Below are 72,089 nucleotides of genomic sequence, written 5' to 3' on the forward strand. Positions count from 1 at the left end.
TCCTGATTAATGCGAAGGGCAACCAGTTTGATACACACTTAAATAAATTGCCAGAAATAGCCAATTTGCTCAATTTACCCCTTTAATAAATAAATCTATATATCTATAAAAAATGGGTATTTCTGTCTGTCATTCCGTCGTACATTTTTTTTGCTTTTACGGAAAGATTTTTGTAAAGAATATATGATGAAAAAACACTTAATTGAACGGTTTAAAAGAGGAGAAAACCCGAAAACAATGAAAAACATAGTTTATCTTCAATTTCGACTCTTTAAAATTCAAAAATCAACCCAAAAAATGAAGAGAAAAACTAAATAATCAGAATCTTTTTGAAAAATTAAAAAAAAAGAATTTATGGAACATCATTAGTAATTTTTCCTGATCAAGATTAGTTTTAAAATTTTGATGACATGTTTTAAATAGGTTAAAATCCAATCTGCACTTTGTTAGAATATATAACACATTGGACCAAGCTATATTTCTAACAAAGACAAATCATTATTTCTTCTAGATTTTCCAGAACAAAAATTTTGAAAGGAATTCAAAAGAATTTGAAATAAGATTTAAATTTGATTCTACAGATTTTTTAGATTTGCCGGAATAATTTTTTTGAATTTTAATCAAAATAAGTTTGAAGAAATATTTCACAAATATTCTTCTTTGAAAAAACAGAAGCTAAAATCAATCAATGTCAATCAATGTTTATTTATATAGCCCCAAATCACAAATGTCTCAAAGGACTGTACAAATCATTACGACTACGACATCCTTGGAAGAACCCACAAAAGGGCAAGGAAAACTCACACCCAGTGGGCAGGGAGAATTCACATCCAGTGGGACGCCAGTGACAATGCTGACTATGAGAAACCTTGGAGAGGACCTCAGATGTGGGCAACCCCCTCCCCCTCTAGGGGACCGAAAGCAATGGATGTTGAGCGGGTCTAACATGATACTGTGAAAGTTCAATCCATAGTGGCTCCAACACAGCCGCGAGAGTTCAGATCAAAGTGGATCCAAGACAGCAGCGAGAGTCCCGTCCACAGGAAACCATCCCAAGCGGAGGCGGATCAGCAGCGTAGAGATGTCCCCAACCGAGGCACAGGCGAGCGGTCCATCCTGGGTCCCGACGAGGGGTCCATCCTGGGTCTCGACTCTGGACAGCCAGTACTTCATCCATGGTCATCGGACCGGACCCCCTCCACAAGGGAGGGGGGGACATAGGAGAAAAAAGATAAGAAGCAGCAGATCAACTGGTCTAAAAAGGAGGTCTATTTAAAGACTAGAGTATACAGATGAGTTTTAAGGTGAGACTTAAATGCTTCTACTGAGGTAGCATCTCAAACTGTTACCGGGAGGGCATTCCAGAGTACTGGAGCCCGAACGGAAAACGCTCTGTAGCCCGCAGACTTTTTTTGGGCTCTAGGAATCACTAATAAGCCGGAGTCTTTTGAACGCAGATTTCTTGCCGGGACATATGGTACAATACAATCGGCAAGATAGGATGGAGCTAGACCGTGTAGTATTTTATACGTAAGTAGTAAAACCTTAAAGTCACATCTTAAGTGCACAGGAAGCCAGTGCAGGTGAGCCAGTACAGGCGTAATATGATCAAACTTTCTTGTTCTTGTCAAAAGTCTAGCAGCCGCATTTTGTACCAACTGTAATCTTTTAATGCTAGACATGGGGAGACCCGAAAATAATACGTTACAGTAATCGAGACGAGACGTAACAAACGCATTGATAATGATCTCGGCGTCTTTAGTGGACAAAATGGAGCGAATTTTAGCGATATTACGGAGATGAAAAAAGGCCCTTTTAGTGACGCTTTTAATGTGTGACTCAAAGGAGAGAGTTGGGTCGAAGATAATACCCAGATTTTTTTCTGAGTCACCTTGTTTTATTATTTGGTTGTCAAATGTTAAAGTTGTATTATTAAACAGAGGTCGGTGTCTAGCAGGACCGAAAATCAGCATTTCCGTTTTTTTGGCGTTAAATTGCAAAAAATTAGCGGACATCAATTGTTTAATTTCATTAAGACACGCTTCCAACTGACTACAGTCCGGCGTGTTGGTCAGCTTTAGGGGCATGTAGAGTTGGGTGTCATCAGCATAACAGTGAAAGCTAATACCATATTTGCGTATGACGTCACCCAGCGGCAGCATGTAGATGCTGAAGAGTGAAAATACAAAATGAAGAATACAAATAAAATGTATTTATTGTTCTTTACGATAAAAAAAAACAAAAAAAAACATTTACCTGAACATTGATTTAAAGTGTCAGGAAAAAAGAGGAAGGAATTTAAAAGGTAAAAATGTATATGTGTTTAAAAATCCTACAATCATTTTTAAGGTTGTATTTTTTCTCTAAAATTGTCTTTCTGAAAATTTAGAAGAAGCAAAGTAAAAAAAAAAAAAAAAATGTTTAAACAAGTGAATCAATCAATCAATCAATCAATGTTTACTTATATAGCCCTAAATCACTAGTGTCTCAAAGGACTGCACAAACCACTACGACATCCTCGGTAGGCCCACATAAGGGCATGGAAAACTCACACCCAGTGGGACGTCGGTGACAATGATGACTATGAGAACCTTGGAGAGGAGGAAAGCAATGGATGTCGAGCGGGTCCAACATGATACTGTGAAAGTTCAATCCATAATGGATACAACACAGTCGCGAGAGTCCAGTCCAAAGCGGATCCAACACAGCAGCGAGAGTCCCGTTCCCAGCGGAGCCAGCAGGAAACCATCCCAAGCGGAGGCGGATCAGCAGCGCAGAGATGTCCCCAGCCGATACACAGGCAAGCAGTGCATGGCCACCGGATCGGACCGGACCCCCTCCACAAGGGAAAGTGGGACATAGAAGAAAAAGAAAAGAAACGGCAGATCAACTGGTCTAAAAAGGGAGTCTATTTAAAGGCTAGAGTATACAAATGAGTTTTAAGGTGAGACTTAAATGCTTCTACTGAGGTGGCATCTTGAAGTGTTACCGGGAGGGCATTCCAGAGTACTGGAGCCCGAACGGAAAACGCTCTATAGCCCGCAGACTTTTTTTGGGCTTTGGGAATCACTAATAAGCCGGAGTCCTTTGAACGCAGATTTCTTGCCGGGACATATGGTACAATACAATCGGCAAGATAGGATGGAGCTTGACCGTGTAGTATTTTATACGTAAGTAGTAAAACCTTAAAGTCACATCCTAAGTGCACAGGAAACCAGTGCAGGTGAGCCAGTACAGGCGTAATATGATCAAACTTTCTTGTTCTTGTCAAAAGTCTAGCAGCCGCATTTTGTACCAACTGTAATCTTTCAATGCTAGACATGGGGAGACCCGAAAATAATACGTTACAGTAGTCGAGGCGAGACGTAACAAACGCATGGATAATGATCTCAGCGTCTTTAGTGGACAGATAGGAGCGAATTTTAGCGATATTACGGAGATGAAAGAAGGCAGTTTTAGTAACGCTTTTAATGTGTGCCTCAAAGGAGAGAGTTGGGTCAAACATAATACCCAGATTCTTTACCGTGTCGCCTTGTTTAATTGTTTGGTTGTCAAATGTTAGAGTTGTATTATTAAATAGAGTTCGGTGTCTAGCAGGACCGATAATCAGCATTTCGGTTTTTTTGGTGTTCCATTGTTTAATTTCATTAAGACACACCTCCAGCTGACTACAATCCGGCGTGTTGGTCAGCTTTAGGGGCATGTAGAGTTGGGTGTCATCAGCATAACAGTGAAAGCTAACACCGTATTTGCGTATGATGTCACCTAGCGGCAGCATGTAGATGCTGAGGAGTGCAGGGCCAAGGACCGAACCCTGGGGAACTCCACACGTTACCTTAACGTAGTCCGAGGTCACATTGTTATGGGAGACACACTGCATCCTATCAGTAAGATAAGAGTTAAACCAAGACAGGGCTAAGTCTGACATACCAATTCGTGTTTTGATACGTTCTAATAAAATATTATGATCGACGGTATCGAAAGCAACGCTAAGATCGAGGAGCAGCAACATAGATGACGCATCAGAATCCATCGTTAGCAATAGATCATTAGTCATTTTTGCGAGGGCTGTCTCCGTGGAGGGATTTGCCCTGAAACCGGATTGAAAGGTTTCACATAGATTGTTGGACGCTAAGTGTTCATTTAACTGCTCCGCAACAATTTTTTCGAGGATTTTTGAAATAAAGGGAAGGTGAGACACCGGTCGGTAGATTACCATGAGGTCAGGATCGAGGTTAGGTCTTTTAAGAAGAGGATGAATAACCACTTTTTTGAATGCTAGAGGAACAGTGTCCGAGGAAAGTGATAAGTTTATAATATTTAATACTGATGGACCTAATAATACAAAGAGCTCCTTGATCAGTTTTCCAGGAAGAGGGTCAAGTAAACATGTTGTTTGTTTTATTCAATTTACACGTTGTAACAATTCCTCTAATGTTATTTCCTCAAAACGAGAAAAACTATTTTGGAGGGCAGTATCCGCCGTATATACCATCATATCAGTGTTAATAGAACCCCGTTGTAGCTGGGACGCATTGTCTTTAATCTCCTTTCTAATGACTTCAATTTTCTTACTAAAGAATTGCATAAAGTCATCGGCTGAGTGGGTGGAGCTACTGGAGGGGGTCTCTTGTTGGGTTAGCGATGCTACCGTACTAAACAAAAATTTAGGATCGTTTTTATTACGGTGGATGAGATTTGAGTAATATTTAGCTTTAGCTAAGGTAAGCATGCGTTTATAAGTTATTAAACCATCACTCCATGCTTGATGATGCACCTCAAGTTTAGTCGTGCGTCATTTGCGTTCCAGCTTTCTACATAATAATTTCTGAGCTCTAGTTTCTTCTGTAAACCACGGGGTACGCTTTTTTGGAGCCTTTTTTAACTTTAGCGGTGCTATGTTATCAATGGTTTCGCGCAGGGCGTCGTTAAAGTGGTTAGTGAGGTTATCAATAGAGCCCACATATTTTGGGAATGTTGCCATTACCGAGGGCAGTAGGTCAGCAAGAGTTGTCGTTGTGGCCGTATTAATATTGCGGCTGCTATAGTAGTTATTATTATTATTAGTTTGACGAACATGCGTCTGAACCTCGAATTTTATAAGGTAATGATCAGACAATACTTTAGTATACGGGAGTATCGTAACTTTGGAAACGGTGATACCCCTGACAAGCACTAGGTCTATCGTATTACCGTTGCGATGCGTGGGTTCATTTATTATTTGTGTGAGACCACAGCTATCAATTATAGTCTGGAGCGCTACGCACGGTGGGTCCGATGGGGTATTCATATGGATATTAAAGTCCCCCATTATGATTATATTATCGGCGTGTGTCACTAGATCAGCAACGAACTCTGAGAATTCATTGATAAAGTCCGAATAGGGCCCTGGGGGGCGGTAGATAACAGCTATGTGTAGAGGGAGCGGTGTGACAGACTTCATAGTAAGCACCTCAAACGATTTATATTTATCATTTATGTTAGGACTAAGGTTAAAGTTTTTGTTGTATATTAGTGCGACCCCCCCACCCCTTTTAAGCGGACGGGCAATATGCGCATGTGTAAAGTTAGGAGGACATGCCTCATTTAGCGCAAAAAAGTCGTTTGGTTTAAGCCAGGTTTCGCTGAGACCGATGACGTTAAGATGGTTGTCTCTGATGATATCATTAACTAACAACGTTTTGGGAGACAATGATCTTATGTTTAAAAAACCTATATTATAGGTAGTGGGCTGTTTTAGGGAATTTTTGATCAAATTATCCGTAGTAGCAATATTAATAATGTTGTGTTTATTATGCCCAGTGCATTTAGTATAATTACGACCATATCTAGGAATTGATACGACGGGAATTTTCCGGTTGTTTGATTGTTGCTTTGATAAACTGCACGCATCATGGTTAGCCACCTCAGTAACGGGGATTTTCCGATTGTTTGTTTGTTGCTTTGATAAACTGCACGCATCATTGTTAGCCACTCGGTAAAACACATGTCCAACTCTGAAACACTCAAAGCAGAAAAAACTTGTTCTAATTCAACTGACTCCTTACCCAGACCAGTAGTCTCGCATCTTCCATTTAAATCCGGCTTCAGGATGGAGGGAAGTGGTGTTCTGTGGGGATTAGCCTTCTGCTTTGTTTTTAGCCCCGCTCGACATCCGCGTTTCCGATCACACCGCTGGCGTCTGCTCCGTAGACGGCCCCCGCTGCTACTATACTCCGCTGCTTCACAGGCCGCTGGATGCAGCCGCCGAATTATTCCCATGCTAGTTAGCACGTCGAACAAGCACGCGTCTATCAGTCCAAAACGGCCCGATATGTCCACATCCAGAAGTGTCTGGTGGTCGTACGTGATCACGGAGTGACCACGATGTGAGCCAGCCATAAAGTTTGTAGAATTGTCCTGTATTTCTGCCAAATGTTCCATCTTTAGCAGGAGGTCCGCCATGTCGCAGCCCAAGTCTGTAAAATATTTTCTTGTATTTTCAAATTCTATTTGAGTTTTGTCTCTCTTATAATTAAAAATATCGAGCAAAGCGAGACCAGCTTGCTCGTAAATAAATGAAATTTAAAAAATAGAGGCAGCTCACTGGTAAGTGCTGCAATTTGAGCTATTTTTAGAACAGGCCAGCGGGCTACTCATCTGGTACTTACGGGCTACATGGTGCCCGCGGGCACCGCGTTGGTGACCCCTGGTGTAATGCAATGTTTCTCAATTACTTTCTGAAACTATTAAAGAAAAACTGATCCAAAAACACATGTCACAACCTTGATAAGGGTTTTGTATGCAGCAGGCAGCTTGTTATGTCTCAAAAATGTTTTCAAAAAACTTTTGTAAGATTTTTGACTTTTTTAAAGATGGGATGAACATATGTCGATTATGTGATTGTAAACCAGTTCCCTTTTTCACGTATACACTCTCATTAAATGATCCTTTTATCCGGCGTTATACACTTGTGTCAGGCTTCCCGACGTGATAACTTAGAAGCAAAGTAGGTGGCACACTCCATGATCAGAAAGCCCACGACATTGACATGTTTTTTGTCTTAGTTTCATCAATAATGTTTTTCGTCAAGCCTTCAGACTAATGGCATCCAAATATTCCCTGAAATATTCTTGAAGGTGCCGAATTTAATAATTTCATGTCAAGTCATCAATAAATGACCCTGATATGTCAAAAGGCATTAATAAATCATGTTCTTTTCGAATACCTTGACAACTGATAAGGGTAGTTCAGCCGGGATTTGCTAATTTCAAAATTAGATTTATAGCCCCGAAATATTGTTATTGTTTTCATTTCGATGCCCTGCCCTCCAATGTTTGACCAATTAACACGTCTGTGAGTGTGTCACATCCAGGGTGCCGGTTACGCACCACCCTCTTTGTCAAACTACTGCCCTTAGTAAATCTAAAATCTAGTTGGGGTTTTTTTAAACGCCAAACTTGCTAATTTCCTCCTTGATAGGTAAGTAGGGTGTAGAGGTTGCCCTCTAGTGGGTTCTTCAGACCACCACGGACCGCCAGGAATTCAGGATTTTACGCTGTTTTATTTTCCTTCAATAGTGCAAAGTCTTTTGCTTTTCAGCACAGTGTCTTTTCTGCATCTGTGTCTCTCAGCAGCAGCACCACCAACTCCAACTCCTCTTTTCCTCACGGCTGCTGCTAATAAAGGCGACAGGTGATTATATTAAAGTTAAAGTCAAAGTACCAGTGATTGTCACACACATACTAGATGTGGCGAAATTATTCTCTGCATTTGACTCATCACCCTTGATCACCCCCTGAGAGGTGAGGGGAGCAGTGGGCAGCAGCGGTGCCGGGCCCGGGAATCATTTATGGTGATTTAACCCCCAATTCCAATCCTTAATGCTGAGTACCAAGCAGGGAGGTAATGGGTCCCATTTTTTTATAGTCTTTGATATGACTCACGACCTACCGATCATTACAAGGTCCACATGGGCCATCTCCTCACCTGTTGCTGTCTTTGAGGCCGATCCTGACACACCATGTTCTGCGGCAGGCCCGCAGGCCACGACCCCCTCCACATAGGGCATTTACGTTTTCTTAGTACTTGTAATAAATGGAAAAGGACATTTCGTATGTAAACTGTATTGTCCAATACAGTCTATGATCTTGTCTAACAAAGCTACAATGTTTGTGCAAAGAATGCTTAGGAGCAAAGCACCTTAGCATGCTAGTTCGGTCAATGACACATCGACATACAGGCAAACGGGGGAAATATATGCCCGTTAGCCTGTATGACAATGTGTATTCCAACTGACCAGACAAAATATATCTTCGATAAATAAAACCTATGTGGATATGGGTAGTGTCATGGCCTATTTCGTTCTGAATATGCTGATACACTGAGGAAATGTGTTCCAATATTAGCATGGCTAATTGCAGTTTCTGGCACTTTATGTGCATCAGACACATATGTGGTGGTATTTGCTTGGCACAATATAATGCATTACATGTGATGATTTTCTACTTTGTGTATTGACATGGTAGTAGACTATATGATTTAAGCGTAACGTGGTTTTTGCGTGACATGGGTTGGCTCATAGAATTGCACTCTACACTGAAAGATGGTGATGTGCGTACAGGGAAGACAATGCAGTGTGTCAGGTTGGATGCAACATGTTATGATGAACGAAATGTTCATCATAACATATTTGTCATCAAAGTAGGCCTATGCGATATATCATATATTATTATATATACCATATTTTTCGGAGTATGAGTCGCACCGGAGTATAAGTCGTACCTGCCGAAAATGCATAAAAAAGAAGGAAAAAAAACATATACGTCGCACTGGAGTATAAGTCGCATTTTTGGGGGAAATTTATTAGAAAATGTCTACCTTGGATTGGAAGTCTACTGGCAGTTTTTGGGATATTGTTGTCCTTGCTCTGATAGAGAGGCGATTGCGTTGCATGAAGCGGTAACACCAAGAAGATCCTCCCGCAAAGTCATTCATATTCATCTCCTTAGCAACTGCCTGGGCGTGGAGACGCAACCGTACGGGTCAACGTGAATGACTGCTCGCTGACTGCTCTTGTTGCAAAAAAGCTAAGTATCGTTCTATCTGTGTGATTTTAACTGTTTTGCAGCTTTATTTACAACTTATCGAACATATTTAATAGTTCAATTTAACTTGCAAATCACCCGATCTCTGTCTCACCACTTCGCCCTCAGCTAGCTAGCTGCTAAGCTAACGAGGCTAGCGGAGAAAGGCAGCGCCGGTCTGAAGGAAGCTTCTCCCCCGCCACCGTGACCACCACTTCCCGAAGACAGCTGGCACTCCACTCGGCAACGGAAAGTTTCTGTGAGTATGGCTTCCTGCGCTTCGTGCACTTTACTCATGGATAGGTTGGCTTTGCTAGAGAGCCGTGTCCGCCAGTTAGAGCAGTGTAATTTCGTAACTTTAGATGTTGCGGACACATCTGCTAGCGTTAGCTGTAGCGAGCTAACTAGCCCAGCTTGTAGCAGCCCTAATCGGCCTACAAGCTACGGTGTACCGGTTGAGACGCATAATAGATTTAGCCCTTTAGCTAGTCCTACACCCCAGTCTACCGGGCACCACACTTTAGTTATAGGGGACTCCATCACCCGAAACATAAAGCTTAGCAAACCAGCCACAATTAAGTGTATTCCCGGGGGCAGAGCACCTGACATTGAAGCTAATCTTAGGGAGCTAACTCGCAACAGGTCTAGTAAGCACGTACGGCAGGCTAACCGCACCACTAGTTATGCGAATATAGTAATACACGTTGGCTCCAATGACGTTAGGATGAGACAATCAGAGATTACAAAAAGAAACATAGCCAGGGCTTGTAATCTCGCCAGAAAGATGTCCAGGCATCGAGTAATTGTCTCTGGCCCCCTGCCTGGGAGAGGCAATGATGAGAGATATAGCAGATTAGTCTCTCTTAACAGGTGGCTGGATAGCTTCTGCAGACAACAGGGATTTACGTTTATTGATAATTGGCCCTCTTTCTGGGGCAAACCTGGCTTGCTGAGGAGAGACGGCCTTCACCCTAACCAGGAAGGCGCTATCCTCTTGTCTCGGAACATAGACTTCGCATTGAGCCACATTTGACTAACTGCACTAGAGCAAGCCCGGTCACAGGCAATTACAGAGCCTGCTAGCCTGGGTATGGAGTCAGTTAAGTTAGAACTAGCCAGCGCCAGGCTGGATGATCCCTGTACACATAGCAATTTTCGTAGAATAATACACAACTCACAAAATGTTTTTTCTACTGTGTCTATGACTTCGTCAGAGTTAGACATGCGTTCTACTGAGGTGGCAAATTATGATGCGTTCTGTTTATCGCAGCGCCAAGTAGACAATCTGAAAATTCCCGTCATATCAATTCCTAGATATGGTCGTAATTATTTTAAGTACACTGCGCATAATAAACGCAACATTATTAATATTGCTACTACGGATAATTTTATCAACAACTCCTTAAAACAGCCCACTACCTATAATATGGGCTTTCTAAACATCAGATCTTTGTCTCCCAAAACGTTATTAGTCAATGAGGTCATTAGAGACAACAACCTTATCGTCATCGGTCTTAGCGAAACCTGGCTTAAACCAGACGACTTTTTTGCGATAAATGAGGCATCCCCTCCTAACTATACGAATGCGCATATTGCCCTTCACCTCAAAAGGGGAGGGGGTGTCGCACTAATATACAACGAAAACTTTAACTTTAGTCCTAACTTAAATAATAAATATAAATCGTTTGAGGTGCTTTCTATGAAGTCTGCCACACCTCTGCCTCTGTGCCTGGCCGTTATCTACCGCCCCCCAGGGCCCTATTCGGACTTTATTAGTGAATTCTCAGAGTTTGTTGCTGATCTAGTGACGCACGCCGATAATATAATTATAATGGGGGACTTTAATATCCATATGAATACCCCATTGGACCCACCGTGCGTGGCGCTCCAGACTATAATTGATAGCTGTGGTCTTACACAAATAATAAATGAACCGACGCATCGCAGCGGTAATACGATAGACCTAGTGCTTGTCAGAGGTATCACCGTCTCCAAAGTTATGATACTCCCGTATACTAAAGTAATGTCCGATCATTACCTTATAAAATTCGAAGTTCAGACTCATGTTCGGCAAGCTAATAATAATAATAACTGCTATAGCAGCCGCAACATTAATGCTGCCACAACGACGACTCTTGCGGACCTACTGCCCTCGGTAATGGCACCGTTCCCAAAGTATGTGGGCTCTATTGATAACCTCACTAACAACTTTAACAACGCCCTGCGCGAAACCATTGATAGTATAGCACCGCTGAAGTTAAAAAAGGCTCCAAAAAGGCGTACGCCATGGTTTACTGAAGAAACTAGAGCTCAGAAATTATTATGTAGAAAGCTGGAACGCAAATGGCGCACGACTAAACTTGAGGTGCACCATCAAGCATGGAGTGATAGTTTAATAACTTATAAATGCATGCTTACCTTAGCTAAAACTAATTATTACTCAAATCTCATCCGCATTAATAAAAACGATCCAAAATTTTTGTTTAGTACAGTAGCATCGCTAACCCAACAAGGGACTCCTTCCAGTAGCTCCACCCATTCGGCAGATGACTTTATGAAGTTCTTTAATAAGAAAATTGAACTTATTAGAAAGGAGATTAAAGACAATGCGTCCCAGCTACAACGGGGTTATAGTAACACAGATACGATTGTATATACGGCGGATACTGCAAATATCCAAAATAGTTTCTCTCGTTTTGATGAAATAACATTAGAAGGATTGTTACAACGTGTAAATGGAATAAAACAAACAACATGTTTACTTGACCCACTTCCTGGGAAACTTATCAAGGAGCTTTTTGTATTATTAGGTCCATCAGTGCTAAATATTATAAACTTATCACTTTCCTCGGGCACTGTTCCCGTTGCATTCAAAAAAGCGGTTATTCATCCTCTCCTTAAAAGACCTAACCTCGATCCAGACCTCATGGTAAACTACCGACCGGTGTCTCACCTTCCCTTTATTTCGAAAATCCTCGAAAAAATTGTTGCAGAGCAGCTAAATGAGCACTTAGCGTTTAACAATCTATGTGAAACCTTTCAATCCGGTTTCAGGGCAAATCACTCGACTGAGACAGCCCTCGCAAAACTGACTAATGATCTATTGCTAACGATGGACTCTGATGCGTCATCTATGTTGCTGCTCCTCGATCTTAGCGCTGCTTTCGATACCGTCGATCATAATATTTTATTAGAGCGTATCAAAATACGAATTGGTATTTCAGACTCAGCCCTGTCATGGTTTAACTCTTATCTTACTGATAGGATGCAGTGCGTCTCCTATAACAGTGTGACCTCGGACTATGTTAAGGTAACGTGTGGAGTTCCCCAGGGTTCGGTCCTTGGCCCTGTACTCTTCAGCATCTACATGCTGCCGCTAGGTGACGTCATACGCAAATACGGTATTAGCTTTCACTGTTATGCTGATGACACCCAACTTTACATGCCCCTAAAGCTGACCAACACGCCGGACTGTAGTCAGTTGGAAGCGTGTCTTAATGAAATTAAACAATGGATGTCCGCTAACTTTTTGCAACTTAATGCCAAAAAAACGGAAATGCTGATTATCGGTCCTGCTAGACACCGACCTCTATTTAATAATACAACTTTAACATTTGACAACCAAATAATAAAACAAGGTGACTCTGTAAAAAATCTGGGTATTATCTTCGACCCAACTCTCTCCTTTGAGTTACACATTAAAAACGTTACTAAAACGGCCTTCTTTCATCTCCGTAATATCGCTAAAATTCGCTCCATTTTGTCCACTAAAGACGCCGAGATCATTATCCATGCGTTTGTTACGTCTCGTCTCGATTACTGTAACGTATTATTTTCGGGTCTCCCAATGTCTAGCATTAAAAGATTACAGTTGGTACAAAATGCGGCTGCTAGACTTTTGACAAGAACAAGAAAGTTTGATCATATTACGCCTGTACTGGCTCACCTGCACTGGCTTCCTGTGCACTTAAGATGTGACTTTAAGGTTTTACTACTTACGTATAAAATACTACACGGTCTAGCTCCAGCCTATCTTGCCGATTGTATTGTACCGTATATCCCGGCAAGAAATCTGCGTTCAAAAGACTCCGGCTTATTAGTGATTCCTAGAGCTCAAAAAAAGTCTGCGGGCTATAGAGCGTTTTCCGTTCGGGCTCCAGTACTCTGGAATGCCCTCCCGGGAACAGTTCGAGATGCTACCTCAGTAGAAGCATTTAAGTCTCATCTTAAAACTCATCTGTATACTCTAGCCTTTAAATAGACCTCCTTTTTAGACCAGTTGATCTGCCGCTTCTTTTCTTTCTCCTATGTCCCCCCCTCCCTTGTGGAGGGGGTCCGGTCCGATGACCAGGGATGAAGTACTGACTGTCCAGAGTCGAGACCCAGGATGGACCGCTCGTCGGGACCCAGGATGGACCGCTCGCCTGTATCGGTTGGGGACATCTCTACGCTGCTGATCCGCTTGAGATGGTTTCCTGTGGACGGGACTCTCACTGCTGTCTTGGAGCCACTATGGATTGAACTTTCACAGTATCATGTTAGACCCGCTCGACATCCATTGCTTTCGGTCCCCTAGAGGGGGGGGGTTGCCCACATCTGAGGTCCTCTCCAAGGTTTCTCATAGTCAGCATTGTCGCTGGCGTCCCACTGAATGTGAATTCTCCCTGCCCACTGGGTGTGAGTTTTCCTTGCCCTTTTGTGGGTTCTTCCGAGGATGTTGTAGTCGTAATGATTTGTGCAGTCATTTGAGACATTTGTGATTGGGGCTATATAAATAAACATTGATTGATTGATTGATTGACAAACCTCTCCCGGCAGCACGTTGTTCAAGCACCCATTTGTGAATTCGTTCCTCGAGCTGTGGCCACCTAGCTTTCTTCCCGCGATTAGCTTTTTTTAGTTTTCTTCATTTCAGTAATAGTAGTCTCCGCTTTTCGCCAGTCCCTTACAAGTCTCTCGTTTACTCCAAACTTTCTTTCTGCTGCTCGATTGCCGTTTCCTGCTGCGTATTTCACTACTTCCAGCTTGTAACCTGCAGTATATGCTTTCCTTTTCGGTGCCATTTTTGTTCAGCCCTTTGTCTTTAGAAGTTACCGGCAATGTACCGTAGCAGGTAACGTCTTCTTTCCCACAATGCACTTCTGCCATGACCCGCCTCCGCCGGATTTTCATTGGTTGACATGTGTGTGACGATTGTTGTAGTATCTTCTTTTCCCAAAATGCATTTCTGCCATGACCCGCCTCCGCCGAATTTTCCTTGGTTGACGTGTGTGTGTGACGATTGCTGACGTCCGGCTAGTCTCATACGTGAATGAGATAAATAATATTTGATATTTTACGGTAATATGTTAATAATTTCACACATAAGTCGATCCGGAGTCTACATCGCACCCCCGACCAAACTATGAAAAAAACTGTGACTTATATTCTGAAAAATACGGTAATTATTTTGATGGTGGTTCGTGCGGTCAAACTAGACATTTTAGCTGGGTAATGCCAACAATCATGAAATTATTGCTGCGTAACTTTACAAATTCATTTGGCTAATCGACATCAGTAAAATGTGACATAGCTACTTAGGACTCTTCGATTGCCATTTGAAGTTCCTTATTGATTCATTAATATTAAAGTTCAATGATTTGGTAAAATTGCAAACAGCTAAAATGATGTACAAAGTACATTTTGACCTGCTACCAAAGAATGTACAACAATTCTTCTCAACTAAAGAGCAGAAATACAGTATACCCTTAGAGGAAAATCTAATTTAAAACATTTGTATGCACGTACAACACGTAAAATCTTCAGCATGTCAGTATGTAGAATTAAATTATTGAATGGCTTAAGTAAAGAAGTTAAACATTGTACTGATATGATCCAGTTTAAGAGGCTGTTCAAATTATTAGTGCTTACAAAGTACAAAGAAGAAGAATTATGAGAAACACTTTCAACCTTATTTAAAATAAGATTTTTTCATCTCAGTATGTTAATAATGACGGAATTGATTAATTACATATTACAAAACTGTTGTGTTACTCATTCACAGATGTCATTTTGCTATTTTGCTGTAAAGAAGGTCAGTGAATGAATGTATATATTTGTGAACGCTCTGAAATGGGAAAGGGGTAAGATTAAATAAGCTTTGCTTTTTCCTACTCCTTTTTGGACATGATGTAATGTGAAATGATATGAAATTGCCTGATGTATAATGTTGTAAGTATGTCATGTTCAAAATAAACTAAGAAAGAAGAAGAAGAGTAGGATTCGGATTTGGCTGCGTGTCTGGCAACCTCAGTCATTGAGAGTGGGAGGGGACTACAGAATTTTGACCGTACATTGCAATACCATGTCTGGCCACATTACTACATATGGTACCTTTAAACCCATCCCATCCATCCATTTTCTACCGCTTATTCCCTTTCGGGGTCGCGGGGGGCGCTGGCGCCTATCTCAGCTACAATCGCTGTATTTTATTTTTTTTCTAAGTTATGTTTTTCTTTTACTTAATAGTGCTTACAAATGTATTATGAAGTAGCCAGAATCCATCCATCCATTCATCTTCAGGCTAAGCAGGGAAGCCAAGTCTTCCATCTCCCCAGCCAATTGGTCCAGCTCCTCCCGGGGGATCCTGAGGCGTTCCCAGGCCAGCCTGGAAAGTAAGTCTTCCCAACGTGTCCTGGGTCTTCCCTGTGGCCTCCTACCAGTCGGATTTGCCCTAAATATCTCCCAAGGGAGGTGTTCGGGTGGCATCCTAACCAGATGCCCGAACCACCTCATATGGCTCCTCTCCATGCGGAGGAGCAGCGGCTTTACTTTGAGTTCCCCCCGGATGGCAGAGCTTCTCACCCCATCTCTAAGGGAGAGCCCCGCCATCCGCCGGAGGAAACTCATTTCGGCCGCTTGTACCCGTGATCTTGTCCTTTCAGTCATGACCCAAAGCTCATGACCATAGGTGAGGATGGGAACGTAGATCGACCGGTAAATTGAGAGCTTTGCCTTCCGGCTCAGCTCCTTCTTCACCACAACGGATCGATACAGCGTCCGCATTACTGAAAACACAGCACCAATCCGCCTGTTGATCTCACGATCCACTCTTCCCTCACTCATGAACAAGACTCCAAGGTACTTGAACTCCTCCACTTGGGGCAAGATCTTTTCCCCAACCCGGAGATGGCACTCCACCCTTTTCCGGGCAAGAACCATGGACTGGGACCTAGAAGTGCTGATTCTCATCCCAGTCGCTTCACACTCGGCTGTGAACCGATCCTGTGAGAGCTGAGGATCTTGACCAGATGAAGCAATCAGGACCACATCGCCTTGACTGCGCCTAGAAAATCTGTCCATAAAAGTTATGAACAGAATCGGTGACAAAGGACAGCCTTGGCGGAGTCAAGCCCTCACTGGAAACGTGTCCGACTTACTGCCAGCAATGCGGACCAAGCTCTGACACTGATCATACAGGGAGCGGACCGCCACAATCAGACAGTCCGATACCGCATACTCTCTGAGCACTCCCCACAGGACTTCCCGAGGGACACGGTGGAATGCCTTCTCCAAGTCCAAAAAATACATGTAGACTAGTTGGGCAAACTCCCATGCACCCTTAAGAACCCTGCCGAGAGTATAGAGCTGGTCCACAGTTCCACGACCAGGACAAAAACCACACTGTTCCTCCTGCATCTGAGTTTCGACTATCCGTCGCAGCCTCCTCTCCAGTACACCTGAATAAACCTTACCGGGAAGGCTGAGGAGTGTGATAGTTGGAACACACCCTCCGGTCCTCCTTCTTAAAGAGAGGGACCACCACCCCGGTCTGCCAATCCAGAGGTACTGACCCCGATGTCCATGCGATGCTGCAGAGTCCTGTCAACAAAGACAGACCCAAAGCATCCAGAGCCTTAAGGAACTCCAGGCGGATCTCATCCACCCCCGAGGCCTTGCCACCGAGGAACTTTTTAACTACCTCGGCATCCTCAGCCCCAGAAATAGGAGAGCCCACCAAGGATTCCACAAGCACTGCTTCCTCATTGGAAGACGTGTTTGTGGCATTGAGGAGGTCTTCGAAGTATTCCTTCCACCTACCCACAACATCCGCAGATGAGGTCAGCAGATCACAATCTGCACCATACACGGTGTTGACAGTGTACTGCTTCCCTTTCCTGAGGCGGCGGATGGTGGTCCAGAATTTCTTCGAAGCAATCCGGAAGTCGTTTTCCATGGCTTCCCCGAACTCCTCCCATGTCCGAGTTTTTGCCTCCGCGACTGCTGAAGCTGCACACCGCTTGGCCCGTCGGTACCTGTCCACTGCCTCCGGAGTCTTATGAGCCAAAAGAACCCGATAGGACTCTTTCTTCAGCTTGACGGAATCCCTCACCGCTGGTGTCCACCAACAGGTTCAAGGATTACCGCCCCGACAGGCACCAACTACCTTGCGGCCACAGCTCCAATCGGCCGCCTCGACAATAGAGGTGCGGAACATGGTCCACTCGGACTCAATGTCCAGCACCTCCCTCATGACATGTCCAAAGTTCTTCCAGAGGTGGGAATTTAAACTCTCTCTGACAGGAGATGCTGCCAGATGTTCCCAGCAGACCCTCACAATGCGTTTGGGCCTGCCAGGTCTGTCTGGCATCCTCCCCCACCATCGCAGCCAACTCACCACCAGGTGGTGATCGGTAGAAAGCTCCGCCCCTCTCTTCACCCGGGTGTCCAAAACATGAGGCCGCAAATCCGCTGACACAACTACAAAGTCAATCATGGAACTGCGGCCTAGGGTGTCCTGGTGCTAAGTGCACATATGGACACCCTTATGTTTGAACATGGTGTTTGTTATGGAAAAACTGTGACGAGCAGAAAAGTCCAATAACAAAACACCTCTCGGGTTCAAATCTGGGCGGCCATTCTTCCCAACATGTGTGTGTATATATATATATATATATATATATATATATATATATATACATACTGTATATACTGATATGTACAAACCCCCTTTCCATATGAGTTGGATAATGGTGTTAGATGTAAATATAAACGGAATACAATGATTTGCAAATCATTTTCAACCCATATTCAGTTGAATATGCTACAAAGACAACATATTTGATGTTCAAACTAATTAACTTTTTTTTTGTTGTGCAAATAAACATTAACTTTAAAATTTGATGCCAGCAACACGTGACAAAGAAGTTGGGAAAGGTGGCAATAAATACTGAAAAAGTTAAATAATGCTTATCAAAGACTTATTTGGAATATCCCACGGTTGTGCAGGCTAATTGGGAACAGGTGGGTGCCATGATTGGGTATAAAAACAGCTTCCCAAAAAATGCTCCGTCTTTCACAAGAAAGGATGGGGCGAGGTACACCCCTTTGTCCACAACAGCGTTAGCAAATAGTCAAAAAGTTTAAGAACAACGTTTCTCAAAGTGCAATTGCCAGAAATTTAGGGATTTCAACATCTACGGTCCATAATATCATCAAAAGGTTCAGAGTATCTGGAGAAATCACTCCACGTAAGCGGCATGGCCGGAAACCAACATTGAAAGACTGTGACTTTCGATCCCTCAGACGGCACTGAATCAAAATCCGTAATCAATCTCTAAAGGATATCACCACATGGGCTCAGGAACACTTCAGAAAACCACTGTCACTAAATACAGTTTGTCGCTACATCTGTAAGTTCAAGTTAAAGCTCTACTATGCAAAGCGAAAGCCGTTAATTAACAACATACAGAAACGTTGCCGGCTTCTCTGGGCCCGAGATCATCTAAGATGAACTGACGCAAAGTGGAAAAAAGTTCTGTGGTCTGACGAGTCCACATTTCAAATTGTTTTTGGAAATATTTGACATCATGTCATCCGGACCATAAGGGAAGCGAACCATCCAGACTGTTATCGACGCAAAGTTCAAAAGCCAGTCTCTGTGATGGTATGGAGGTGCATTATTGCCAAAGGCATGGGTAAGTTACACATCTGTGCAGGCACCAATAATGCTGAAAGGTACATACAGGTTTTGTAAAAACATATGCTGCCATCTAAGCGCCGTCTTTTTCATGGACGCCCCTGCTTATTTCAGCAACACAATGCCAAGCCACATTCAGCACATGTCACAACAGCGTGGCTTCGGAAAAAAAGAGTGCAGGTACTTTCCTGGCCTGCCTGCAGTCCAGACCTGTCTCCCATCGAAAATGTGTGGCGCATTATGAAGCGTAAAATACGAAAGCGGAGGCCTCGGACTGTTGAACGACTGAAGCTCTACATAAAACAAGAATGGGAAAAAAATCCACTTTTAAAGCCTCAACAATTAGGTTTCTCAGTTACCAAACGTTTATTGAATGTTGTTTAAAGAAAAAGTGATGTAACACAGTGGTAAACATGCCGGTGTGGCGCAGTTGTAGAGTGGCCTCTCGCGCCGTTCTCAGCGGCGACGCGGTTTCATCCGGGATTTTCCCCTCGAGCAGGCCCGTGATGAAATCCTGCGCGAGGCCTGTGATCAGGTCGATTTTGTGGACGGTCAGCTGGTGCGCCCGGAGAAAGTGCGGGTATTCCCCCTGTCACACCCCGCCTCAGGTGAAGGTAATGTAACCTTTGCAAACTGGACTTTAAATCAAGGATGGCAAGGCACGCAGTAGTAACAGTTTACAAACATTTATTTAAAATCTCAAAAAGTGTCAAGAGGTGAACAACAACAGAAAGACCAAGCACCCACAATTTGTAACAGTGATCAATAAAGACAATATTAGTATCGTATATTATATATAGTACATTTATATTCTAAATATATTTCAAAAAGTCGCATGCGTTAAATAGGCCTATATATAATTAATCAAAAAGCATATTAAAAATAATCAAAATATAAATAATCCATTATATCAAAATATATGTATTCACAATCAAATATATCAAAGTAAAGAATTAAATGACAAAACAGATTTAGCAAAATAAATTAGCAATCAACAAAACTCATTGAACCGGTTACATCACAACATAATATCATCATCAAAATAATCACCTCAGTAGTTGGTTTGATGTATGGACCTCGAAACTCTTGGTCAGGACAGACAACCTCCTCTGGCAGTGACAGACAGCAGACTGGCAGAAACATGGCATTTTCCCCACTTAAAAAGCCCGTAGCCCCGCCCACTAGCTGGGACCAATTTGACAGGGGGAATTAAGAAATCAGTTATTTTGTAATTTACACCATAAGTAACTATCACATCTCTAAAAAGTATTCACATTGTACTTTTGTATTTGTAAAGCAGTCATTTTTGTACCCAGTGTATTCAGGCTTAGAAAACACAACTTTCAAAAGTCCAGTGTCCCTCAGCAACACCCAGCTCCTGACAATCATGGTTTGGCCCAAATTAGGCCTAATTAGTCAAAGCAGGTGTGCTCACCTACATAAAGCCTTCAGCCCCACCCTGACTCTTTTAGCCAGACATGCAGAGCCATGGTGAGTGACAGCTTACAGTTTGTGTGTTGAGCATGCTTTCCACTGACTAAAAAAAAGTACATGGTTTGAGAGGAAGCCAAGGTTCAAACAGTGACAGTGTGGGGTCAAACTGTCACACCCCCATTTTTCCATTATTAGGGACACACTTTATCGAGTGGCCCGTGACACGCAGCCGGGGAAGAATGCACCCAATTGTTGGTGCCGAAATGCCGCCGGGAAATGGTTTTCCAGGCGGCACATTTCAATCCCATGTCCAGCCATTTAGGATATGTTAAAACATTTAATCGGGTCATGGTCTGCTTCTATTGGTCGGGCCCCCGGGCAGACATACGCCGATGGTGCGCGGCCTGCCCGGACTGCCAGCGGGTGAACCCCCGCGGGTACCCCAAAGGCGCCTTTACGCCCATTACCACTCATGGAGGTCCCGTTCGAAAGAATTGGGAAGGACCTCATCGGACCATTTAACCCGAGCACACGGGGATACCGCTTTGTGTTAGTTCTGGTGGATTACGCAACGCGGTATCCAGATGCAGTGCCGCTGCGCTCCATCTCTGCCAAGAGTGTGGCGCAAGCACTCTTCACGGTCATCTCCCACGTCAGAATCCCGAAAGAGATTTTGACGGACCAGGGCATGTCCTTTATGTCACGCACGATAAAATAACTTTATGAGTGACTGGGGATTAAGGCAATCCGCATCAGTGTATACCATCCTCAAACGGACGGGCTGGTGGAAAGGTTTAATAAAACTCTGAAAACCATGATCCGTAAATTTATGCAGGAGGATAAAAAAAATTGGGATAAATGGTTGCGATACAAGAGGTACCGCCGGCCTCCCTTGGATTTGCACTGTTCGAGTTGCTGTACGGTCGAAGGCCCCGTGGAGTCTTGGACGTCATTAAGGAAAGCTGGGAGGACGGTCCAAGCTCCAGCAAAAATGAGATTCAATACGTCTTGGACATGCGGGCAAAACTCCACAAGGTGGGGCACTTGTCACGTGAGAATTTGCGCCTTGCCCAAGAGCGCCAACAGCGCACGTATAATAAGCGGGCCCAACTGCGTCAATTTTCACCGGGAGAAAAAGTGCTTGTGTTGCTTTCAACGTCAAGCTCCAAATTACTTGCAAAGTGGCAAGGACCCTTTGAGGTCACACGGCAAGTAGGGTATGTCGAATATGAGGTCCGGCGCTCGGACCGACGCGGAGACACACAAATATATCATTTGAAAATGCTAAAGGCATGGAGAGAGGCCGAGCCTGTCGCCATGGTAACAGTTGAGGGGGTGGAGGAGGAGGAGTTGGGGCCAGAGAGCCCGCGCTCTGGCCCGACCCCTCTGTTTCCCTGTGATGACCAGCTATAATTGGCGCAGAGAGTGGAGGTGGCTGAATTACAGCGGCGCTATTCAGATGTGTTCTCCTCTCGCCCCGGGCACACGGATCTTATCCGACATCACATAGTGACTAGCCCGGGGATTACGGTGCGGTCTCGGCCATATTGGCTTCCTGAACACAAGCGTAAAGTGGTTCGGGAGGAATTAAAAACTATGCTTGAGTTGGGGGTGATAGAAGAATCCCACAGTGCATGGTGCAGTCCCATTGTCTTAGTGGGGAAGAAGGATGGAACTGTGCGGTTCTGTGTGGATTACCGCAGGGTGAATGACATTTCACGTTTTGACGCGTACCCAATGCCTCGGGTCGACGAACTCCTAGATCGGCTGGGCACTGCTCGTTTTTTTACGACACTGGATTTGACTAAGGGCTACTGGCAGATTCCCTTGTCTCCAGAGTCCTGAGAAAAAGCGGCCATTGCCACTCCGGAAGGTTTGTACCAATTCGTGACACTTCCGTTTGACTTGTTCGGTGCACCTGCCACGTTCCAGCGCCTCATGGATTGAGTGCTGCGACCCTATGCGGCATACGCAGCTGCCTACCTGGATGACGTAATCATCCAGAGTAGCAGCTGGGAACAGCACATGCAGCGGGTGGGGGCGGTGCTCGAGTCCCTGAGGCGGGCGGGGCTCACCGCCAACCCGGCGAAGTGCGCCATTGGCCGGAGGGAGGTGCAGTATCTGGGGTACCACTTGAGGGGGGGACAGGTGCGGCCCCAAGTGGACAAAACGGCGGCCATCGCGGCCTGTCCACCTCCCAAGACATAAAAGGAGGTGAGGCAGTTTTTGGGGTTGGCGGGCTATTACCAGTCCGCTGACTGACCTCAACCGAAAGGGTGCTCCAGAACTGGTCCAGTGGACCAAGCAGTGCCAGCGGGCGTTTGAGAAGGTGGGAAACAGCACTCTGTGAGGAACTAGTACTGCACATGCCAAAATTTGACATCCCTTTCTGTCTGCAGGCGGTAGCATCGAGCCAGGGACTGTGGGCGGTGCTGTCCCAGCGGGTGGAAGACGTCGACCGCCCCGTACTCTACATCAGCTAAAAGCTGTCGGACCGGGAGGGGAGGTACAGCACAGTGGAGAGGGAGTGCCTCGCCATCCGGTGAGCGGTCGGAGCCCTCCGCTACTACTTGCTGGGGCGCGCCTTCAGTCTCTACTCAGTCCACAAACCGCTACAGTGGCTCCACCGCATGAAGGACGCCTATGCGCGGATCACCCGGTGGTACCTGGCTTTACAACCATACAATTTCCGGGTGGTCCACAGGCCGGGCGCAGATGGCCTTGGCCGACTTCCTCTCGCGCCCAGGAGAGGGGGGGGATGCGGCCGGACAGGTGCCCGGCCTGAGTCTGGCGGTGGAGGCATGTGGCAGGGGGCGTGGTCCGCGCATTCCCTGCGGACGGGGCATGTGCAGATATCAATCGAAGCAACTGACAGGTGAGTGGAAAATCTCAGCTGGAACGAGTTATCTAATCACCTGTTTCTTTATTAACAGCGCGGGAGACATTGTTGGGAGGGAGGAACGCGGAAGAGACGCAAACACGAGGCACAAGCGGGAGGACGCAGAGTGCATGGACAGACCCGAAAAGGACTGATGATTGCAAGTATGGGCTGAAAAGTCCAAGAGACATTTGAGTATAACGAAAATATATTTGAACATAACAAAAAGATATTTGAGTGTAACGAAAATACATTAAAAAGTGTAAACGCTGCCTGAGATCCATCAGAACCCAAGCACGAGCATTGCTACAATATATACTGTATATACACACACACACACATATATATTGATTGATTGATTGATTAAAATAAACTTTTATTAGTTGATTGCACAGTTCAGTACATATTCCGTACAATTGACCACTAAATGGTAACACCCCAATACGTTTTTCAACTTGTTTAAGTCGGGGTCCACGTTAATCAATTCATGGTACAAATATATACTATCAGCATATTACAGTCATCACACAAGTTAATAATCATAGTATATACATTGAATTATTTACATTATTTACAATCCGGCGGATGGGCTGAGGAGCTTTGCTTGATATCAGTACTTCAGTCATCAACAATTGCATCAACAGAGAAATGGACATTGAAACAGTGTAGGTCTTACTTAGTAGGATATGTACAGCCAGCAGGGAACATAGTGAGTTCAGATAGCATAAGAACAAGTATATACATTAGAAATAAATTTGATTATTTACATTAGGTTATTTACAATCCGGGAAGATGGGATGTGAATGGAGGAGGATTAGTAAAGGGTTGAAGTTGCCAGGAGGTGTTGTTTTAGAGCGGTTTTGAAGGAGGATACAGATGCACTTTCTTTTACACCTGTTGGGAGTGCATTCCACATTGATGTGGCATAGAAAGAGAATGAGTTAAGACCTTTGTTAGATCGGATCCTGGGTTTAACGTGGTTTGTGGAGCTCCCCCTGGTGTTGTGTTATGTCGGTCATTTACGTTAAGGAAGTAGTTTGACATGTACTTCGGTATCAGGGAGGTATATATATATATATATATATATATATATATATATATATATATATATATATGCACACATACATATTAGGGGTATGGGAGAAAAATTGATTCGAATCGCGATTGTCACGTTGTGCAATTCAGGATCGATTCTCATTTTTAAAAAATCAATTTTTTATTTTTTTTTAATCGATCCAACAAAACAATACACAACAATACCATTTTAATGCAATCCAGTTCCAAAACCCAACCTGGCCCAGCAACACTCAGAACTGCAATAAACAGAGCAATTGAGAAGAGACTGTTGCGATCCGTGACTTGGCTCTTCACATGTTGTTTATTTTTCCATCTTTGTTTCATTCTCCGTCCGACCCGTTTATTTCCTGTTTTGTCCATCACTATGGTTACTCATTAGTTCACCTGCTACACTTGGTCCGCACACCTGCTTCAGCTAATCACCCTTCTTTATAAGTCAGCCTCTTCTGTTTATTCTTTCTGGGACTCTAATTTGCTCACATGCAACAAGTAACGTCAGGTATGTTTTTTCTCGCTAGCTCATTAGCTAAGCCACCTTATTGTCATCTTTAGCTCACATGCTAATCATCTTTGTTTTTACTTTTTTTGCCATCGTGCCAAGTCTTAGTTCTTTATATTTCCTAGCTTACACGCTAGCGTCTTTTGTTTCCCTTTTTATTAGCTCCAGTGTTTTTGTTCAGAGCTCACTTTTTGTTAATACATTTTTTAGATCCTACCTTTGTTGTGTTCTTCGTTTGACGCATCCTCGAGGGAATCGAACCCGGTACCACGATGCCGAACCGGCGTAACAGTAGAGTCTCAGCAAAAAAGAATTCCCTCGCGTTGAACCAAGGAAAGGAACCCTTCGACTTGGGTTTGTGGTTGGAGCTCATGGCTTGGGAGCAGGAAAGACTTGACTGTGGGCCTGAAGTCCCCTCCGAAGCCGTTCGCGCTGCCCCGAAGAGGCGGGGGGTCCAGTGGAGAGGTCCCCCGCACGGCAGTAATTATCCAGCACCACTTCATCCTTCCTACGAACACAGCAAACTTCACCCCGACCAGGATTCAGCTTCCACTATCGGTAATCCAGCTTGTTTTTTTTTCCCCCTGATTCTAGCAGTGACGGCATTTGGGGTACGCCCACCGGTCACGCAAGACCGCCCCCTGTTGTCGATATTTTTGATGAAGATTTTTATATTGTTGACTCTCATTCTCCACCAGTTTCTATTAACAATAACAATTTTGATAAAATACAGAATTACCAGAACATTTTTTCTTTTTATTCTAATCAGCCTTGTACGTCTGTTTTTTCAACTCCATTTTCTAAACCTCATTCCCCGCCCAAGTATAATGTTTTCTCACCTTCTAATAATAATTTTGTACAAGTTAAAAGAGAGGAATTTGCCCGCCTCCATACCTCCCACCACCCTCCCTTAAGGTCAGTCCCTGACCACAGGGAACGGGTCTGGGATCCCCGTCTGGAGGGGGGGGCTATTGCCTATAGTTGTGCTGCGGAGGTAACACAAACACTATCGGTTAAACAAAAACCTCCATGTATGCCACCATTACCTGTTCTAAAACCCATTAAACCACTAGCTCCAAGTAGACCTCCTCCACCTGTGTTTCCCCCGGCCAAGTCTCAACAGCCAAGTAGATCTCCTCCACCGGTGTTCAGACTATCAAGGTCATTACCTCCAGTACGTCCTCCACCACCAGTGTTCGGCACTTCTCCTAGTCTGGTTCTCACACCAGCACATGACTCTAACCTGGTTTTCACGCCAGAATACGATTTTCACCTGGTTTTCACACCAGAAAATTTTTCTAGCCTGGTTCTCACACCAGTTTTAAACTCTAGCCTGGTTCTCAAGCCAGCACCAAATCCTAGCCTGGTTCACATACCAGCACCGAGCTCTATTCTGGTTCTCGCACCAGAAACTGACTTTAGTCTGGTTCTCAAGCCAGCACCAGTTCCTAAGCTGGAGCGCACTCCACCACCAGTTCCAAAGCTGGAGCGCACTCCAGCACCAGCTCCAGAGCTGGAGCATACACCTGCGTCGACCACAGGGCTGGAGCCCACTCCAGTACCAGCACCTCGACAAGTGCCGGTACCAGCACCTCGACAGGTACCAGTACCAGCTCCACGCCGCCATGCACCGCCGACGAAGGGGCTGGAGCCCACAACCGGCACCGACGACTAGGCTGGAGTCCACACCAGTCATGCCGACGACGACTTCTACGACGACGTTGCCGCCAGCTTCTACGCCCACGGCTCCTGCAGTTTCCACGCCGCCCGCGACTCCTGCGGCTTCCACGCCGCCAATGACGCCTACTTCGGCTGCAGCGCCTGCACCTGCATCCACGACGGTGATTACTACATCTGCCCTCGCGACGACGACGTTTTCTTCGGCTGCAGCACCGGAACCTACTTCCACGGCGACGATGGCTCCGCCTCCAGCTGCTACGCCGTTGACGACTTCACCTCCTGCTTTTACCTCGATGACGTCTCAGCGTTCTTGAGTTGGCCTGGTGCGCAAGCAGCAATCTGGGACCTGCATTCTGCCTTCTCTGAGGTCAATTACTGGACGCCAGTGGCGCAAACAGCAGCAGCCCTCAAGACTTTCCCTAAAGACGCTAAGGCTGCTTAACTTTTGGCGCCACTCACACCCACCTTCTCAGCGGCCATTGATGTGGCCTTTTCCAGGTCGCCCACCAAGACTTTTTCGGCAGCGGCATTCCACCCGCCGCCGCCACATGACGTGTCCTCGGTGGATTCGGGGACACGCGACCTGGCGACCCTCTTCCATTGCCTCCCTCCGAACTCCCTTCGTCTGTGGATTTTTTTTTTTTCTTGTTGTGAGGAGGGGGTTCTAGTTTTTCTTTGCATTCTTTTGTTGGACATCTAGAATCAGTCTTTTTGGGGGGGGGGGGGAATACTGTTGCGATCCGCGACTTGGCTCTTCACTTGTTGTTTATTTTTCCATCTTTGTTTCATTCTCCGTCTGACCCGTTTATTTCCTGTTTTGTCCATCACTATGGTTACTCATTAGTTCACCTGCTACACTCGGTCCGCACACCTGCTTCAGCTAATCACCCTCCTTTATAAGCCAGCCTCTTCTGTTTATTCTTTCTGGGACTCTAATTTGCTCACATGCAACAAGTAACGTCAGGTTTTGTTTTTTTCTCGCTAGCTCATTAGCTAAGCCACCTTATTGTCATCTCTAGCTCACATGCTAATCATCTATGTTTTTACGTTTTGTGCCATCGTGCCAAGTCTTAGTTCTTTATATTTCCTAGCTTACACGCTAGCGTCTTTTGTTTCCCTTTTTATCAGCTCCAGTGTTTTTGTTCAGAGCTCACTTTTTGTTAATAAATGTGTTAGATCCTACTTTTGTTGTTTTCTTTGTTTGACGCATCCTCAAGGGAATCGAACCCGGTACCACGATGCCAAACAGGCGTAACAGAGACACAAACACGACACAGAACAAACCAAAAGTAGTGAAACAAAAATGAATATTGTAATAATCCCAGGACTGCAGGCTCATACAACTTCTCCGTTGTATCTTATCTTTATTGCACAAGATGCAAAACAACCATACAACAGCACTCATGTGTCTTTCCAACCGTCTTCCCGGGCAACTCGAACACACACTCGCTATCAACAACGTCACTTCCCTATCTCTTCCCGGAAGTCCCGCCCCCCAGCCAAAGCCATTCGGTAACACCCCGTAGCAGCTGCTACACAACCCCCCATCCCCCTTACAAAAAGTCCTCGCCCTCAAGGACTGACCCGTAAGGCAACATTTGGTGACATCACAACAGCATGTATATCAGAGCAACACACTAGTGCAAACAAAACAATGTAGACAACGTAACCTTTACATCACACAAAACAGGTTTACAACACGCCCCCCCCCCCCACCCCATTTTCCCTAGTCTAAGGACACCACAAAGTCTTGCAAGCGGTCCGGAGGCCTCTTTTTCCGCCTTGGTCGCTCCCTTCCAGTCCCCAGGAATGGGACAACTGGGTCAGGTGTGCCAGCTGGAGGGGGCGGGGGGACACAAGGGGAGGGGAAATTGGTTCTCCCTGGGGCATAAGCAGGGTATTGGGAAAGGGCTGAGTGGGCAAGGGAGAGGTCACCTGTGTATCCGAGGCAGGGGAAGGGGGACCCCCTCCGGTAGGGGGCTAGTCTGTCTCTGTGGAGGGCCACTTTCCTTCCCCGGGGGGGCAGCTGGACACGATACACAACATCTCCCAGCTTCTGGAAGAGAATTTAAGTCCCTACCTTTAGTCAAAAAGTGATTTATGACCCCTCATAAATCAAAGGTCAATGATTTATGAGGGGTCAAGTTCAAAGGTAAATGATTTATGAGGGGTCAAGGTTAAAGGTCAAAGTCAAAGGTCAGGGTCAAATGTCAAGGTCAAGTGGGTGTGGCTTACCCGGAAGAGGGTGGAGTTAAGACCTGCGGTGGGAGTGGTTAAACCAGGAAGAGGGTGGAGTTAAGACCTGACGAGGGAACAAAGGAGGGTTCAGTTTTTTAAGAAAGCAATGTCATCTGAGCAGCATGTGACCATATATTTGATAGTTTAAATGTTTACGATCGTTTGAAACAACTTCCAGATTTCGATGTATTGATGGCTGGGAATGTTACGTGTGGAGATGTGGACACACACACACACACACACACACACACACACACACACACACACACACACACACACACACACACGCAGAGGAGGGGTACAAAAGGGCGGTGTAAGGCTTAGTCATTATTTGGAGCTTTATACGTTAGCGTAAAGACTTTGTTCGATTCGGTCATGATTAGTGAAACGCCTGTGTCGATTTATAAAAATAATAAAACTTACATTGACGCTCCGCAAAAAAGTCGAGTGTTTCTAAATCGTATTCAGATGCCGCCGACCGAGTCTTTGCGTGAGAAATGGGACTTGGAAGGGTTAGGGATGGAGGGATCTTTTGGATTTGTATTCAGATACGAAATGGGTGATATCTGCTTATTTCAGCTAAAAGAAAGAAGAGACGGAAGCCCTTTCTCGATATTTTCATCGTTATCTACCGTGGATTGGGAAGTTTTTGTTACGTGTGGAGATGTGGACACGCACGCACTTCACACACACACACACACACACACACACACACACACACACACACACACACACGCACACGCACACACGCACACACACACGCACACACGCACACACACACACACACACACACACACACACACACACACACACACACACGCACACGCACACACGCACACACACACGCACACACGCACACACACACACACACACACACACACACACACACACACATTCGTAGCACACATCGTTAAGACCAGAAGAGGGGACAAAGGAGGGTTCAGTTTTTACTGACCAGCCATTTGACAGTTTAAATGTTTACGATCGTTTGAAACAACTTCCATACCTCACGAAAACATATTTAAACAGATGGAGAAACTATCGCAGAACACAGTACTATGGCCAGCCATTTGACAGTTTAAATGTTTACGATCGTTCGAAACAACAGGTCAGTTTGGGGACAAAGGAGGGTTCAGTTTTTACTGACCAGCCATTTGACAGTTTAAATGTTTACGATCGTTTGAAACAACAGGACACGCACGCACGCACACACACACGCACGCACGCACGCACGCACGCACACACACACACACACACACACACACACACACACACACGCACACACGCACACGCACACACACACACACCCCATTACCTCTGCTATACCACGTTATTAGACAATGGTTTAACTCCGTTTAAGCATTTAAACGTTAAAAGCATTGCACGTGTACGACGTTGTAATACTATTTTTTTTTACCAGCCGATGACGACGAAGTGAAAGACGAAGAACTTTGTTTAAACGATCTTACAAAGTTGGAAGATGATTATCGAGGTGTGTTTAAACCTTCAAATTATTTAATATTATGTGTATTCATTATTTTGTTTCATAGAGGAATTGCCGTAAGATCCTAACGCGATCGTTTTAACACAATCGCAGTCTGGTGAGTCAAATGATTCTCATTTTACAAGAAAAAAACATGCGGTATACAATACATATATACATATATTTACTTACAGATTTTCCGTTTACATCTCCGGCTCGCTCGTCTCCCCTAACGCTGGCGGGTCCGTCAACGGCCGTTCCAGGCAGAGGAGAAGGCTTGATTGCGCCAAAGACTCCAGACATCGAATCCTTGCTCCGAGGGGAAATCATCGAAAACGACGGTGAATGTCCGACAGGCACCCGCTGTAAGTTTTTCTCGTTTTCTGTAAGCTTTTTAAGATTCTCAGGAGCTTTAAAGAGCTCCTCTCACTCTAATGTCTTTCGCTCAAATGAATTTCGCGCCTAAGGGGAATGGGCGGGGACTGATTCCGGAGGTGGGCGGTTGTTTCCGCCAAGCAACCTTCTGGTTGAAATGGAGTGTGGACCAAGATGGATCCCTACTCTATATTCTTTTATTTAACCCAATGTTTTTTAAATACGTGTATAATGCTTTATATCCTATGTGTTGTGAATTCCATCCTACAATATCTTCCAAGGAACCCAAAGAAATGTTACCACACCTCCCGCTTTATTTATTCTATAGATTGCCTGAACTATTTCATAAACTAAATCTTGTCTTGTTTCTGATGCTATGTTTTTTTTATGCTCATCAATGCACTGTTGGACTGCGAGCACACAACTACTTTCCTTGCTTTGTTTTCCTCTATCCAGTTAACTGCCATATAAATTGCTACCAATTCCCCCGTAAAAAACAGATAGTTTATCACTGATTATTTTATTTAATACTATGTTTCCTTGTGGGATAACTGCTACAGCTCTTACCTTTATTTTATTTATTTTTTTATAGTTTTTGATGCATCCGTATATATCATATCTCAATCCATTTTTCTATCCGGTAACTATTTAAATTTCTATTCTTTAGTAATTGCATGTTTTCTTTTGGGTTATCAAACATCCACGGCGGTATTGCAGGCATAGGTACTGTAGGACTAACTTTAATATTGTCGATTTTAACTTTATTACATATGTCTCCTATAATCCACCCAAAACTATTCTTTTTTGTTTTCTCTTTTTCTTGGCAGTTTGGTAGCACTGGACAAGTCGGATATCCTTGCTTGGATCCTTTTAAAGTTGCCCGATAAACTGCTGAGAGTTGATCTCTCCTCTTGTCCAAAGGTTTTTCGTTCATTTTTACTTGTAATACTGGCACTAGGGTTGATGTAGTAGCTCCACAACATAACCTTAAAGCCTGTGACTGGATCCGGTCTATTTTCCCAAGTCATGTTTTTGAAGCAGATTGGTAAATAATGCATCCGTAATCAATAACAGATGGAATTAAAGTTATAAATATATACATGTATTGTTTTCAACGTTAACCTATCAGCCCCCCAATCATTACCCCTCAAAGCCCTCATTATATTTAACACCTTTTTACTTTTTTCCCTATTTTTTTATTTTCCGGAAGGAACACTCCTGAAGGAATAGATAAAGTACGATCTAATCTAATCTAATCAAATCTATTTTGCTGATGTGGGTTGACTAGTTCATATTTTTATCAAACCATATTCCTAAATATTTAAATACTTGTACCTCTTCTATATTTTCCCCTTAGAGTTTTTATTTGGAGCTTGTTTTGTACTTTTGTCTTTGTAAAATGTATGACTTTTGTCTTTCCAACAGAGAATCTTAAACCTCAAGCCGTTCCCCAGTCTTGAACATTATTTACCACTTTGTGAGTTTTTTGATTATTTCTTTTGACTCTAAATAATATACTAGTCTTTCATTAATCTTTTTTTTTTTTTCCATTACTTTCCCCAAATTTATAATTTCCTGCCTCTTCCGGGTCTTACCCTGACTTGCATATTGGAATTGTTACCGCTAATTTTCCCCTCTGCCGGTCATTCTCCTTCTTCATATATCCTGTCATGTCATTTCAAGACCACTTCTTTGACGATGCTACCTAAGTTTTTGATCATTTGATAACCCGCTAGGTCTTTCCCCGGTGACGTATTTTTAACCTTTTTCAAAATTCGAACCATTTCATTCAAAGAAAATGTCATATCCATAGTGTTGGTAAAGCTATTATCCTTGTCTTCCATCATTTCCCCAATATTTAAACTCATTGTTTTTCTCTCTTTTGTTTTTCCACATTACTCAAATTATCATTACTGTGCACTTTAACAAATGTTTTTGCTAAAGGTTCTGCTGTTTCTTTACCCGTGACTACATCTTCTTTAATAAATGTGGCACATCATCCTCTTTACCCTTCATTCCTATCTTTACGAATCGTTATATATCCTTTTATTATAAAGTTTAATTTTGGCTTCAGCCCTGTTTCTTGAATACAAATTATACGTGGTTTAGTTTTCATATTTTTAATATATCCCTTTAATTCATGTTCGGTTGCTATCAAACTTCTGGCATTCCACCGGACAATTAACAGGGTGTTGGAATGTGGTAACATGACTCCGTCACGTCTACTCTCCGTAGTACAGCTTGCACCCGGTCCCAAGATAGTTCTTTCAACAACTTTGCTGCTGCTTTGACAATCATTTTGATCTTCTCAGTCTTATTTTTTACTTTCATTTTGTATCAAAGCTGAGTTGTGCTCTCTGGTTTATTTTGCAAATGAACCGACAGAACATGATCATGTACAAGACTCGCCTACCCACAATGCACTGCAGCCCAACGCTCCTGGTCGGATGTTTTTTCGGGGTTCATGGAGAGATGCGGTAAAGAGTGGTAGCCAAGACACACGGTCACACACGGTCACACACGGTCACACTCGGCAATTATTTTGACCTGGGGAGCAGATTTAGAGGAAAAAATGTTTCTGGGGGGCCGGGATATCTGATTCTCAGGTACAAAAAACTTCACAATGACACAAAATAAACACAACAGTTAAACCTCACACTAAAAACAAGACATTGACTCCTCTCTGAGCTGCTACCTTACCGTGGTAGAGGAGTTTGCGTGTCCCAATGATCCTAGGAGCTATGTTGTCTGGGGGTTTTCATGCCCCCTGGTAGGGTCTCCCAAGACAAACAGGTCCTAGGTGAGTGATCAGACAAAGAGCAGCTCAAAGACTTCTATGGAATTACAACGAAATGAACCCAGATTTCCCTCGCCCGGACGTGGGTCACCGGGGCCCCGCTCTGGAGCCAGGCCCGGAGTTGGGGCACGATGGCGAGCGCCTGGTGGTCGGGCCTGTTCCCATGGGGCCCGGCCGGGCACAGCCCGAAGAGGCAACGTGGGTCATCCCTCCAATGGGCTCACCACTCATAGGAGGGGCCATAGAGGTCGGGTGCATTGTGAGCTGGGCGGCAGCCGAAGGCAGGGCACTTGGCGGTCCGATCCTCGGCTACAGAAGCTAGCTCTTGGGACGTGGAACGTCACCTCACTGGGGGGGAAGGAGCCTGAGCTAGTGCGCGAGGTAGAGAAGTTCCGGCTGGATATAGTCGGACTCACCTCGACGCACAGCAAGGGCACTGGAACCAGTTCTCTCGAGAGGGACTGGACCCTCTTCCACTCTGGCGTTGCCGGCAGTGAGAGGCGACGGGCTGGGGTGGCAATTCTGGTTGCCCCCCGGCTCAAAGCCTGTACGTTTGAGTTCAACCCAGTGGACGAGAGGGTAGCTTCCCTTCGCCTTCGGGTGGGGGGACGGGTCCTGACTGTTGTTTGTGCTTACGCACCAAACAGCAGTTCAGAATACCCACCCTTTTTGGGTACACTCGAGGGAGTACTGGAAAGTGCTCCTCCGGGTGATTCCCTTGTCCTACTGGGAGACTTCAACGCTCATGTTGGCAACGACAGTGAAACCTGGAGAGGCGTGATTGGGAAGAATGGTCGCCCGGATCTAAACCCGAGTGGTGTTTTGTTATTGGACTTTTGTGCTCGTCACGGATTGTCCATAACAAACACCATGTTCCAACTTAAGGGTGTCCATATGTGCACTTGGCACCAGGACACCCTAGGCCGCAGTTCCATGATCGACTTTGTAGTTGTGTCATCGGATTTGCGGCCTTATGTTTTGGACACTCGGGTGAAGAGAGGGGCGGAGCTTTCTACCGATCACCACCTGGTGGTGAGTTGGCTGCGATGGTGGGGGAGGATGCCGGACAGACCTGGCAGGCCCAAGCGCATTGTGAGGGTCTGCTGGGAACGTCTGGCAGAGTCTCCTGTCAGAGAGAGTTTCAATTCACACCTCCGGGAGAACTTTGAACATGTCACGAGGGAGGTGCGGGACATTGAGTCCGAGTGGACCATGTTCCGAACCTCTATTGTCGAGGCGGCTGATTGGAGCTGTGGCCGCAAGGTTGTTGGTGCCTGTCGTGGCGGTAATCCCAGAACCCGTTGGTGGACACCAGCAGTGAGGGATGCCGTCAAGCTGAAGAAGGAGTCCTATCGGGTTCTTTTGGCTCATAGGACTCCGGAGGCAGTGGACGGGTACCGACGGGCCAAGCGGTGTGCAGCTTTAGCGGTCGCGGAGGCAAAAACTCGGACATGGGAAGAGTTCGGGGAAGCCATGGAAAACGACTTCCGGACGGCTTCGAAGCGATTCTGGACCACCATACGGCGCCTCAGGAAGGGGAAGCGGTGCACTACCAACACCGTGTATGGTGCGGATGGTGTTCTGCTGACTTCGACTGCGGATGTTGTGGATCGGTGGAGGGAATACTTCGAAGACCTCCTCAATCCCACCAACACGTCTTTCTTTGAGGAAGCGGTGCCTGGGGAATCTGTAGTGGACTCTCCTATTTCTGGGGCTGAGGTCGCTGAGGTAGTTAAAAAGCTCCTCGGCGGCAAGGCCCCGGGGGTGGATGAGATCCGCCCGGAGTTCCTTAAGGCTCTGGACGCTGTGGGGCTGTCTTGGTTGACAAGACTCTGCAGCATCGCGTGGACATCGGGGGCGGTACCTCTGGATTGGCAGACCGGGGTGGTGGTCCCTCTCTTTAAGAAGGGGGACCGGAGGGTGTGTTCCAACTATCGTGGGATCACACTCCTCAGCCTTCCCGGTAAGGTTTATTCAGGTGTACTGGAGAGGAGGCTTCGCCGGATAGTCGAACCTCGGATTCAGGAGGAACAGTGTGGTTTTCGTCCTGGTCGTGGAACTGTGGACCAGCTCTATACTCTCGGCAGGGTTCTTGAGGGTGCATGGGAGTTTGCCCAACCAGTCTACATGTGCTTTGTGGACTTGGAGAAGGCATTCGACCGTGTCCCTCGGGAAGTCCTGTGGGGAGTGCTCAGAGAGTATGGGGTATCGGAATGTCTTATTGTGGCAGTCCGCTCCCTGTATGATCAGTGCCAGAGCTTGGTCCGCATTGCTGGCAGTAAGTCGGACACATTTCCAGTGAAGGTTGGACTCCGCCAAGGCTGTCCTTTGTCACCGATTCTGTTCATAACTTTTATGGACAGAATTTCTAGGCGCAGTCAAGGCGTTGAGGGGTTCCGGTTTGGTGGCCACGGGATTAGGTCTCTGCTTTTTGCAGATGATGTAGTCCTGATGGCTTCATCTGGCCGGGATCTTCAGCTCTCACTGGATCGGTTCGCAGCCGAGTGTGAAGCGACCGGAATGAGAATCAGCACCTCCAAGTCCGAGTCCATGGTTCTCGCCCGGAAAAGGGTGGAGTGCCATCTCCGGGTTGGGGAGGGGACCCTGCCCCAAGTGGAGGAGTTCAAGTACCTAGGAGTCTTGTTCACGAGTGGGGGAAGAGTGGATCGTGAGATCGACAGGCGGATCGGTGCGGCGTCTTCAGTAATGCGGACGTTGTATCGATCCGTTGTGGTGAAGAAGGAGCTGAGCCGGAAGGCAAAGCTCTCAATTTACCGGTCGATCTACGTTCCCATCCTCACCTATGGTCATGAGCTTTGGGTCATGACCGAAAGGATAAGATCACGGGTACAAGCGGCCGAAATGAGTTTCCTCCGCCGTGTGGCGGGTCTCTCCCTTAGAGATAGGGTGAGAAGCTCTGCCATCCGGGAGGAGCTCAACGTAAAGCCGCTGCTCCTCCACATCGAGAGGAGCCAGATGAGGTGGTTCGGGCATCTGGTCAGGATGCCACCCGAACGCCTCCCTAGGGATGTGTTTAGGGCACGTCCAGCTGGTAGGAGGCCACGGGGAAGACCCAGGACACGTTGGAAAGACTATGTCTCCCGGCTGGCCTGGGAACGCCTCGGGATCCCCCGGGAAGAGCTAGACGAAGTGGCTGGAGATAGGGAAGTCTGGGCTTCCCTGCTTAGGCTGCTGCCCCCGCGACCCGACCTCGGATAAGCGGAAGATGATGGATGGATGGATGGATGACTTGTACGTTCAAAAGACAGAATACAACAAGACAAGACATGCAATGCCATCTACAAAATGTTATGTAAATGTTAGTCATTACACACTTGGCTATGGTTTTGATGTATTTGTTAAAGACATGTTTACGTCAAGTAACATCACATGGTTCCATTTGCACCTTTCAACAAATCTGAAAAGGAATATTAAGAAGTAAAACTTATATTTAATCCTACCTCTTCTCCGAGCACACGGTGACTGTACATACGGGTCGAAAAATGTTGACCTAATTCAGCATTTCTCAAAGTGTGGGGAATAGAGACATGACAGGTGGGGCGCGAGGAAAGGGAAGAAATTTTTATTTTTGATTTTTTTTTACTATGCTTTCATTTTCTATACACACTGTAAATCACTTTGTGATTCTGTCTGTGAAATCCGCCGTATAAATAAATGTAAATTACTTATTTTTCCTGTAGGCTTTAAATTTCTCGGCAGGAGCGAAAGTTTGACAGACATAGCAACAGTAACTTTTGTATGCGGGGCTAAGAGGAACAAACTTTCGCGCGGATGGGTAGCAGGCTAATGTGCGGACCACAATTACACAAAATGGATAAATTTGCAACTCGCACCTCAAAGGTCTGCGGAGAAACAAAAATATGACGGGTCTAATCAACCAAAAAGTCAACCTAAAAGAAAATATGGCGAAGGGTATCTTGCTCTTGGATTCACGGCAGCGGAGGTGGGGGCAGAGGAGAGACCCCTGTGTGTTCTTTGTCTAAAACGGCTAGCAGCAGACAGCATGAGACCCAACAAATTACAGAGACAACTCGAGACCTCACATGATGTCCAATAAATTGTTTTGTTGGGGCGATGGGGGTAGGTGGGCCTTGAAAACTAACCCCTTAGTCTAAAGTGGGGATGACAGAAAAAAAAAAAGTTTGAGAAGCCCTGACCTAATTGTACGGATCTCACTTTAAACGGCAAACCGATCATTTAAATGTTTTCACTTTGAATATGAAACGAGGGAGAAAGGGGTACTTGGTAATATCCGCTCTTAAGGTCCAGATTGGTGAACCACGAAGAGCCGGAAACTAGGTCCAGGGACTCATCAATACGGGGAAGGGGGTAAGAGTCCTTTGTGGTCACTTCGTTCAGCCGTCTGTAATCCACACAGAATCACCAATCATCAGCCTTCTTCTTCGCGACCATGACCACAGGTGCCGCCCAAGGGCTCTCAGACGGCTCAATAAAGTCGGCCCGCAGCAGGTCATCCACGGCCTTGTCGCATACCTGCTGCCGAGCGAGGGGGATGTGGCGCGCGTGACACTTGATGGGCCGTGCCAAGCCAGTGTCTATTACATGCTCTGCCAAGTGGGTTCTTCCCACTTCACTCTCATTCGTTGCAAAGCTGCCCTGAAATTCCATCAGCAGCTGTTTCAGCTGTTCTTGTTGCTGTTCTTCCAGGTCTCCGTACTCCTCTCTCCACACCCCTCCCCCTATGACCGGGGGACCCGGCTGTGGGCGAGGGGATGTGGCCGGGGCTGCCCGGGGCTGGCATCCCCGGGTAGTAAACAGCTCTGTCTCCCCCCTCATTGGCTGAAGGGAGACAGGGTGAGGGCAGGAGTAGTAACTTGGTGCGGTGTGAGGCAACCAGGATGCAGAGGCATGCGGTGAAATGGGAAGGGGCCCGGGAACTAGGGTACCCATGGCAACTGTTGGGCCCCCCGGGAAGTTAAGTGTAAGTGGAGGAAGTCCAGCCCTAAGATGCAGCAGTCTTGCACGTCTGCCACCCAAACTAGATGGCAGACTTTTTTTTCCCCCCACGCACAACCACAGGAACCCCTCCCCCACCATAGGAGCAAGCTGGCCAGTGACTGTGCGGAGCTGTACTGCTGTAGGCTCAAGTAGTGTACTGCTGGGCAGAACATCTGGTCTTACCAGCGTTACTGATGACCCTGTGTCCACCAGGCCCACGGTAGGCATCCCCTGGACGGACACAGCAACGTGGCAGGATCCCCCTCCTTTGGGGCCCCCACGTGTCCAGCCCACCGCCATTGGTGGCACACTGCTGTCGTCTACTTCTGTGGGGGATGGAGCCCCTCCCTCCTGGCTGTGCCGCTGGGCTCCTCCGGTTGCCAGAAAGCGAGGAGTGGAAGGCGAGTCGTCGTCTGCTTCTGGGGGGTATGGAGCCCCTCCCCCCTGGCTGTGCTGACGGGCTCCCTCCCCTGCCTGACGAGCATGTGCTGGCGAGTCAGGGTTCGTGGTGGACGTAGGGGCCCGCAAACCCCCCGACTATGCGGGCCCGGCTCGGTTTCCCGGCTCACGACGAGTGCAAGGCACTCCCTGCGAAAGTGTCCAGGTTGGCCACATCCCCAGCAGACCTGCATGGGGCGCGGGCCACGTTGATTTTGCATATTCACCGCCCTCAGTAGTTCGGTAATTTCTGTCGCCCAAGCCGGCGCCCTGTCACCAGACGGGTGTGACGACACCGCCCTCACTGGATGGGGGTTCACTTCCAGTCCCCCAGCTGCAGCCGGACTTCCCAGCATTTCCCTCTCAACAGCAGCTTCCAGTGCCTCCTGCAGGGACCTCGGGTGCTGAAGCTGCACTTGTACGCGCAGGTCAGGAGGAGTAATGGCTCCAACAAACAGGTCAGTTGCGAGCTCGTTTCGTGCCTCAGCAGGCAGGTGACCATATGCACGGCGCACCTGGCCCTCAATGTCATTAGCGAGCCCCCGGAGTGGCTCGCCAGGCTTCCTGCACCTCCCTCTCAGTTCAGTTTTTAAAAGTGCTGGCTGAGACCATCTCCCAAACCTCCTCCTGAGCGCCCCCACCAGGGCTGCGTAGCATCGCTGCTGTTCAGGATCCACCAGCAGGAGGCACGAAAGAGCCTCTCCCTCTAGACACAAAGCCAACTGCAATGCTTTGTCCTTTGCTTCCCACCTTCTAGCGTCTGCCAACAGTTCAAATTGAGCGTGGAACGCCTCCCAATCCGATCCACCGGCAAATTTTGGCGTCCACTGATGCAGCAGACGGTGGGGGGGACGCGCAGTGCGGGGAAGTTGCGGGCGGCGGCAACTTTACATCTTCACGGGTCAAAGAGCCGCTAGTGTGCAAGCAGTAGCGCGGCTGTTCGACAGTCACCCGCTCCAAAACAGCGTCATCCCGCTCCACTTTATACTTCCTTTCACCGGAGCTAAACATGATAAACGGCTAGCAGTCCTAGCTAACTCACAGACTGAAGCTAACTGGCTAATGCGCGGTACGCAGCGTGTCCTTACCGCGACAAAGTCTCTTTCGAACTCGCCGTTTTACTTCTGACACCAGTGTAATAATCCCAGGAATGCAGGCTCATACAACTTCTCCGTTTTATCTTATCTTTATTGCACAAGATGCAAAACAACCATACAACAGCACTCATGTGTCTCTCCAACCGTCTTCCCGGGCAACTCGAACACACACTCGCTATCAACAACGTCACTTCCCTATCTCTTCCCGGAAGTCCTGCCCCCCAGCCAAAGCCATTCGCTAACACCCCGTAGCAGCCGCTACAATATTATCAACAACAGTATCAATATTAGTTATAATTTCAGCATAACAGTGATTAAAAATCTCTCATTGACATCATCATGAGACATTTATACGAAAAAAAAGAACAATAGTGTTACAGTGGCTTACACTTGCATCACATCTCATAAGCTTGACAACACATTGTGTCCAATGTTTTCACAAAAATAAAATAAGTCATATTCTTGGTTCATTTGATAGCTAAAATAAATTTACATCGTGTTGAATTGAAAAAATAAATCGATTTTGAATCAAATCGTGAGACACCCAAAGATTCACAGCCCTAATACATATACACACACACACACACATATATATATATATATATATATATAGATATATACATATTATCTATATATACATACAAACCCCGTTTCCATATGGGTTGGGAAATTGTGTTGGATGTAAATATAAACGGAATATAATGATTTGCAAATCATTTTCAACCCATATTAAGTTGAATATGCTACACAGACAACATATTTGATGTACAAACTTATAAACCATTTTTTTTGCAAATAATCATTAACTTCAGAATTTGATGCAAGTAACACGTGACAAAGAAGTTGGGAAAAGTGGCAATAAACACTGATAAAGTTGGGAACTGCTCATCAAAAACTTATTTGGAAGATACCACAGGTGTGCAGGCTAATTGGGAACAGGTGAGTGCCATGATTGGATATAAAAGCAGCTTCCATTAAATGCTAAGTAATTCACAAACAATGATGGGGCGGGGGTCACCAATTTGTAAGCAAATAGTTGAACAGTTTTAGAACAACATTTCTCAACGAGCTATTGCAAGGAATTTAGGGATTTCACCATCTACGGTCCGTAAAATCATCAAAAGGTTCAGAGAATCTGGAGGAATCACTGCATGTAAGCGATGATATTACGGACCTTTGATCCCTCAGGTGGTACTGCGTCAAAAACTGACATCAGTGTGTAAAGGATATCACCACATGGGCTCAGGAACACTTCATAAAATCACTGTCAGTAACTACAGTTGGTTGCTACATCTGTATGTGCAAGTTAAAACTCTGCTATGCAAAGCAAAACCCATTTATCAACAACACCAAGGAACGCCGCTGGCTTCGCTGGGCCCAAGCTCATTTAAGATGGACTGATGCAAAGTGGAAAAGTGTTCTGTGATCTGACGAGTCCACAATTCAAATTATATTTGGAAACTGTGGACGTGTTGTCCTACGGGACAAAGAGGAAAACAACCATCCAGATTGCTATAGGCGCAAAGTTCAAAAGCCAGCATGTGTGATGGTATGGGGGTGTATTAGTGCCCAAGGCATGGCTAACTTACACATTTGTGAAGGCACCATTAATTCTGAATGGTGCATACAGGTTTTGCAGCAACATATGTTGTCATCCAAGCAACGTTATCATGGACGCCCCTGCTTATTTCAGCAAGACAATGCTAAGCCACGTGTTACAACAGCGTGGTTTCGTAGTTAAAGAGTGTATATATATATATATATACATATGGCTGGGGAGAGGGAAGTCTGGGCCTCCCTGCTTAAGGCTGCTGCCCCCACGACCTGACCTTGATAAGCAGAAGAAGATGGATGGATTTTATATACTGTATACACACACACACATATATATATATATATATACATATATATATATATATATATATATATATATATATATATATATATATATATATATATATATTTATATATTTATATATATATACATACATACTCAAAAGCACACACACACACTTTTTTTTGTCCTCCATAGATGTCACTATTTACCCCCTCTTGTCTTCTTTTTTTCGATTCTTCTTTCTATCCTTTCCTGGCTGGCTGCTTCACACATTAAGTATATCCAAATATTTAATAAAGTCCATTACAAATAGGGCAAAAAGAGAAGTATCTCACACTTCTCCTTAGTAAGGTAAATCAGTACAGCACATACAGGCATCAGCATCAATCATAAGATGCCTGAGCGACTGGACAGGATCATATCAAAATAAAGAAATACATTTAACTTTAGACGTCTGTGGGCCAAATTGAGGCTTGCGTGCCGGATCCACCCCGCGGGCCGTAGTTTGGGGATCCCTGGCATGGAGTGTTTATGCCACAGGCCGGCCCTGGTTTGGGCTTCTCGTCCCTATTCAAATGTAAGTTTTTTTCCTGGCCACAGCGGACCGGTAAAGGAGGGCACTTTGGTTTGTGTCATGAGAGATATACAACATTATCTTGTATTTATGTATTTGAATAGCTGAACACAAAGCTGATGACTTCCTGATGTTGGTTTCTTGCAAATTGTGTGTGCCTTATATCACGCACGGTCAATTAAAAATAAACACTTCTGATGTTTCCTGGGCTCAGTATAAATGTGAGATGATTTTAAATATAATGAACATGTCTTTTACTCTTGAAAAATCACGATAGTGATCGACAGAGGCGTTATAACGTATAACGTCACGTATTATTTTCCTGTCTCCCCATGTCTAGCATTAAAAGATTACAGTTGGTACAAAATGCGGCTGCTAGACTTTTGACAAGAACAAGAAATTTTGATCACATTACGCCTGTACTGGCTCAGCTGCACTGGCTTCCTGTGCACTTAAGATGTGATTTTAAGGTTTTACTACCTACGTATAAAATACTACACGGTCTAGCTCCATCCTATTTTGCCGATTGTATTGTACCATATGTCCCGGCAAGAAATCTGCGTTCAAAGGACACCGGCTTATTAGTGATTCCCAGAGCCCAAAAAAAGTCTGCGGGCTATAGAGCATTTTCTGTTTGGGTTCCAGTACTCTGGAATGCCCTCCTGGTAACAGTTCGTGATGCTACCTCAGTAGAAGCATTTAAGTCTCATCTTAAAACTTATTTGTATACTCTAGCCCAGGGGTCGGGAACCTTTTTGGCTGAGAGAGCCATGAAAGCCAAATATTTTCAAATGCATTTCCGTCAGAGCCGTATAATATTTTTTAACACCGAATACAACTGTCAGGTTCAAACATTGATGACATTTATTGAACAGAAAAGAAGCAAGGAATTAAACAGTGTCTGGATTCAATTTAGCTCAATGAGGAGAAACGCGTAGACCTTTACCCTTGGACAGTGTCGTCACACGCTCTGACGAGAGGATTCTACACCTCCTCTTTTATTTGGACTTTCCCTGAATACAACAACTAAATATGTGCATCTCTTATTCTTTTTAATAACATTGTTATTCTGAAAGTAACCAATAATAAATAAAATACTCTTGACTATTAATGCGACTTCTTGAACAGGTGCGATAGAAACAGATGGATGGATTCAAACGCATGAGAATGTTTTATATTTTGAACGTTATTTTTAACACTGTGATTACCAGCGGAATTATTAATTACTTATCGTGTTAAGCAACGTCAGCTAATATGTATCTGAGAGCCAGATGCAGTCATGAAAAGAGCCACATCTTGCTCGTGAGCCATAGGTTCCCTACCAGTACTCTAGCCTTTAAATAGACCCCGTTTTTAGACCAGTTGATCTGCCGTTTTTTTTCTTTTTCTCCTATGTCCCCCCTCCCTTGTGGAGGGGGTTCGGTCCGATGGCCATGGATGAAGTACTGGCTGTCCAAAATCGGGACCCAGGATGGACCGCTCATCCAGAGTCGGGACCCAAGATGGACCGCTCGCCTGTGTATCGGTTGGGGACATCTCTGCGCTGCTGATCCGCCTCCGCTTGGGATGGTTTCCTGCTGGCTCCACTTTGGATGGGACTCTCGCTACTATATTGGATCCACTTTGGACTTGATTCTCACGGTTATTTTAGATCCACTATGGATTGGAATTTCACATTTCACAATATAATGTTAGGTCCGCTCAACATCCATTAATTTCTGTCCCCTGGGTTGCCCACATATGTGGTCCTCTCCAAGGTTTCTCATAGTCATCATGGTCGACATCCCACTGGGGTGAGTTTTTCCTTGCCCTTATGCGGGCCTTACCGAGGATGTAGTTGTGGTTTGTGCAGCCTTTTGAGGCACTTGTGATTTAGGGCTATATAAACAAACATTGATTGATTGATTGATTAATTGATACAAAATGTGATGTTTTTTTAGGCTTCTTATTGGCCAAGATGTGCCTTTTTGAAAATATCCTTGTGTGGACATGGCCTTGGAGTAAAGTGCGACATGATTTTTTACAGAATAAACTCATGGGAATAAAAATGACAAGAGAACAATGTAGCAATGTGATGAATGAAAGTGTTGAAATAATATAAATAAAGAGTGCACAAGGGTCACTGTGCTCCTAAAGCATTGCTCCACATTAAGAAGTGGAACGGTGGAAGAGTACACGCAAAAGGCACACAGACATGTAAAAAACTCAACAAATAAACCCAAAGAATGAAGCAAACTTGAAATAACATCTTTGATTCGCAAAGCTTGAACTTGTCCTACAAAGGTTGAGCCTTCAAAGTGACTTTGTAAATGAGTCAAGACACTATTATTGTCAGGTAGTGGTTGTGACGAAACCAAGATGCAGAGACAGCAGGCTGGATGCAGGAAAACACGAGTTAATGTCCAACAGAAAATGCAGGAAAACAGGAATCAGGAACTAGGAAACAGGCAAACTGGAAACAGCTAGCAGGAAACCAAGAAATAAGGAGCTAGAAGACAGCAAACTGCAAATAGCTTTCAGGAACCAGCAAACAGGAACAGCTCACAACAAACAATACTCCAGCACTGACTGGAGGGCGAGGCAGGTATAAATCGTGGCCTGATTGGCAATTGCCACCAGGTGTGCCAGACTGCCAATCAGGTACAGGTGAGGGAAACAAGCGCCCAGAGAGACTTGCAGAAAAAGGAACCAAAACAAGAGCACTGACAAGAAATAAAACACAAACAGAGGGAAAACTAAAACATAACCAAACTGTCAGTGACAAACCTGACAATTACATTACTACTACATCTAAAACTTCACCAAACTGTTCTTTGACACTGAAAGGCGACCTAGTCAAGCATACAGGTATTTTTTTTTATTTTTTACTTTCAATCTTAAAATATCTATAGATCAACATCAGATCTCCCCATTGACATGAAATCAAATTTTTTTCTTATGTTTTATGCCCTTTTTTTGTAAAAGATAATCCTTTCTTTTATGGAAAAAACTAAATATACAATATTATTACCACCAAAAAATGTCTAGGTAAATAATTACGTAAATAATTCACAACAAAATTACTTTTGGTCCATTGTTTTTTGAGCAGTGACAGTTTAAAGAAAAATATGACTAAAATTCTTGGGGATCCAAAAGTGTTAAAAATAACTCATAAATCAATATATATTGTTTTGTGTTAAGCGTTTAAATCTCCAGACTAGATCAACTTTGGATCTCTCTGTTGATTATACGTTTTTTAAATTATTTTTATGTTTTCTTATGTTTTTTGTCCTTTTTGTCAATCAAAACTGTGTTTCATTTACAATTTGTATGTGGAGTAATGTATTCAGAGCCCTGAATAGGTCAATTCGTACCAACATTGATTTTAATTAATTGCTATTTGTTATGCAAAAAACTACCCGCATGGCAATTAACAATAAAGACATTCCATCAGTTTGGAAATGTGCTTTTGTGATCCAACCATTCTTTTTAATTATAGGCCAATATCAAATGTATGTGTCTTATAAAAAATTCTGGAATCTTTTGTTTGTGGTCAGTTGAAAGAGTTCCTGTTGTGATGATCTGTCACTCCATTTCTGCACTGCTAAAACTGAAATCTAAGTAAGATTAAATATCTTAAAAAAGGGTGTGGGGGGTAGGTTGCCCACATATGCGGTCCTCTCCAAGGTTTCTCATAGTCATCATTGTCGACGTCCCACTGGGGTGAGTTTTTCCTTGCCCTTATGTGGGCTCTACCGAGAATGTCGTTGTGGTTTGTGCAGCTCTTCGAGACACTTGTGATTTAGGGCTATATAAATAAACATTGATGGATTGATTGATTGATTGATTGATTGATTGATATTTGCTTATTTTCTGTCTGATAAGATAATTCTTCTCACTAAGCACATTTTATGTTAGAGTGTCTTACTTCTTTTAAGTGTTTTGGTCCTAAATCAGGGGTAGGGAACCTATGGCTCAAGAGCCAGATGTGGCTCTTTTGATGACTGCGTCTGGCTCTCAGATAAATCTTAGCTGACATTGTTTAACACGATAAGTAATGAATATGTCCGCAACTAATCACAGTGTCAAAAATAAAGTTCAAAATATAAAACATTCTCATGCTTTTTAATCCATCCATCCATTTCTATCGCACCTGTTCAGGAAGTCACATTAATGGTCAAAAGTATTTTATTTATTATTGGTCAGCTTCAGAATAATAATGTTATTAAAAAGAAAATGAGATGCACACATTTAGTTGTTGTAATCAGGGAAAGTCCAAATAAAAGAGGAGGCGTAGAATTCTCTTGTCAGAGCATGGGGCGACACTGTAGAAGGGTACAGGTCTAAACGTTTCTCCTCATTGAGCTAAACTGAATCCTGTCTCTGTTTAATTCCTTGCTTCTTGTCTGTTTAATATGTCATCAGTGTTTGAACCAGACAGTTGTATTCAGGGTTAACAATATTATACGGCTCTCACGGAAATACATTTTAAAATATTTGGCTTTCATGGCTCTCTCAGCCAAAAAGGTTCCCGACCCCTGTCCTAAATGATCTCGGTAAGATATTACAGCTTGTTGGTGAGATGTGATGACCTATATTGAGTAAAACATGCTTTGTTGCGAGGTGTTGCAAAGCTGTGTCATCTACACTCACAAATATGAAACTACTTTTTGAAAGTAATACTTTTTTATTTCAAGCATGAAAACAAAATCATGACTTTGACACAATTGTGTCTCATAATTAAAACAGATGACAGCCAAATGAACTTTGCTGTTTCAGTTTCAATGAAACAATGGCAAATACGTACTCATATATTGGTACAGTTGGCACGGTACAGTAAACTGACAGTTAATATTTAAACATTTAACATTTCTAACAATTTTGAAGAGAAATAGTTAATGAACATTCAGATACATTTTTCAAAATCAATGATAAATGGGTTGTACTTGTATAGAGCTTTTCTAACCCTTTTTAAGGAGCCCAAAGCGCTTCGACAGTATTTCCACATTCGCCCATTCACACACTGATGGCGGGAGCTGCAATGCAAGGCGCTCACCAGAACCCATCAGGAGCAAGGGTGAAGTGTCTTGCCCGAGGACACAACGGACGTGACTAGGATGGTGGAAGGTGGGGGATTGAACCAGTAACCCTCAGATTACTGGCACAGCCACTCTACCAACTTCGCCACGCCGTCCCCTACAATTTTGGCCGGGGGACAGGCTGTATATATGCACACTAATTGACTGAAAGAGCACACACTTGAAGTGATGATGTCATGTTGTCGATAGGAAAATGCATTTTTAGACTATATAATTTGCCTGAGCAGCTAGGAGACCCTGAGAGTAACAAGCGGTTGCCTTGTTGTCTTTCCATTAACAACCAAAAAATTAGTCTTTAGTATAAATTTGCTGGTTTGAAGAAATGTAATGCCGAGCGCATATCATTATGTCAAGATAATGGCACTAGCATTTACTTGTTTAAGAATATTTTTCAACATCCATCCATCCATCCATCCATCATCTTCCGCTTATCCGAGGTCGGGTCGCGGGGGCAGCAGCCTAAGCAGGGAAGCCCAGACTTCCCTCTCCCCAGCCACTTCGTCTAGCTCTTCCTGGGGGATCCCGAGGCGTTCCCAGGCCAGCCGGGAGACATAGTCTTCCCAACGTGTCTTGGGTCTTCCCCGTGGCCTCCTACCGGTTGGACGTGCCCTAAACACCTCCCTAGGGAGGCGCTCGGGTGGCATCCTGACCAGATGCCCAAGCCACCTCATCTGGCTCCTCTCGATGTGAAGGAGCAGCGGCTTTACTTTGAGCTCCTCCCGGATGGCAGAGCTTCTCACCCTATCTCTAAGGGAGAGCCCCGCCACTCGACGGAGGAAACTCATTTCGGCCGCTTGTACCCATGATCTTATCCTTTCGGTCATGATCCAAAATTCATGACCATAAGTGAGGATGGGAACGTAGATTGACCGGTAAATTGAGAGCTTTGCCTTCCGGCTCAGCTCCTTCTTCACCACAACGGATCGATACAACGTCCGCATTACTGAAGACGCCGCACCGATCCGCCTGTCGATCTCACGATCCACTCTTCCCCCACTCGTGAACAAGACTCCTAGGTACTTGAACTCCTCCACTTGGGGCAGGGTCTCCCCCCCAACCCGGAGATGGCACTCCACCCTTTTCCGGGCGAGAACCATGGACTCGGACTTGGAGGTGCTGATTCTCAGTCCGGTCGCTTCACACTCGGCTGCAAACCGATCCAGTGAGAGCTGAAGATCCCGGCCAGATGAAGCCATCAGGACCACATCATCTGCAAAAAGCAGAGACCTAATCCCGCGGCCACCAAACCGGAACCGCTGAACGCCTTGACTGCGCCTAGAAATTCTGTCCATAAAAGTTACGAAACAGAATCGGTGACAAAGGACAGCCTTGGCGGAGTCCAACCCTGAATGGAAATGTGTCCGACTTACTGCCAGCAATGCGGACCAAGCTCTGACACTGATCATACAGGGAGCGGACCGCCACAATAAGACAGTCCGGTACCCCATACTCTCTGAACACTCCCCACAGGACTTCCCGAGGGACACGGTCGAACCCTTCTCCAAGTCCACAAAGCACATGTAGACTGGTTGGGCAAACTCCCATGCACCCTCAAAAACCCTGCCGAGAGTATAGAGCTGGTCCACAGTTCCACGACCAGGACGAAAACCACACTGTTCCTCCTGAATCCGAGGTTCGACTAACCGACGTAGCCTCCTCTCCAGTACACCTGAATAAACCTTACCGGGAAGGCTGAGGAGTGTGATCCCACAATAGTTGGAACACACCCTCCGGTCCTCCTTCTTAAAGAGAGGGACCACCACCCCGGTCTGCCAATCCAGAGGTACCGCCCCCGATGTCCACGTGATGCTGCAGAGTCTTGTCAACCAAGACAGCCCCACAGCATCCAGAGCTTTAGGAACTCCGGGCGGGTTTTGTCCACCCCCGGGGCCTTGCCGCCGAAGAGCTTTTTAACTACCTCAGCAACCTCAGCCCCAGAAGTAGGAGAGCCCACCACAGATTCCCCAGGCACCGCTTCCTCAAAGGAAGACGTGTTGGTGGGATTGAGGAGGTCTTCGAAGTATTCCCTCCACCGATCCACAACATCCGCAGTCGAAGTCAGCAGAACACCATGCGCACCATAAACGGTGTTGATAGTGCACTGCTTCCCCTTCCTGAGGTGGCGTATGGTGGTCCAGAATCGCTTCGAAGCTGTCCGGAAGTCGTTTTCCATGGCTTCCCCGAACTCTTCCCATGTCCGGGTTTTTGCCTCCGCGGCCGCTAAAGCTGCACACTGCTTAGCCCGTCGGTACCCGTCCACTGCCTCCGGAGTCCTATGAGCCAAAAGAACCCGATAGGACTCCTTCTTCAGCTTGACGGCATCCCTCACTGCTGGTGTCCACCAACGGGTTCTGGGATTACCACCACGACAAGCACCAACAACCTTGCGGCCACAGCTTCAATCAGCCGCCTTGACAATAGAGGTTCGGAACATGGTCCACTTGGACTCAATGTCCCGCACCTCCCTCATGACATGTTCGAAGTTCTTCCAGAGGTGGGAATTGAAACTCTCTTTGACAGGAGACTCTGCCAGACGTTCCCAGCAGACCCTCACAATGCGCTTGGGCCTGCCAGGTCTGTCCGGCATCCTCCCCCACCATCGTAGCCAACTCACCACCAGGTGGTGATCGGTAGAAAGCTCCGCCCCTCTCTTCACCCGAGTGTCCAAAACACGAGGCCGCAAATCCGATGACACAACTACAAAGTCGATCATGGAACTGCGGCCTAGGGTGTCCTAGTGCCAAGTGCACATATGGACATCCTTATGTTTGAACATGGTGTTCGTTATGGACAATCCGTGACGAGCACAAAAGTCCAATAACAAAACACCACTCGGGTTTAGATCTGGGCGGCCATTCTTCCCAATCACGCCTCTCCAGGTTTCACTGTCGTTGCCAACATGAGCGTTGAAGTCCCCCAGTAGGACAAGGGAATCACCTGGGGGAGCACTTTCCAGTACTCCCTCGAGTGTACCCAAAAAGGGTGGGGACTCTGAACTGCGCACTAGCACAGGCTCCTTCCCCCCCCAGTGAGGTGACGTTTCACGTCCCAAGAGCTGGGTTCTGTAGCCGAGGATCGGACCGCCAAGTGCCCTGCCTTCGGCTGCCGCCCAGCTCACAATGCACCCGACCTATATGGCCCCTCCTATGAGTGGTGAGCCCATTGGAGGGATGACCCACATTGCCTCTTCGGCCATCGTGCCCCAACTCCGGGCCTGGCTCCAGAGCGGGCCCCCGGTGACCTGCGTCCGGGCAAAGGAAATCTCAGTCCATTTTGTTGTAATTCCATAGAAGTCTTTAAGCTGCTCTTTGTCTGATCACTCACCTAGGACCTGTTTGTCTTGGGAGACCCTACCAGGGGGCATGAAAGCCCCCAGACAACATAGCTCCTAGGATCATTGGGACACGCAAACTCCTCTACCACGGTAAGGTAGCAGCTCAACATATTGAGCAAAAAGGTCTCCAGGTCTACCAAGAAAAGGGCACTTGTTAGTGAGAATATAGTTGTTTTAAGATATTTTGGGGTTCAGTGAAGTTAGCTAATTGTACTTGTTTTGGAAACATTTTGACAAGCCACATTTTCTTCTTCTATTGGCAGATAATTTTTTTTAGTTCAAATAAAATAACCCTAATTTTTGTCAGTTTTTTTTCTTGTTTTTGAACATTGACTTTTTGTACTGTGTTTGTGCTTACTTTTTTTGTGTTTATTTTCTATCAGTGCTCTTATTTTGATTTCCATTTTCTGCATGTCTCTGCTGAGCGCGGTTTCCCCCTCACCTGCTGCTAATAGGTAGCCAAGCCACACCTGGCGCCAATCAGCAGGCTTCTATTTATGCCTGCCTCACCTGCTCCTCAGCGCTTGAGGGTTGACTATTGTTAAGAACCGTTTGAATGCATGACTGCTCTTCCTATATTAAATAATAAATGGGTTGTACTTGTATAGCGCTTTTCTACCTTCAAGGTACTCAAAGCGCTTTGACACTACTCCCACATTTACCCATTCACACACTGATGGAGGGAGCTGCCATGCAAGGCGCCAACCAGTACCCATCAGGAGCAAGGGTGAAGTGTCTTGCTCAGGACACAACGGACGTGACGAGGTTGGTTCTAGGTGGGATTTGAACCAGTGACCCTCGGGTTGCGCACGGCCACTCTCCCACTGCGCCACGCCGTCCCTTAAATAATTAAATAATATTCAATGCCCCTTACCCAATCTTCGCTTTCCTGGTTCCTGCATCTTGGGGTCATTACTACGGCAGCCATGCGAGCTCCTGACACTACTCTTCAAGTAAAATTCTTTGTAAATATCAATCAGGCATGAGGAAACAGCACAGCACTATCACTGTTCCAATGAAGTTGGTAGATGAGATCATTGATAAAAAAAACAGTACTGTGCCTCACTTTTTATTGATCTTTCCAAATGTTTGACACTGCAGACCACGTTATTTTTAAATGCAGGCTATTTCTCATTGGACTGTCAGAACATATGGCCGGTTGGTTATCACATTATTTAGAAAACAGGAACCAGTATAAATACGAGGGCCTTTGTTCAGAATTTTTCACTGTTCATTAAAACCTCTAAAGGCTAAGTTGGCCACATGCATGGACACCACCTTTGAGCTCTTAATTCCAAAATGGTGTATACTACTGAATTGGGGTCTTATGACACCTATACTGCCATCTGCTGGTGTCAGACGAGTATAACATACAATGTAATTTGGAAAAAAAAGTGTAAAAATAAGAATTAGCATGTCACTAAACGTGAAGTACACATTGGTTACTTATGGACCAAGTACATCATATCAAAAGATAATTCTTACTTTTTATTCTAATTTGGGTCCAATAAGCCCAAAGAGAAATAAAAAAACACTTGTAAACAAACAGCTTGGGCCTTAAGAGGTTTTAAGGAGCGCCTCAGGAATCTGTATTGGGGCCCCTTTTATTTATATTATACATCAATGATCTCGAACAACAGTTCTCTGATGTTAACATACAATTATTTATTGCTGTGGATTGTCTGTTGAACAGGCTGTTATTCCCTGCAGAAAGCTTTTGTCGCTGTGCAGAAATCACTTATTGACTTAAAACTGTTTCTCAATACTGACAAGATACAACTTATACTGTTTTTCAAACTTAGGAAGGTGCCTCACACTCCCCGGTGGTGTCCACTCTTGAAGGGAATGTCTTAAAAGTATTGCATGGATATAAATACCCTGGGGGTTTAATTGACGACTCTCACTTTTTAACCTTTTATTGAGCCACTGGTGAAGAAACTAAAACTTAAATTGGGGGTTTTCTTCCGTAATAAGAGATGTTTTTCTTTTGGTGTAAAAAAGTGTCTTGTCTTTTCCACATTTCTATCTGTGCTAGATAATGTTAAACTTTTTAATATGAATGCTACTTATTCCCGTCTTTAGATGGTTGACTCTTGTACTCTGGGGTGGACAGTTAGGACAGTGGTCCCCAACCTTTTTGTAGCTGCGGACCGGCCAACGCTTGAAAATTTGTCCCACGGACCGGTGGGTGGGGCGACCGGTACTGGGCCGCGGCCCGGTGTTTGAGGACCACTGCATTAGAATAGAATAGAATAGAATAGACTAGAAAGTACTTTATTGATCCCTTGGGGAAATTCAGCACCACAGTTCACTCACAATAAACAATAATATTAATAAATAAATAATATATGGCATATATTATATATAATATATGAATAATATAAATATATTCTACATATATTCTACATTTAAGTGCATTCAAGAAGGAACATATGCATTATACAGTCTGATGGCTGTCGGTATGAAGGACCTCCTGTGTCGTTCTGGGAGTCTGAGCCTTCCACTGAACGTGCTCATTCTCTCCGCAAGGTCCGAGTGTAGTGGGTGGGAGGTGTTGTCCATGATCGCTAAGAGTTTTGCTAGACTTCTCCTCTCTGACACCACCGCCAGAGAGTCCAGCTCCACTCCCACCACATTACTGGCCTTCTCTACAAACTTGTCCAGTCTGTTTGTGTCCCTCACTCTCAGCCCTTACTTATACAAGGCTCTTCTGGGACTATTGCCCGATTGCATTTGTACATTGATTAGACAGAGAAGTACGAAATCTTATGCTCTGAGATCCAACGATCACACTAAGCTAGGGAAAAAAGCTGTTATTATACAACTCCTTGTGCTTGTATCATGCTACAAAGAGACTGGAAGTTGACTGAATGTTCATCCTTAACTGCTTTTAAATCTAAACTGAGCATTTGAAGGGGTCTCAGTTATCTGTAACTGTTTTACTTGAGCCCACCCTGTCATTTTAATGTGTAATGTGAATGTCATTTTATATGTAACTTTCATGCCTCTTAACCAAAACTCCCTTGAAAAATAGTTTTTAAATCTCAATAGGATTATTCCTGGTTAGATAAAGGTTGATAAAAACATGGCAGCTTTGTTTGTAGTTAGAAAATGTAAACATGTTATTGTTACATTGCACCAGCTCAGTGGCCTTGTGGTTGGAGTGTACGCCCTGAGACTGGAAAGTTGTGAGTTCAATCCCCGGCCGAGTCATACCAAAGACTATAAAAAAAAAAGAAAAAAGGGGGACCCACTGCCTCCCTGCTTGGCATTCAGCATCAAGGGTTGGCATTGGGGGTTTAATCACCAAATGATTCCCAAGTGTGGCGCATGCTGCTGCTCACTGCTCCCCTCACCTCCCAGGGCTGAACATGGGGATGAGTCAAATGCAGAAGACACATTTCACCACACCCAGTGTGTGTGTGTGTGTGTGTGTGTGTGTGTGAGACAATCGTTGGGACTTTAACTCTAGCTCTTTAATTGCACTTTTTATGTTTTTTTTTTTGTTCATTAAAAAAAGTTAAAAATTATGTGCCACTGGCCATGAAAAGAAATTACCTGCGGACCACAAATGTACTTTGGACACCACTGATCTACACGTACTGGTTTCAACTTGTTTGCATTGTTATGTACCTGAGGGTTGGAAGGAGACGACACCACGAAGGACTTAAGGTTACCAGGTTTTTAGTAACCTTTGATGAATGTGTGGGATGTGTATGCTACTCTGTGTTGGATGCAGGGTTAAGTGTAAAATTAACCATGTAAATAATGCAAGAGGATGTTGTAGATGCGTGATGGATGCAATCTTCGTCAGACCAAGAGGGTAGGCACAAGGGAAGCCCAGGGACAGGCAGGAGGTCTAAGGCAGAAGGCAAGCAACAATGTTCGAGTGCAGGCGAGAGATCGAGGATCAAGGGAGAAAGTCCAAAATACGGGGGGAGGTTGAGATGCAGCTCTTGAACACACCGGACAAAACGGACACTGCAAGGACGACAAGGGACATAAGTCAACAAGACAAAAAGGACAAAAGAGGCGAGGACAATGAGAGGGAAGCCTCCTTACTACAGGAGTTAACAACGTTCCAGCATAGGTTCCAAGGAGTGACTGGTTCTTATGCTGTCCTCCTGATTGCTGCCAGGTGCGCTGATGACTGATAGCCTGTAGCTGCGGCGAAGCGTGGGTGTGAGGCGCTCGGCGCGTGCGGAGGCGTGTCATAGTGTGCTGCCAGGCAGAGAGTGTGATCTTGGTGTGGGAGAATCTTGGGTTGGAATCCGCGCCGCAACATGCGTCTCCTCATCATCAAAATCCCAACACCTGTAAAAGTCATCAAAAAGCAAGAATCATGAAAACAATAATGGGGTCAGGAGAGGGATGCATTTTTCAGCCATGCGTCATTTATTGTCTAGGCATGTTGCTCACAGATGGACGTCAGCAGTGCCAACAGATTATAGCCTTCTGGGAGTTCAAGACAGTATTTTAGAGAATTTGAGTTAAAAAATATTCAGACCTTTTATCAAGTGGGCTTTCATATTGGCTTTGCCAGTGGAGAATGATGCATCCTGGGTAAAGTTCCAGTAATGGATACAATAAACAAAACAAAACACTACCTTGTGGTCCACATAATATGTGATGGCGGAGTGAGCCAAACCCCCGTTCCAACCCCATCAGCACGTTGTAGTTTTTAGCACTTCCATATCGGGTCTACTGACATATAAATTAGAACTACAGGCTACTCTGTATTAGAAATAACAATAGCATTTTTGGCCATCCAGCCGCAGTGTGGGCACATTTTGTTTAGACAACAACTGCTGTGGAGTAATACAAATGTTTTTTTGGGCGAACCTTTACCACATATCTGCTGATGTAACGATGGCAAACATAGCTCGAATTTCAAACAGCTTGTCTGGACCAAGGTCAAATTACATATATTTTTCCCATGCCTCCACGGTTTGAATTTAAGTTTCAGGGGCTTATCTGGACCTGCCACCAACTGGCAGGAAAAGTTGGTTTTGCGTAATATGACCCTTTTAAAAAGGACCTCTCCAGAGATGTTCAATAGGATTCAAGTTTGGGCTATGGCTGGGCCACCTAAGGATATTTAGAGTTGTCCTGAAGCCATTCCTTAGATATCTTGGCTGTGTGATTGTCCCGCTGAAAGATAAACTGTCTGCATTCAAGAGCACTCTCGAGCAGGTTTTCATCTAGGATGTCTCTGTAGATTGCTGCATTCATCTTTCCCTCTATACTGACTAATATTCCAGTTCCCGTCAGTAAAAAACATCCCCACAGTAGGGATGGTATTGGCCTGGTGATGAGTGGCGCTAGGTTTCTTCCAAACATGATGCGTCGCAATCACGCCAAAGAGTTCAACCTTCATCTCATTGGACCAGAGAATTTTGTTTTACATGGTCTGAGAGTCTGTCAGGGGCATTTTGGCAATTTCAAGGCAGGCTACCATGTGCTTTTTACGAAGAAATGGCATCCGTCTGGCCACTCAACCATACAGGCCTGATTGGTGTATTGCTGCAGAGATGGTTGTCCTACTGGAAGATTCTCCTCTCTGCACAGAGGAATGCTGTAGCTCTGAGTTAGTGTCCATCGGGTTCTTGGCCACCTACCTGACTGGGACCTTCTCCCCCAATCGCTAAGTTTAGGCAGCCGGCCAGCTCGAGGAACAGTCCTGGTGGTTCCAATTTTCTTCCGTTTATGGATGATGGAAGCCACGGGTGATCATTAGGACCTTCAAGGCAGCAGACATTTCTCTCTACCCTTTTCACAGATTTATGCCTCGAGAAAATCTTATCCTAGCCTTTCCAAATCATGTTCACTCAACTGCATTCACCACAGGTGCACTCCAATTAAGCTGTAAGAACATCCAAGGGTGATCAGTTGAAACAGGATGCATCTGATCTCACTTTTGAGCTTCATGTCAAAGGCTTTACATGTGATTTCTCAATTTCTTAATTTTAATACAGTTTCAGAAATCTCAAAAAAAAAAATGCTTTCACATCGTCATTATTGTGTGATGGGACAAACATTTATTACATTTTGGTATCAGGCTGTAATATAACACAATGTGGTAAAAGTGAAAGCGCTGTGAATACTTTATACAGTTTATCTGATTTACAGGGACTACTGGGGGGGCTAGTGACACCAAACAAAAGAAGGTCCGTTTTGGGTCAGGACTCTGGGTCAGAACTTTGGTGGCCATTTTGGCCACAGGGGTGGAATTTTTCTGATGTTACACATGAACATTGTCACCGACTCTATCTGTGTTATCACTCTCAGCTCATCGCCAACAGGCTCTCTCATCTTACCAATTCCATCACTGGCCTCCAGGAAGTGAGGTGGCAACAGGATGGTGAGAATGGTGGCTTTGGACTACCCCTTCATCTCTCTGTATTCTTGGCCTACTCACCAACACTGCAGATGCCCAAACCAAGGATGGACTTCATGCACAGCTGCCTGACAATCATTCTTGGGAGTCATGAACTCAACAGCAGAGAGGTTCAGGCTTTCTGTTAAAAATAGGGGACATTTTAAGTAAGTGCCACAGCATCTCTCCTAGCCACTAATGTTTGGGGTTGAGTGTGTGTGAGAGAGAATGCGAGTGACAGGAAGAAAAGCCTTTCCTGGAATAAAGCTGTTTTGTGCCATCTGCTGGTTTGCTTGTGTACATGTCAGACCCCAAATAAAACAGTCCCATAGCATTTCGTGGGCTTTTTTTGTGTTTGTTGCAGCCAAAAATTCCTGAATTTGAGGAAGACTTTCAGAAAGTTGCAACAAATGTTGCAATGTTTTTAAGCCAATTGTTTTCCAACAAAAGTGAATCATTTTGTTATTTTATTAAATTTGTTTTTACTGTTTTAAGTGTTCCATTCAACCATAACCTCAAAAAGCACAGTATATTTACTTGGATCGACACCCGGTTACTTTTTTACACCAAAAGAAAAACATCTCTTATTACGGAAGAAAACCCCCAATTTAAGTTTTAGTTTCTTCACCAGTGGCTCAATAAAAGGTTAAAAAGTGAGAGTCGTCAATTAAACCCCCAGGGTATTTATATCCATGCAATACTTTTAAGACATTCCCTTCAAGAGTGGACACCACCGGGGAGTGTGAGGCACCTTCCTAAGTTTGAAAAACAGTATAAGTTGTATCTTGTCAGTATTGAGAAACAGTTTTAAGTCAATAAGTGATTTCTGCACAGCGACAAAAGCTTTCTGCAGGGAATAACAGCCTGTTCAACAGACAATCCACAGCAATAAATAATTGTATGTTAACATCAGAGAACTGTTGTTCGAGATCATTGATGTATAATATAAATAAAAGGGGCCCCAATACAGATTCCTGAGGCGCTCCTTAAAACCTCTTAAGGCCCAAGCTGTTTGTTTACAAGTGTTTTTTTATTTCTCTTTGGGCTTATTGGACCCAAATTAGAATAAAAAGTAAGAATTATCTTTTGATATGATGTACTTGGTCCATAAGTAACCAATGTGTACTTCACGTTTAGTGACATGCTAATTCTTATTTTTACACTTTTTTTTCCAAATTACATTGTATGTTATACTCGTCTGACACCAGCAGATGGCAGTATAGGTGTCATAAGACCCCAATTCAGTAGTATACACCATTTTGGAATTAAGAGCTCAAAGGTGGTGTCCATGCATGTGGCCAACTTAGCCTTTAGAGGTTTTAATGAACAGTGAAAAATTCTGAACAAAGGCCCTCGTATTTATACTGGTTCCTGTTTTCTAAATAATGTGATAACCAACCGGCCATATGTTCTGACAGTCCAATGAGAAATAGCCTGCATTTAAAAATAACGTGGTCTGCAGTGTCAAACATTTGGAAAGATCAATAAAAAGTGAGGCACAGTACTGTTTTTTTTATCAATGATCTCATCTACCAACTTCATTGGAACAGTGATAGTGCTGTGCTGTTTCCTCATGCCTGATTGATATTTACAAAGAATTTTACTTGAAGAGTAGTGTCAGGAACTCGCATGGCTGCCGTAGTAATGACCCCAAGATGCAGGAACCAGGAAAGCGAAGATTGGGTAAGGGGCATTGAATATTATTTAATTATTTAAGGGACGGCGTGGCGCAGTGGAAGAGTGGCCGTGCGCAACCCGGGGCGGCCGCGACCCCGAAAGGGAATAAGCGGTAGAAAATGGATGGATGGATGGAAAAAAAAAATACTGCATTGATGTTTTACTTATTTTATACCACAGATACTTAAAAGTAGACACGAAAAGGCAGTAAAAGTACATACTTATTTTCAAATTACTGTACTATTTGTCAGCCACCCCCGCAACCCCAAGAAGGACAAGAGGTAGAAAATGGATGGATGAAAGAATGACTAAATAATATGAGTATAGAAAAAAACACCACTAAAGCCTTTCCTTATTGTTTGTGGTCTGCTTTGCTGTTCACCGTTGCAGACATTCTCTGTGTCCATCTTAAACATTCATCAAAGGCCTATTGAAATGAGATTTTCTTATTTAAACGGTGTTAGCAGGTCCATTCTATGTGTCATACTTGATCATTTTGCGATATTGCCATATTTTTGCTGAAAGGATTTAGTAGAGAACATCCAGGAGAAATTTCGCAACTTTTGGTCGCTAAAAGAAAAGCCCTGACTTTTCTATTATTCACATTGTTTTTATTGGGAGCCCCCAGCAGTAAGAGCAATTCGGACCGAGAAAGCGACAATTTCCCCATTAATTTGAGCGAGGATTTAAGATTCGTGAATTAGGATATTGATAGTGACGGACTAGAAAAAATAAAAAAGCGACGGCTCCGGGCGGCGGCAGTGTGAGCGTTTCAGATGTAATTAGACACATTTACTAGGATAATTCTGGAAGATCCCTTATCTGATTATTGTTTTAATAGTGTTTTAGTGAGATTTTAAAAGATTGTAAAGACATACCTCGAGGTCGGATGGCTGCGGTGAACACTGAGTGTCAAGAGAGAGAAGCCGAGGAGCCAAGCTCACAGCTGCTGCAGGACGACAAATAATCCAATGATTTCTCCGGTAAGATATATATCACAATTTCCCCATCCAAAAACATACTGGTTGATGTAAAGAAAACATGTTTGCTTGACTGCTATGTGTTAAAGCTTCACAACAAACAAAGAAACACCGGCTGTGTCTCGGTGCTAAAGACAGCTGTAATCCACCGCTTTCAACCTACAGCATTGTTCTTTATAGTCTCCATTATTAAATTGACAAATTGCAAAAGATTCAGCAACACAGATGTCCAAAATACTGTGTAACTATGCGGTTAAAGCAGACGACTTTTAGCTGCTAGTGGTGCAGTGTTAATATTTCCTAACAGTCCGTGAAGTCACGTGTACGCATCATCATTCCGCAACGTTTTCAATAAGAAACTCGCGGGAAATTTAAAATTGCAATTTAGTAAACTAAAAAGGCCGTATTGGCATGTGTTGCAATGTTAATATTTCATCATTGATATATAAACTATCAGACTGCGTGGTCGGTAGTAGTGGGTTTCAGTAGGCCTTTAATGTTCCAACACATTTACCCCCACTTTGTTAGCTCAACATTGCAAATGAAAATCTGTTGTTAATTGCCTTACCCTGGGTGACTAAAGTTTTTATGAATATAAAATATTCGTACACTACATTAGCCCGAAGGCTTAACCTTGTAGACAGGAACAGAAAGTCAGTCTATGGCTCTAGAACCAGATGTGGCTCTTTTGATGACTGCATCTGGCTCTCAGATAAATCTTAGTTGATATTGCTTAACACGGTAAGTAATGAATAATTCCGCCGGTAACCACAGTCAAAAATAACGTTCAAAATATAAATCATTCTCATGCATTTTAATCCATCCATCCAGTTTCTGCCGCACCTGTTCAAGAAGTCGCATTAATAGTAAGAAGTATGTTACTTATTGTTGGTTAGCTTCAGAATAACAATGTTATTAAAAAGAATACGATACTTATTGTACTCAAAAATGTTGGTCTTACTTAAAAGTGCACGCATTTAGTTGTATTCAGTCTTACAAAAAAATATTATATGGCTCTCACGGAAATACTTTTAAAAATATTTGGCTTGTATGGCTCTCTCAGCCAAAAAGGTTCCCGACCCCTGGTCTAAGGTATGCAGCATGATGATCATTCCAGCAATAAAGAGTTAATATGTTGTTACACTTTGCTGTTTCTGCTTCGTCTTCACAAGCAACAAACGTTAATCTTGATTAGACAGTTGACATGTTTGTTTGAGCGTAACTCAGAGATAAATTAGATTGGAAATAATGACGCCGGTTGGCCAAAATGTGCAGGGAAATGGCATATTTTGGACAAATTTGCAAGACTGTGTATAACTTGCAGGGATTGGTTTAATTTGCGTGAATTGCCACAACCATGACATTCCTGGAGGGACTGAAAAAACCATTGACGTGCGGTGAGGTTCATGGCTGGTGAGGCACTGACTTCATCACAATCAGATTTACAAACATATGAACCCTAAAGAGCATCTTATTCACCATTTGATTGACAGCAGTTAACGGGTTATATTTAAAAGCTCATATCAGCATTCTTTACACATACAAACTGTAGCACACAAAAAGCACATTTAATAAAAAAAAAACGTTATTATGGTCTTACCTTTACTTATAAATGAAGTCAATGCGCCATTCCTTCTGAACAAAAGCATCGATAACTTGTTTATAGAAGTCTTCCTTATCTTTCTTCAGTTTTAAAAGTCTCTCTGTCTCGATGGAGATCACTGTCTGAAGCAAACCTTTTAGCTCCGGCGTTGGTCTTTCTTTAATTATTACCTCCTGCTTCGATTGGAAGTCCAGTTTAGAAAACGGTTTTAATTTAGATATGTAATGATCCGTGTTAAAAGTCCAGGGGAGAGTAAAAAAATAAACACACACTGCTCACTCTTTCTGCTTGTTGTCATTTCTTCTGCAGCCGAGTTGTCGCAAGAATGATCCCTGGGATCACTAGCGCCCTCTATCACCAGGAGGCGGGAGAACCGGTGCCTCAGACAGTGCGTCTTCGCAGCCGTTTTATGATTGCCCAGCACAAGAAATACGTTACACAAATACAGTTGTTGACAAAATACACTGTACATTATATACCTTAGCAAACTTAACTATGGAAATGTATAATATAATTAATATTCATATCAAGAAAGTTTGATCATGTTACGCCTATACTGGCTCACCTGCACTGGCTTCCTGTGCACTTAAGATTTGACTTTAAGGTTTTACTACTTACGTATAAAATACCACACTGTCTAGCTCCAGCCTATCTTGCCAATTGTATTGTACCATATGTCCCGGCAAGAAATCTGCGTTCAAAGGACTCCTTCTTATTAGTGATTCCCAAAGCCCAAAAAAAGTCTGCGGGATATAGAGCATTTTAAATTCCGGCTCCATTACTCTGGAATACCCTCCCGCTAACAGTTCGAGATGCCACCTCAGTACAAGCATTTAAGTCTCACCTTAAAACTCATTTGTATACTGTAGCCTTTGAATAGACTCCCTTTTTAGACCAGTTGATCTGCTGTTTCTTTTCTTTTTCTCCTCTGTCCCACTCTCCCTTGTGGAGGGGGTCCGGTCCGGTGGCCATGGATGACGTACTGGCTGTCCAGAGTCGGGACCCAGGATGGACCGCTCGTCCAGAGTCGGGACTCAGGATGGACCGCTCGCCTGTGTATCGGCTGGGGACATCTCTGCGCTGCTGATCCGCCTCCGCTTGGGATGGTTTCCTGCTGGCTCCACTGTGGACGGGATTCTCGCTGCTGTGTTGGATCCGCTTTGGACTGGACTCTCGCGGCTGTGTTGGATCCACTATGGATTGAACTTTCACGGTATCATGTTAGACCCGCTCGACATCCATTGTTTTCGTCCTCTCCAAGGTTCTGGCAATTGTCCAAAAGGGCGCGAGCAGCGCACATGCACAAGGCCAGCTCCCAGTTCCCGAGAGCCCACCCACATGCACAAGGCCAGCTCCCAGGCTCCCAGGCTCCCGAGAGCCCACCCACCCGTGCCCCCTGCTCCTGCCAAAGTCACACAAGTGCTCCCCCCACCAGCTCCATCTAGCATCTGGAATCTGCTTCCTGGTGGGGGGGCAGTGCTAGTAGCGTGTCAGGGGGACAAGCAGACCTCCATCCATTGAGGTTGCTGCCTGCCTCTCCTCCAGCGGGGGCGCTGTCAGCTTCACTTCCTGCTCAAGTGCCACAAAGCAATTTGGACCAGCCAGAGAAGTACAGAGCAGAGTGGATGGACGAATGGTACCAGGGGGTGCTGAAGGAACTGGAGAGGGAGGAACAGTCCTGTCCAGTCATGCACCCACCTACCGCTCTGGCCCCGTCCACGCCGACAGACGAGCCAACTGCTCCGCCCACGGCGACAGACGAGCCGCTTGCTCCGCCCACGCCGACAGACGAGCGGCCTGCTCCGCCCACGCCGACAGACGAGCCGCCTGCTCCGCCTCTGGCTCCGTCCACACCAGCACCTGATCCAAGTATGCTTTCTACACCGGCATCTGATCCAAGTCTAGTTTCCACACCACCAAATGATCCAAGTCTGGTTTGCACACCAGCACCTGATCCAAGGCTGGTTCACATACCGGCTCTGCTTCCTGCTTCCACGGCGACGACGGCTCCGCTTCCTGCTTCCACGGCGATGAAGGCTCCGCCTCCGGCTTCCACGGCGACGACGGCTCCGCCTCCTGCTTCCACGGCGACGACGGCGCCGTCTCCTGCTTCCACGCCGACGACGACGCCACCTCCTGCTTCCACGGCGACGACGACGACACCTCCTGCTTCCATGCCGACGACGACGCCACCTCCTGCTTCCACGGCGACGACGACGACACCTCCTGCTTCCATGCCGACGACGACGCCGCCTCCTGTTTCCACGAGCTCCAGCTGGCCTGCTGCGCAACACTCTCAGAGGTCAGTGAATGGACGCCAGTGGCGCAAACAGCAGCGACACTCAAGACTTTGTCTTAGAACTCTCCAGGTGCTCAACTTCTGGCGTTACTCACACCCATCTTCTCGACGGCCACCGATGTAGCCTTTTCAAGGTCGCCCGCCTCGACATGTGCGGCAGGGGTGTTCCATTCGCCGCCGCCACCTGACTTCTCCCGGGTGGATTTGGGGACACGTGGCCTGTCGACCCTCCGCCATGTTCTCCCCCCGCCCACCCTTGACTCTTGAACTGTCTTATAGGTGAGGTGGTTTTAATATTTTTTTTCCTGGGGACATCTGAAATCTGTCCCTTAAGGCAGTGGTCCCCAACCACCGGGCTGCGGCCCGGTACCGGGCCGTGGCCCGATTGGTACCGGGCCGCAGAAGAATTTTTTATAAAAAAAACAACAAAAAAAATTTTTTTTTTTTTTTTTTCATTAAATCAACATAAAAAACAAAATATACACTTACAAATAGTGTACCGACCACAAAAAACTCCCTTTTTCATGACAAAAACGTCCCTTTTTCATGACAAAGAAGAAAAAGAAAAAAAAGAAAAAAAAAGGACCCCCCCCGGGCCACGGGACAAATTATTAAACGTTGACCGGTCCGCGGATACAAAAAGGTTGGGGACCACTTCCTTAAGGGGTGGTGGGGGGTGGGGTCCTGTTATGATCCACTGCCCGGATAATATTATGTTTAGATTTTTGAGGTTGTTTGTGCACTTCTCAGTTTGTTTCCATGGTTGCTTATTGTTTTCACCTGCCGCTTGCTCCTGACGCGCACCTGTGTTTTCTGATTGCTGTCTTTATTTAAGCCTGCCTTCTCTGTTCATTCAGCCTTGCTTCCTAATTTGCTACACCTAATAAGTGACAACTTCTGTTCCCGGTTCTGTTAATGCTAGCTTCCATGCTAAGCCCTATTTGTTTTCTAGCTCCCATGCTAGTTCTGTTAGTTTTGTCAAAGTCTGTTTTATTTCTTAATGAATCATTTTTCCTACCTGTACTCTGTGTCCGAAGCCCGACTGCATCCTTGGGAAAACGAAACCCGCATCACCATGCGACCAACGCGTCACACATTGGAAATTCATTGAGGGACTGTTAACACTCATCAGTAGGTTGGCAATGCAGTTCAAATCTGCTGTTTGTGTATTTTTTTGCTTTATTTGAGGAAAAACCATTACAAAGTAAAAACCCCGTTTCCTTATGAGTTGGGAAATTTTGTTGGATCTAAATATAAACAGAATACAATGATTTGCAAATCCTTTTCAACCCATATTCAATTGAATGCACTAAAAAGACAAGATATTTGATCTTCAAACTCAGAAACTTTATTTTTTTTTGCAATAATAATTAACTGAGAATTTCATGGCTGAAACACGTGCCAAAGTAGTTGGGAAAGGGCATGTTCACCACTGTGTTACATCACCTTTTCTTTTAACAACACTCAATAAACGTTTGTGAACTGAGGAAACTAATTGTTCAAGCTTTGAAAGTGGAATTCTTTACCATTCTTGTTTTCTGTAGAGCTGGCAATCTGAATGGTTATTTTCCTCTTTGTTCTGGTGGACACCACGTCCTCTGTTTCCAAACATAATTTGAAATGTGGACTCGTCAGACCACAGAACACCTTTCCACTTTTCATCAGTCCATCTTAGGTGAGCTCGGGCCCAGCCAAGCCGGCAGCATTTCAGGATACTGTTGGTCAATGGGTTTTGCTTTGCATAGTAGGGTTTTAACTTGCACTTACAGATGTAGCGACCAACTGTATTTACTGACAGTGGTTTTATGAAGTGTTCCTGAGCCCATGTGGTGATATCCTTTACACACTGATGTCGGTTATTGATGCAGTACCGCCTGAGGGATCAAAAGTTTGTGATATCATTGCTTACGTGCAGTGATTTCTCCAGATTCTTTGAACTTTTCCATGATTTTACGGACCGTAGATGGTAAAATCCCTAAATTCTTTGCAATAGCTTGTTGACAAATGTTGTTCTAAAACTGTTCGACAATTTGCTTACAAATTGGTGACCCTCACCCCATCCTTGTTTGTGAATTACTTAGCATTTCATGGAAGCTGCTTTTATACCCAATCATGGCACCCAACTGTTCACAATTAGCCTGCACACCTGTGGGATGTTCCATGTAAGTGTTTGTTGAGCAGTTCTCAACTTTATCAGTATTTATTGCCACCTTTCCCAACTTATTTGTCTCGTGTTGCTAGCATCAAATTCTAAAGTTAATGATTATTTGCAAAAAAAAATAATGTTTATCAGTTTGAACATCAAATATGTCGTCTTTGTAGCATATTCAACTGAATATGGGTTGAAAAAGATTTGCAAATCATTGTATTTCCGTTTATATTTACATCCAACACAATTTCCCAACTCAAATGGAAACGGGGTTTGTACATCTTCTGAGCCTAGCTAAATGTTAACGATAGATATTGCTTTGGTGCTGCCAATAATAGCACTGCCTTTTGAGATTCTAATATAATGTACATCAAGATTGTGTACCACCCAAAACATGTTGCGTAGCGTTAAATGTCATGGGGGGTTAAAAATATAATTTTCTCGTCACATCTCAATGTTACAGTATCAACAAAAAATAGAGACAGACTAAATTGATCAGACCCTTTTCAATGACAAATCACAAAAAAGTTCAGACTGCTCTTTTGCATGTTAATAATGTTGATTGAAAAAGCGGAGAAGCAGAAACGCAGAACAAATGCTGTGAAAATAGCACTTGACACACACACACACACACACACACGCACACACGCACGCACGCGCACACACACACACACACACACACGCACACACGCACACACGCACGCACACACACACACACACACACACACACACACACGCACACTCACACACACACACACACACACACACACACACACACACACACACACACACACACACACACACACACACACACACACACACACACACACACACACAGTGCAGCAGGAAAATGAAAAAGCTTTTCATGGGAAAGCGGTGAGGTGTTGAGGGGAGACAAATGGGAGAAGGGATGAGAGGAGAATGAGGGCAAAAAAAAAACTAGAAAAGAAGCCTTGTGGCAGAGTCACATTGTAGCAATTCTGCAAAATGTGTTATTTTTAACCTTTTTTCTTTGTTTAACAAAATGCCAGATTATGTGCTGTGTAAATAATTTAATCTCCTTAAAATCTTTGACATCAAAATGTGTTAACTGGCATAAAACCTGACATCGGAGTTCTTTAGTCCTTGCTTACATCACTGCTGAAACGTGATACCGACACATCTATCGCTGTAAATGCTGACACTCCCTTTGCATGCCACAAATTTGAGGGTATTATTACAGCCGCCAAATGGAAAAACCTGAAGGAGAGTTGTATCGGAATCAGAATCAACTTGACTGGCCAAGTATTGGTAGTTGCTCTTTTGTTTGCAGTATTTCACAAAAACACAACCAATTTCCATGAAACTTTGTGGACTTTGGAGAGGATCTCAATAGGCATGGGTACAATACAATGGTCCTGATTGAAGTGAAGGAGGAGCTGGAGCCTATCCCAGATGACTTTTGGGTTTCACTGTGTACTGACCCTCCGTCTATCGCTGTTGTTTAAACATTGGTTCTAAAATCTTGAAAAAGAATCTAATGAAGACACAAACAGTTGCACATCTCATCCGATATTCATAAATAAAACTCATTATTAGCGTTTCTTCTTAACAAAACTACTGGAGGGAAAGAAAAGTTGCATCAAAACTGAAAATTGGAACTGTTTGATTTTATGCGACTCGGTATTACGGACGGAAGTCGGTTGGTACCTGTAGAAGTACTATATTTGGTACCCGTTTCTTATACTACGTGGTCACAATGTTGCCTGGTCCGAGAACTAAACACAGCTTGCACGCCACAGAAGAATACACATTGGGCCTGATCTACTAAGATCCAAATAACTGTGCATACTATAAAATTAAGTGTATTGTTAGTGGGCGTGTTGCTAGTGAACGACTTAGACTGCGTGTACAATTGATAACCAGTGCATGGCTGTCACCATGGAGACACACATTTACTGCAGATCTCAATGCTCTAACCTGTAGTGTTTTACTATGTTGTGAGTTTTGTGGTCCTCTGTTGTCCTCTGTATTTTTTATACACTTTGATTTCTCTTTTACTGATTTAATTGATTTTACCCTTTAAAATAGTTTTTAATCATATTTGTTTTTATATTGTTTTTTTTTAGATATTGGTTTTATATTTATTTATTTTTTGTTTTTATTCAGTCATTGGTGGAGCATAATATTGTTTTTTTAATATTGTTTTTAACATAGCTGTGCAGCACTTTGGAAACGTTATTGTTGTTTAAATGTGCTATATAAATAAAGTGGATTGGATTGGATTGGAACATGCACTTCAAAGCTATAATCTGTCCCACTTGTTTTGGACAATATAAGAGCATAATCTAGCCAACACAACCTATGTTTAGCCCGTCAAAAGTGTGCTCTGAGAAACACAGTTGCATATTTTTTAAACTATCTTGCAATAAATATTACATTATCAATAGGACTGTTAGAATTAACATGCTCACTCATGTGATTAATTCCAAAGAAAAATGCATTAATCATGTGCACATTTTAATTAATCATGCAATTTATTTTGCGTGTGCAAGCTGTTTCACCTTAACCGCTATAGGGTCAGTATCAGATCAGTACAAAAATGAGTAAGGATACCCTGACTGGTGTGCTCCCTGGCAAATGTCATAAAAAATGTCAATAAAACTGTTTGCAAGTTTTGTCCAAATAAATGACATGCATTCACGTAAAACATTTAAACATTTTGGCAATGACATTGCATTTGTGCATACATATCGGGGTACTTTCTTAAGCTAATTTCAGTCATGCAAGGAAGTAATCACCTGTTATTAATCATGTTTAATCCAAATTCCAAAATGAGAATAATCTGATTCAAACAATGAATCATTTGACAGCCCTAATTAGCATACATTCTAAATAATTGTTAAAATAAACACAAATACATACATATCTGCTTGGCTTACAATTTCTAAGCAAGTTATCCATCAAAGTGTACGGTTTAAAAATGACAAGAAAATTTACGATGAAAAACTGGCAGCTCAGTTGCCAAAATTTTACAGTAAAAAAAAAAAGTACCGATTTACAATAATACTATTTAAAAACAAAAACAAGATTTTATCAGTAAAAAAAACTGGCAGCTCACGCTCCAGAATTTTACCGTTAAAAATAACAGTACCATTTTTCTATTTACAGTAACATTCTGTAAAAAACACTGTAAATTCTATTGCGGAGCTGCCAGTTTTTTTACAGCCAAATCAAATATTTATTTATTTATTTATTTTTTTACAGTGTACATGGACAATATAATCATCAAATTTGAAGGCAATTTTGTAACATTGCCCTGAGGCAAAACCTTATACAATAGGTAAGGGATTCATATAGCCCCATTCGTGGGAGGCTATCATGTCAGAAGAAGGTGGGGGTTAATCATTTTGCAATGCAGTCTGCTGAAAATGATGGAAAGCACCACACTACATAGCAACTGATGCTGTGGTCAAAGCTGGAACAGCCACAAACACATTTTAAGCTCTTCAACACCAAAGTGCGTAGTGCATCCTCCAAATTTGTCACTTTTCATGTGTCAGGTAAACCACAACAAATGGGGACATTTGAATCCCCTTCCTATTGTACACTTATAATTATATATTAATCACTTTTGCAAGCGGCCATCTGAGGGCAGTCCTAACTGCAATGTAGCTTTCAATGAAAATAAACTTGACACCCCTGATTTTAGTAGATCAGGCCCTATGTGCTTAATATTGGTTACACTTGTTTTTAATGACATGGTGAAGCAAAGTGCATGGGTGGCTGCAGAAGGATCATGTGTGCCATGTAACACAAGATGTGTGCTGCTCTTCTACATGTCAAAAACATAGCTTGGTCAGTTTCCTACATTTACCCCCGTGTCTCCTCCACTTCCACCTGTGTATCGGTTTCCTCACTTGTGTCATAAACGCCAAATCGCTCTTTCAGATTTTCCGTCATGGATTATAGTTTAACTATTTTCCAGCCTTCCACACACAAGTAATCAAAAAATAATAATAATTTACTAAAACTGTACTTAAGCTTGGTCCGCATTGCCAGCAGTAAGTCGGACACGTTTCCAGTGAGGGTTGGACTCCGCCAAGGCTGTCCTTTGTCACTGATACTGTTCATAACTTTTATGGACAGAATTTCTAGGCGCAGTCAAGGCGTTGAGAGGTTCCGATCTGGTGGCCGCGGGATTAGGTCTCTGCTTTTTGCGGATGATTTGGTCCTGATGGTTTCATCTGGCCGGGATCTTCAGCTCTCACTGGATCGGTTCCCAGCCGTGTGAAGCGAAGGGAATGAGAATCAGCACCTTAAAGTCCGAGTCCACGGTTCTTGCCCGGAAAAGGGTGGAGTGCCATCTCCGGGTTGGGGGGAGACCCTGCCCCAAGTGGAGGAGTTCAAGTACCTAGGAGTCTTGTTCACGAGTGGGGGAAGAGTGGATCGTGAGATCGACAGGCGGATCGGTGCGACGTCTTCAGTAATGCGGACGTTGTATCGATCCGTTGTGGGGAAGAAGGAGCTGAGCCGGAAGGCAAAGCTCTCAAATTACCGGTCGATCTACGTTCCCATCCTCACCTATGGTCATGAGCTTTGGGTCATGATCGAAAGGATAAGATCACGGGTACAAGCGGCCTAAATTAGTTTCCTCCGCCGGGTGGCGGGGCTCTCCCTTAGAGATAGGGTGAGAAGCTCTGCCATCCGGGAGGAACTCAGAGTAAAGCCGCTGCTCCTCCACATCGAGAGGAGCCAGATGAGGTGGCTCGGGCATCTAGTCAGGATGCAACCCGAACGCCTCCCTAGCGAGGTGTTTAGGGCACGTCCAACCGGTAGGAGGCCACCGGGAAGACCCAGGACACGTTGGGAAGACTATGTTTCCCGGCTGTCCTGGGAACACCTCGGGATCCCCCGGGAACAGCTAGACGAAGTGGCTGGGGAGAGGGAAGTCTGGGCTTCCCTGCTTAGGCTGCTGCCCCCGCGACCCGACCTCGGATAAGTGGAAGATGATGGATCGATGGATGTACTTAACTGTTACCTGTAGTTTTGTAGGACCATCATCTGGATCTTATTGGTCACTGTTCCACTTGCCCTAATGCCCATGGACTGTAACTAAGATGTGGAAATAAATTATTAAAGGCCTACTGAAATGAGATTTTCTTATTTAAACGGGGATAGCAGGTCCATTCTATGGGTCATACTTGATCATTTCGCGGTATTGCCCGAATTTTGCTGAAAGGATTTAGTAGAGAACATCGATGATAAAGTTCGCAATTTTTGGTCGCTAATAAAAAAGCCTTGCCTTTACCGAAAGTAGCAGACGATGTGCACGTGACGTCACTGGTGTGAGGACTCCTCACATTCTCACATTGTTTATAATGTGAGCCACCAGCAGCAAGAGCTATTCGGACCGAGAAAGCAACAATTTCCCCATTTTTTGAGCGAGGATGAAAGATTTGTGGATGAAGAAAGTTATTGAAGCACAAAAAAAAAAAGAAAAAGCGACGGCTCCAGGCGGCGGCAGTGGGACCGTTTCAGATGTAATTAGACACATTTACTAGGATAATTCTGGAAGATCCCTTATCTGCTTATTGTTTAAATAGTATTTTAGTGAGATTGTAAAGTCATACCTGAAAATCGGATGGCTGCGGTGAACGCCAGCGTCTCTCAGAGAAGCAGAGGAGCCAAGATCACAGCTGCCTTTTTGAGCTGCAGGAGGAAGTCGCATAATCTGCTGAAGTCTCCGGTAAGAGCCGACTTAATATCACAATTATCCCATCCAAAAACTTGCTGGTTGACGTAGAGAAACATGTTCGCTTGACCGCTCTGTGTTAAAGCTTCACAACAAACAAAGAAACACCGGCTGTGTCTCGGTGCTAAAGACAGCTGCAATCCACCGCTTTCCACCAACAGCATTTTTCTTTATAGTCTCCATTATCAAATGGACAAGTTGCAAAAGATTCAGCAACACAGAGTCCAGAAGACTGTGTATTTATGCGATGAAAAGAGACGACTTTTAGCCATGTGTGGTGCTGGGCTAATATGTCCGCTACAACCCGAGACGTCACAAACACACGTCATCATTCCGTGACGTTTTCAACAAGAAACTCTGCGGGAAATTTAGAATGGTAATTTAGTAAACTAAAAAGGCCGTATTGGCATGTGTTGCAATGTTAATATTTCATCATTGATATATAAACG

This window comes from Nerophis ophidion, linkage group LG17, assembly GCF_033978795.1.
Source record: "Nerophis ophidion isolate RoL-2023_Sa linkage group LG17, RoL_Noph_v1.0, whole genome shotgun sequence".
Taxonomy (NCBI): Eukaryota; Metazoa; Chordata; class Actinopteri; order Syngnathiformes; family Syngnathidae; genus Nerophis; species Nerophis ophidion.